This window comes from Dromiciops gliroides, chromosome 2 (genome assembly GCF_019393635.1).
Source record: "Dromiciops gliroides isolate mDroGli1 chromosome 2, mDroGli1.pri, whole genome shotgun sequence".
NCBI lineage: Eukaryota > Metazoa > Chordata > Mammalia > Microbiotheria > Microbiotheriidae > Dromiciops > Dromiciops gliroides.
This window is the reverse complement of record NC_057862.1, coordinates 516831096-516903184: the sequence shown is the minus strand read 5'-3', so window position 1 is coordinate 516903184 and position 72089 is coordinate 516831096. Positions and strand designations below refer to the sequence as shown.

Sequence of the window (72089 nt, the reverse complement as noted above, 5' to 3'; positions counted from 1 at the left end):
AAGCCCTCCCCTGTACCTCCCTAAGGTGGAGATTATTATAATGAGACTGATAATCAATTTATCTATACTATATATGCTATCTCACAATTCAAGAGATACCTTTCCACTATTCTGGTTCTCTCCCTGTGGTCACTCACAGTATTGCAATAAAACTTGGTAAACTGAGTCACTGAGTCTTGTAATTATTTTGGGATGACTCATGATCAGTTTGACCCCAAATTCCATCCTACATCAAATGGAACATTTATAGAGATAACTTTTTCACCCTACCTGCTTTGTCCCTGAAGATTTAATCAACCCAACCCCTATTACACGAATTAGCCTGGTTTTTTTGGCCTTTGGGCAACATAATGGCTCCTCAGGTCCACATGGTAAGTCCTCTGCTTGTTTAGGGATTTTATTTTGGCTGATGTCTCAAAGCCCATAGTTAGAAAAATTCCTAACATCCAGGCAGAGTCTGTTTATCTCTGTTACTAAAGAGGCACAGGGAGGGGAAGTTGAGGAAAGAGCAAACTTTTTTGTTGGAGCTCCCTTCCATCCTTGAAGAGGTGAGTACAACTAGAGCTTCAGCCTGAGTCGTCTGATGTGTTACATTTAAAAGAAGTGGTGGGGCAGCTAGGTGGCGCAGTGGATAGAGCACTGGCCCTGGAGTCAGGAGGACCTGAGTTCAAATCCGGCCTCAGACACTTAACACTTACTAGATGTGTGACCCTGGGCAAGTCACTTAACCCCAATTGCCTCACTAAAAAAAAATAAAAGAAAATAAATAAATAAATAAAAGAAATGGTGCTGAGCCTGAAGTTAGGAAGACCTCACCTCACATAATTAATAGTTGCATGATCCTGGACAAGTCATTTAATCTCTATTTACATCCATTTCTCCAATTGTAAAATAGGGATAATAACAGTAGCTACTTTGAAAGATCAAATGAGATATTTTTGTAAAAGTGCTTGTTTAACACAGTGCCTTGGTATATTATTGGTGCAGAAGTGCTCCTTCCCCTTTCACTCCTTCCTCTCAGTCTGTCTCTCAAAGTTCATGGGTCCATTTAAAAATTCTGGGGCCTGATTCAATTCTTTATTCCAGTTGAAAAACAGAGACAGTCAGAGAGGCTTGTTCTTCTGTGTCAGTCTTAAACATCTTAAATATATGCATATTTTTTTTAACAGATCTTTGATTTCATCAGTTTAGGGAGCTCTTGATGAGGAACTTCCTCTCCAGCCTTTCTCCTGCAACTTACTTCAGTCTGATCTGCTGAAAAGCAATACTAATTAACACTCTATACCTGTAGACCACTTCTCAGAATATCTTTTTTTGTGTGTGTGAGGCAATTGAGGTTAAGTGACTTGCCCAGAGTCACACAGCTAGTAATTGTTAAGTGTCTGAGGCCAGATTTGAACTCAGGTCCTCCTGACTCCAGGGCCAGTGCTCTATCCACTGCGCCACCTAGCTGCCCTTAGAATATAATTTTTAAATAGTTGTAGGAAATTCTCAATTTCAGTTAGTGAAAATAAAATTGTAAATTTTGTGTGACCATTTACCTTCATAGACTCTCTAAAATCTATCCACAGGTTCCTTGGTTAAAAACTCCTGGTGTAGAAGGGGTCAACCCTCTAGGGGTAGGTGAATTCCTACTCTAGGTATATTGGGGAAAAATGGAAAAATGAATGAAATCTAGTTGTACACTTGAAAGAAGGTTATTGATTCACTGTTTCATAAACCCATTTCTCAATATTATGTAATGCTATGCAATTGGCCTCAGAGTTAAGAAGACATGAATTCAAATTCTGCCTCTAAGAGGTTTTAGCTATTTGGCCATGGGCAAAGTTACTTAAACTTGTAGTGCCCCCAGGCAACTGTCTAATAGTATCAGTTACAAATGAGTGGCTTATCCCAAATACTGGGAAGTTCTTGCTGATGAAATCACAGTCTCAGTCCCTACTCCACCCCCAAATCCTGAAACAGCAGAGCTTCCTATGTGATAGTGAACCCTTCTTAGTAGCTTGTTCAAAGGAATAAACTTCTCTTTCTGTAGTAAGGAGCAGAAAAAAAGGCTGATTTGGCTGGACCACAGAGTGCGTAAAGGAAAGAAATATATAATAAAACTGGAAATGTAGGTTGTAGCCAGGTTATGAAGGGCCTTTAATGCCAAAGAAAAGACTTTGTACTTAATCCTAAAAGTAATGGGGAACCACTGGAGTTTATTGAATAGGAGGGTGACATGATCAGACCTACATTTTAAGAAATAACAATTTGGGGGGCAGCACCGGCCCTGGATTCAAGAGGACCTGAGTTCAAATCCGACCTCAGACACTTAACACTTCCTAGCTGTGTGACCCTGGGCAAGTCACTTAACCCCAATTGCCTCACCAAAAAATAAAAAGAAAGAAAGAAAGAACAATTTGGTAGCTATCTAAGTATGGAATGAAGAAGGGAAAGGCATGAGGTAAGTAGACTATTTAGGAGGTTGTTGAAGTAGTCTAACACAGAGGTTATGAGGGCCTGAACTACAGAAGTGATTGTGTAAATGGAGAGAAGGGGTAGGTGCAAAAGTTGCTGTAGAGGTAGAATTGACAAGATGATGTGGGAGGTGGGTTTAATTAATCAAATTGATCATGAGGCGTCCCAAAGAATTACAAGACTCAGTGACTCAGTTTCCCAAGTTTTATTGAAAGACTGATAACCACTGGGAAAGTACCAGGGAGGTGTCTCAAATTGAAAATGGTTATATTTATAGTGAGAAAAAGTATGTTATCTCCTCATTATCTTAATCTCCTCCTTAAGGAGGTTCAAGGGAGGTCTTACCCTATTTTGGACTTCCTGGGGTCCTAAGACAACCCCCATGGCAGGTAGCTTTTTCCTTGGAGGTGTGTTTTTGGAGTTTACATGTCATAAGATAAACCTAAAGACACATTTGGCCTTTTCTGCACATGTTCATAAAGACATGCTTAAACTTGTCAGACCCAGAGGATCTCTGTGTTTTTGGTATCTCTTTACTTAAGATCTGGTTTCTAGGTGTCCTGTCATCTAGGAATATTAATGGCTATTAATGGTTAATGGTCCTTAATTACAGTCTCTGTTGGTGGTGAAGGTTGATAGGGACAAACCCTCTTGGTTACTGTAAGAACACAAATCTTAGTTTCTCTGTTAACCCTTTTAGGTACTATTAATAAGTACTCAAGCCTCAGTTTATCTGTTAACCCCTTTTTGCCTCCTCCATCAAAGATATATGGAGTAAGAGTGAGGATCTGAGAATGCATTGATTGAAATCCCTGAACCTCAGTGACTAAGGATGTTGGTATCATAGATAAAAATAAGAAAATTCTGAAGAGCAGTGGCTTTGGAGGGAAAGATAATGAGTTCTGTTTTGGATACACGGAGTTTGAGAGGCCTATGTGATATCCAGTTCAAAATGTTCATTAGACAACTCAGGAGAAAGAATGAGGATGGATGTATTTAGACCTAGAAGCCAACTTCATCACTGAGAGAGTTTGTAGAAAACAAAGAAAACCTAGGACAGAATCTTGGGGTACTCTTACAGTTAGGGACCATAATGTTGATGATGATAGAGCAAAGGAGCCTGAGGAGCCATCAGATGGGTAGGAGAATGAAGACATTGCAATGCAGTCCCACAGAAGAGAATTTATCCAGGAAAAGAGGGAAATCAGCAGTGTCAGATACTTCAGAGAGGTCAAGAAACATTGAGTGGAGACTATGAGACTTACAAACCAGAGCTCATTGGAACTGGAGCAAGCAGTTTCATTTAGGTATTAAAGTTAGAATCCCATTTGCAAGGTACTGAGAAATGAGAGAAGTGTAGCAATGGGAGCAGAAAGCTGTTTCCTAGAAGTTTGGCCATAAAAGGAAAGAGTGATGTGGGCTGGAATTTGGGATCAAATTGATTGTGAGTCGTCCCAAAAGAATTACAAGACTTAGTGACTCAGTTTCCCAAGTTTTATTGCAATACTGTGGGTGACCACAGGGAGAGAACCAGAATATTGGAAAGGTATCTCTCAGATAAGGAAAGGAAGGACAGTTATATTTATAGTATGGATAAATTGATTATCAGTCTCATTATAATATTCTCCACCTAGGGGTGTTTCAGGGGAGGGCTTATCATAATTTGGAGTTCCTGGGGTCCTAAGCCAACCCCCGAGGAGGGTACCTTTTTTAGTGGAGGTGTGTTTGGGGGGTCATAAGGTGAATCTGGGGACAAATTTGGCCTTTTCTGCGCATGTCTCTTTCTGATTCCCATGGCTAGTTTCAAAATAGAATCATTTTTCATTAGAATTTCTATAGGTTGTCTTTTTCCTTTATTGTTATTTTGACCTGACCTGTTCTGGTCCGTTATGGATGTTGATCACTATGGGTATAAGAACCTAACATAAGTTATCCATTAACTGAGGTCTGACTCCCTTTTAGAGCTAATATCTGAATTAAAGCTTGGGTCTTAGGTTTTTCTATTAACCCTTTTTTGCCTCCTACATCAAGAGGGTTATAGCTTAAGGAAATGGGAGGGATTTTTAAGGCCAGGAAAGACCAGGGAGTGTTTGTAGACAACAAGAAAGAAGCTAGTAGATAAGGAGAGACTTAGAGACTAAAGAGAAGATTAGAAGAGGGGATGATTGTGGGGGCTAACTTATCATATGTGTCCTGTCTCTTTGTGCATGAAGCCTGGTTTGACTTCAGCCCATTAATTTACTCAGTCAATCAATCATTCGTTCAACAACCATAATGAGTACTGTATGCAAAGTGCTTTTCTCAGTGCTGAGGAAGATGCAAAGTTTTGATAAAACATAGTTACTCCCCAGAAGGGGATAGACACAGAGATAATGGTAAAAATAATAATACATTATAAAAATATAAAGTGCTAGATAGACAAAAAGGAAAGTTCTGACTGATTAGAGGGTTTTAGGAAATTCACCTCTGAGGGCATACAGACTAATGGCATCTATTCTAGTCCCTAAGAACTTTGGTTTAACCCCAGATCATCCTAAACCCAAAGGAATACTAGGGAAATCATCCTGTTTGTAGAGTCAAACCAGGTTTTTGGAACCGATATAAAGTAGGCCAAGATATCACATCTCAATTCAGCCCTAGAATCCAGCTGGCCCCACATGATAGCACACCTACTAAGCATATCTCAATTCAGACATCCACACTAAACCAGGTCTGTTTTTCAATACACTTAACTTCATGTCATCCCATGGATCTCTGGGAATCTATAATGAGATAAGATATGGAGTTAGGATCTACACTGTCATACTGTTGGTCATTCTCAGGGGTAGCAACTGCAATTTAATTCAACAAGTATTCGTTAAAGTATCTTTTGTGTGCCTTTTATTGGCCTGTGCTGAGAACTGAGGATCTAAAGATGAAAAAACAGTGTATTCCTTTCACTGAAAGATCTTACAACCTAGTATCTACCCTATTCCAAAGGTTCTTAATTTTTTTTATGTCATGAATACTTTTGGCAGTCTGGTGAAAACCTAAGGAACCCTTCTTAGAATAATGTTTTAAATAATTGACAAGAATGCTAAATTTCATTTTAAAATTACCAAAAATAAAAATGTTTTTTTTCCCATTCAATTTCATAAGACCCCTAAATTTATCCATATACCTCAGGTTAAGTCCATCTGCTCTATTCTGTAGGAGAGAGAAAATGTATACGGATAAGCTTACAAATCATATTATTCAATTATATTATATAATCTTATATAATTTAGGAGCATATTTAAATGTTTATTCCCTTCCTTCCTCTTCTCCTAGATGACTATCTTATGAGATATTAATTGAAGGGGAACCCACTACCTCCTGAAGCAGAGTATTATAGTTCTGGGAAGTTCTGGTTGAAAGGAAATTTGTCTTTATATTAAGCCTAAATTTGCCTCAGCAACTTCTACCTAGTTGTGTCCTCTAGGGCCAAGGACAAGCCTATTCCCTTTTCTATGTGATAGATCTTCAGATATTTAAAGACTACTCTCAATGTCCTTTCTTCCTTCTCTTCTCCAGGCTAACCTTCCTTAGCCCCTGCTCTCCCCAATTCTCCCACCATCCTAGTCACACTCCTCTTCTACATAGGAGCTCCAGCTTGTCAGTATTCTTCCTAGAATGTGATGCTTGGAGTGAAACAGTATTCCAGATGAGATCTGACTAGATATTATGTGTCTCTCAGCATATCCTCAGCATTAGCTTCTTGGATTGTCATGTCTCATTGTTGGTACATGTTAATCTTAGGATAGGCAAGCCACCCTTGGCATTTTTACTCTCTCCAGGAATGACAGCATGGTTTTGTTCTGCTTAGGCACTGGGACGCCCTATTGGGAGCCATGGCAAAGGAAGAGGAGCCTCCTGGGTTGGGAAAACTGCTGCTACAACAAGGAGATCTCTTTGTGCTTCGGCTGCTTGAAGCCCTGCTCCAAATGGGGCCCCACCTCCTGCTGCAAACATATGCTTTTGTAGCAGCTGATTTAAAAGATCCTGTCCCAGGTAAGAAGGGACTGTGAAGCATGAACTAAGCCATTTCTCCATGGGGACCCAGAACATATGCCTTTTTGCATTTTTCAGCTGTTGCCAGTGAGTTCCCTGGAATCAGTTAAACTCACTTCACTCTGCATCGGTTCATTGGAGCCTTCCCAGTTTCCTCTGAAGTAATCCATTTCTTCATTTTTTTTGTGGCACAATAATATTTGATTACATTCACAGACCACAATTTGTTTAGCCATTCCCTAATAGGACAACACCCCTTTAGTTTCCAATTCAGGTCCAACATGAAAAGAACTGCTATAAATTATTTTTTATATATAGATACTTTTTCTCTATCTCTAATTTCTTTCAAGTATAGGCCTGGTAGTGGCTTAGCTGAGTCAAAGGGTATACAAAGTTTCTGGGCATAGTTCCAGACTTCTTTTCAGAGTGACTGGACCAATTCACAGCTCTGCCAACAGTGAACCAATGTACCTGCTTTTCTACAGCTCCTCCAACATTGGTCATTTTCTTCTTTTGTCATCCCTACCAGTCTCATAAGAGGTGAGGTGGAACCTCAAGGTAGCTCTACTTTTCATCTCTCTAATTATGTCTAATTATTAGTGGCTTATAGCATTTTTGTATGATTTTTGATAGATTGAATTTATATCCTCAAAGACTTCCTGTCAACATACTTTAACATTTATCTATTGGAGAATGGCTCTTTGTTTTATAAATTTGGATCAGTTCTTTATATATCTTGGAAACAAAAATTTTATCAGAGAAACCTGTTTACTTTGTACATGTTGCAAATCAACTTTTATGTGCACAAGTTGTTTCCCTCAATAGAATATAAGTTTCATGAGAGCAAGGATTGTCTCATTTTCATCTTTGTATCCCTAGAGCTAGCATCCCTAGACTTTTTCTCAAAAACTTCATAAATGTTTGCTGTTCAATTATATAACTGAATCTCTTGTTTGCTAATCTGCAAAATAATAATAATAACACACTAAATAGCTACTTTACAAAACAGTGATGAGAAGCATTTTGTGTAATGAACCATTAATATCATTAATTAGAATATAAGATAGGAAACATTACTTATAAAGCTTTGTTCTTATAGAAAAGTTAACTCCCCCAAGAAAGAAATTAGTTTTGAAGGTTATTTTCACTTTGATTTATTTGGTGTTGGGGTTTTTTTGAAAGCACAGAGAAAGGGAGAGTTATAGGTAGCTAGAACCTAGTACAAAATAAGCAAAGGCCAGGATAGTAGTGATCATATGTTTGTGGGAAGAGAAAAAAACTAGTATCAGACTGTTTTAAGTAAAACAAGACATAGATATGTAGTGTTGGTCTTTTAAAAGAGGTAATATAAAAAGATTTGATGGAAAAGCAAATTTAATTATTATATTCTTGAATACTAATGGGTGAAACTTTGCCACAAAGTGGAAGAAATTTGCAGAATGAATTAGAACACAGTATACAAAAGAATCCTGTTTTATTTTTTTTTTCTAACATTTCCTTTATAGGTATAAGTGCAGTTCTGTCCTGGTCATCTCTGTCCTTGTCTCTGGTCTCTTATGCTCGAGTCATGTGCCTGATGAAGCCAGGACATCTGTCCATGCCATGGGCTGCCCTCCTATGCCAGCTCTTGTGGAGGTTGGCTATGCTGGGAACTAGGATCATAACACTAGTTCTGTTTTCTCAAGCCTATCACTGCTGGGTCTTAGTTGTTGGAGGTGAGCTGAGGTCTCCTTTCCACAAATGCTTTTGACACGTGTGATAGAGTTTAACTGAATTTGTATGCAAGACTTATGGAAAAGGGCCATGTTTTCCTCAATGGAGGGAATCTTTTTTCTATAGTTAGCAAATATAACTCAAACAAGGTTCTTCCTGCCCCTACCTAAACCATGCACACAGTCGTGCTTTACTCCAGGACTGGCAAAGCATGGGCAACAGGTCATCATCTAGGTTCTCCTAAGAGAAATTACAGTCATTCTTCAAGTTTTTGTAATCCTCATTTTGGTCTCATTCCCCTGTGTAAAATCAGGAATTAAAACCACAATGGGTCCCAATAGAACTCTTGCTTGGACATCAGAATTTATACCACTTTTACTGATCAACAGATGAATGTGAAGCAGTAGATGCTGCTGGCATTTTGACAAGTGCCAAAACCATTGCAAAATAAATTTTTGCTGGGTGTCACAATGGACAGAACACTGAACGTTAAATGAGGAAAGCCTGAATTCAAATCTGGTCTCAGACAATTACTGGCTGTGCACCCCTGGGCAAGTCAATCAACCTCTGCTGCCTCAGTTTTCTCATGTAAAATGGGGATAATGATATGACTTATCTCCCAGAGTTATTGTCAGGATCACATGATATAATAGTTGTAAATTATCTCGTAAACCTTAAAGCACTATATAAATGCTAGCTATTATTTTTAATATTATTATATCTGGCTCACTCTTTTTCTATGCCTTTTATCCTTTCTTTTGGGCGGGGGAGGGAGGCAGTGAGGTTAAGTGACTTGCCCAAGGTCACACAGCTAGTAAGTATCAAGTAAATGTCTGAGGCCGGATTTGAACTCAGGTTCTCCTGAATCCAGGACCGGTGCTTTATCCACTGTGCCACCTAGCTGCCCCCCTCATATCACTTCTGAGTTGCACATATCTCCTCTGACCCAATTGGTACAATACCCTTTCAAGATTTGCCAGAGTTCTGATCTCTGCTCTTTTCTTTTCCTGGTTCTTTCTCCTTTTCCCCCACTCTCTTGGTCTGAATTCTCTTTTATGGCATTTTTTACAGGTGCTCATTGGCTAGTGATGACCTTTTGGCTTGTTGCTCAACAGAGTGACATCATAGACAGTACTTCTTGTTGGAGGTTGTTCAATCTGCTTGTGGGAGCTTTGTATGTCTTCTGCTACATCAATTTCTGGGACAGCCCTTCCAGAAATAGAATGATCACATTTTATATGGTAAGTGATACTTTTTCTCCAAATGAATTTATTACAACAAACATCTATCAAGCCCCTACTATGTGACAAGCAGTGAATGTGTTAGATATTGAGGATATGAAGACAAAAATGAACAGTCCCTGACTGCAAGGAGATTACATTCTACTGAGGTGTGTTGGGGATAAATAAAACAATATGTCTAAAATAAGTCGATATAAACTATATACAAAATAAAACAGAGTGAATTATTCTTTTTTTAAAAAGGGTGAGGAAACTTAAGGCAGAAAATTTTAAAAACAAAACGTTCTGATTGATGAAAGAGAGAGATGACAGTTCCTTGGATCCATGTACCTTATTCACCTCCTCTATTTTGGTGGTACAGTGGGAGGGGCAGGTGTGGATAGGGAGATAATGGAGCAAAGTAGACATTTCACTGACACATCCTAAAGCTACCATTTGCCACAGAAGCAGGCTATGGAAAAGGAGGCCTTGTAGAAAGGAAGAACAAATTCCTAAGCTGAAATTCTAAGCTAGAGCTGAGTGCAGAGTTAGGAAGAGAGAAAGAAGTTTCTTTGACACCACAGTATATAGATGAGTTAAAGTGTGGAAGAAGAGGAAAAAGGACTAAGAATGATCATAGACCCTAATTAGAGAAGAAAGAGAGTAGTATTTATTTTAGTATTTTATTCCAACCTCTTTTAAAACTTTGACCATAGCTGTAACCTTTAAATTTGTGATTATACAGTTGTTTTAATTTTAAAATATATTTTTACATAAAAAGTTGGACATTAATAATTATGCATCTGAGGGGCTGGTGATAAGAAAGTGAGCTCAAACAGAGAACCATAATCTCTGGAAAAGTATCTGCCTTGCTGATAAGTCAGTATAACTCAGGACCTACCACCACCTGGTGGTGGCATACCTAAATCACAGGGGCATTTCCTCAGTGATCAGTGGCCTTGACAGGGAAACTGAAAAACCCGTCATGAGATGCAGTTCTATGAAACAAACCTAGATGTTGTACGTTCTTGTCACTGAGACACAGATGTTTTATTGGGCCACAAACGCTCTGTACCAATGTCTGATTTAATGGTCAGTTAATAAATATGTTAAATTCTACCTCTGTGCTAAGTGCTGGAGATACAAAGAATGGCAAAACAGTCCCTGCTCCCAAGGAGATCACAATTTAATGGGGAAGGCAACATGCAAACAACTACATATCAACAGAAGGCATGGTACCATGGAAAAGCCCTGGATTTTGCATTAGGAAACCTGGATTCAAATCACAGCTCTACCACTTACTACCCATATCATCTTGATTTTCTTTTTTTTTTACCCATATCATCTTGGAGAAGATACTTAAACAACCTAGACCTTAGTTTCCTCATTTATAAATTAGCGGGGTTGATCCATGATTCCATAGTATAGATGAGGAAACATGCTATCCATCTCCTGCCAGAGAAGTAATGGGTTCAGTATTCGAATTGAGAACACATTTTTGGACAGTCTGTTTTGCTTGACTATGCATATTTGTTACATGGATTTTTCTTTATTGGGGGTTGAGGCAGAGGGGAGAAAGAATGAAGATGAGGGAGGGGAAGAGAACTAGGGCTAGATCTAAAAAGTATGAAGAGAGCAGAAAGAAACCTAGGAGGAATTACAGAGAAGTAAAACAATTTTGAAAGTTACATGTTGATTTTATTATGTATTTAAAAAAGAAAAAACAGCCTTTACATAATAAAGACTGGCAGTTTTTCCTTCTGTTCTATAGCATTAGTGGAAATCCTCTTTCATTCTGCAGTGTGTATGGAAATGTTTGTTTTATTTGACATTTATGTTCAGAATTTAAAAAATAAAAAAGTAAAGCAAATGAGGGGGGTGGACTAGATATTCTCTAAGACTTTATCCCAGTTTATATCTATACTCCTACTCTATAATCTTGGACAAATCATTTTATCAATTTGGACCTCAATTTTTCCCCATCTCTACCATAAGCAGAGAGGGCCAGAGGAGGGAGAGGAGAATGAGTGATCACCATGGGCCTTCCATCTGTTTATATGCCACCAGCTGTGAACATCAATGTGTGTCTAAGAAGATAGACTAGGTTTGGGCTCTGAAATCCTTTATTGAGTGAGGAGGTTGCATGACTACTGGGGCATGAGCCAGAAGAAGAGTGGTGCTGACTCCCTTTGTTCTCATAGATAATGCTGATGGAGAATACAGTCCTTTTGCTGTTGGTCACAGATTTTCTGCAGGGAGCATCGTGGGGCACCATGTGGATGACAGCAGGCATTGTGTCTGGATTTATTATTGGTAAGATTCCTGACACTTCCCCAACACACTGGCTACTGATTCCTTCAAGAGGTAGGAGAATCATCACTAGGGCACTATTAAGTGTAGGATATAGGGAGTAATTTTTGTCATGTTATATCCTGAAGGAATGTGAAATGTGAGCCACTAGTTCCCATCCAAAAATAGGTGTTAGAGGGATATGCCTTTTCTTTTTTTTCCTTTCCCATACCCTGTGGCTTTTTGTTTGTTTTGCAGGGCAATGAGGGTTAAGTGACTTGCCCAGGGTCACACAGCTAGTAAGTGTCAAGTGTCTGAGGCTGGATTTGAACTCAGGTCCTCCTGAATCCAGAGCCAGTGGTTTATCCACTGCACCACCTAGCTGCCCTGACCCTATGGTTTTAAAAGGGCTCATAGGAACATATGATCTGTATGGAAACTTAGAACTGGAAGGAAACTTTAAAGCCATCATCAGATCAACCCCTTCATTGAACAGATGAAGAAATTGCAGCCCATAGAGTTTGTGACTTGCTCAAGGTCGTGCAGGTAATAAGTGATAGGACTTCAACCCAGATTCCACAGAATTTTCTAGCCCAACCCCCAGATTTTACAGTAGGGGAAACTAAGGCCTAGAAAGTGCCCAGAGTCAAATAGATAATAGCAGAGCTCAGATATAAACCCACATCTTCTTAGTCTTTTAACTCCAAGTTTAATACATGTTCTACCATTCATTCAACAGCAAGCACCTACCAAGTGTCTTCTATAGGCCAGGCACTATGCCATGTACTAGAGATACAAAGACAACAAGGAAATAGCCCCTGCCTTCAAGGAGTTAACATGCATTGGAGGAAGTCAGACCACATGAACACAGATGAGTAAATAGGAAATGGTGCAGACACCGTCGTATAATGGATATGGTTTTGGTTGCTGGGCTTGGAGTCAGGAATTATCTGAGTTAAAATCTTGCCTTCAAACATTTAGAGTTGTGTGACACTAAGGCCTAGGCAAATCATTTAATCTCTCTGGGCCTCAGTTTTCTTATCTGTGTGAGGGGGCTAGACATAATGACTTCTACAATCCCTTCCAGCTCTAAATAGACAATTTTATGATTCTGAAGTTGCAAATGACTGTATTTGGGTGGGCAGGGGAGGTCACTGTGGTATGTTTAAGTTCAGTTGTTCATGTGCAGAAGTTTCACCAATATTGTTTTCTACAGTAGGCAGGGAGGAAGTTTTGGTTGCCCAATAAAGTAACAGGGCAGGCATCCCTCCGGATTAAGGAAGTAAGCCATTTCTTTGGAAGCAAAGAGGGGAATCTGTGAGGAGGGAGAGGGATCCAGAGTTCACTAGGCCTGAAAACAAGATATGAGAAGGGCCAGTGCAAGAAGCAAGCTAAGGTCTGGCAGACATTAGCAATAGTTCAGAGATCACTGGAGACAGACATCTGCTTCACCACATGTAGCTACTGTTTGGCAGCTCAGGGTGACTCTCATGACCTGCCCTTCCTGCTCCTCTGAAGGAACTCTGCCCTGACACCTGGACTAGACTGAGATATACCAGTGAGAGAGCAAAACAGCCTTGGACTTAGGTACAAGGAATGAGTATGGTATGCTCCCTTGTTTGCTTGGTTCCATGTGGTGGAGCTATGCTGTGCTAGGATTGCCCATTTATAAAATACCTCTCAGAGTTAGAACCTCAGGGAGCAGACAGCCATTTTTCTGATCTGGAGGTCACTAGATAGTCCTAGAGGTCCTTTCCAACTCTCGAATACTGTGATTCTATAAACTTTTGCCTGAATAAGAGTCCCAACTACAATGTACCCACCAAGTAGTTATCCAGTTTTGTCCTAAAGACCTCTGATAAGGGGGAGGGAGGTGGTGCACTGTAGAAGGCCTCTTGGGGAGTGGGGAATGGGCCTCACTTTTTTTTTTAATTTTTTTTTTTTTTTTTGGTGAGGCAATTGGGATTAAGGGACTTGCCCAGGGTCACACAGCTAGTAAGTGTTAAGTGTTGAGTCCGGATTTGAACTCAGGTCCTCCTGACTCCAGGGCCAGTGCTCTATCCACTGTGCCACCTAGCTGCCTCAGGCCTCTCACTTTTAAACCTTATACCATGATTAAAAAGGAAGGGATGGGGGAGGGAGGGCTTGTTAATGGCCTGACTCCTCCTCCTTAAAGGAAAATCTGGGAGATGGTGGGGGGGGGAGAGAGAGCGCAAGACATGGCTTTCTGCCTTCACTTCTCAAGTCCACTACCCCACTACCTCTGACTTTTGCATTTGTCAGTCAGAAGGGAGCTCAGAAGTTTCTTTTCTAGTCAATACCTGAGCTATATTCCTCTTCTCCTTGTGTGTATATATGTATATGTGTATGTGTGTGTTATGTATATATGGGTAAATATGTATGCATATATATGTATGTATTTTTAGGAGCTCTAGTGAGAGGTTTTTTCCTCACATAAAGCCAAAATCTGCATCTCAGCAAATTCCTCCTATTAATCCTAGTTCAAGTTTTTGGTACCATGCAAAACAAGGCTAATCCCTCTTCTATATAGTAGCCTTTTAGATACTTGAAGACAGCTTTCCCCCAAGTCTTTTCTTCTCCAGGCTAAACATCATATTTCCTTCAACTAATTCTCACATGACATAATCTCTAGGCCTTTACATTGGTGGTGAAGTTTCTGTCTATTTTGGGCCTGAGGTGGGGCCCAGTTCTCCAATTTTCTAATATAGCATGTGTCTCGGGTAATAAAAAAATGAATTTGTACATGTAAATACACACATTTATGTGTAGATATATAGATGACCATGGGCAAACTGCTCAACCTGTAAGTAACCTTGAACTGTAAGTTGCAGACCAATTACCCATCTGGTTTCTGGATAAAATATGTAATCATAATAGCTAACATTTAAATAGAATTTTAAGATTTGCAAAGTGCTTTACATTATTTTCTCATTTGTTCCTCATACTCTGAAAGGTAGGTGCCATTATTAACCCCATTTACAAATGAGGAAACTAAAGCTGACAGAGTTAAGTGACTTGCTCAGGCTAAATAAATATCTGAAGCTGGCTATAAACTTGTCTTCCTTTCTCCAGGGCCAGCATTTTATCCATCGCACCACCATATGTCTATAGCTATATGATGTATATGTGTTACTATATATACATATACATACATACAAACACACATATTTAGATCATTAGAACTGGAAGGACCTTAGAGTTCATTTAGTTCAACTCCATTTTAAAAATAAGGAAACTTTAAGAGACCTTAAGTGAATTATCCAAGGTCATATAGGATCTCTCTGTGCTCCAAGCTATGTGACTTGGGCAAGTTCATTCATTTTCCTGGGTCTCAGCTTCTTCATTGGTAAAAGGAAAGGGCTGACCCAACTAAGCTCTAAACTCTTTCCGAGTTATCTAAACTTCAGATTCACCAGCTCTCCCATATTCTTTCCCCAAGTCTCATGTTGTTTATGATAGATTTGAAATAAGGAATTCCAACCAGTACAATAGGAAACTTAAATCAGTGTGGGAGGGTGACTGGAAAAAATTCTGTTAAAGAAATTATTGCCATAGTCAACACATCTGACAAAAATAAATTGAGCTGACAAAAAATGATTAAGATGTTTTTGTTCAACGGAAGTATTGTTTTGGTTGTGGAAATTCCATGCCCTGGAGAGCTCCTGAGGAGCTGCCTGAAACTAGCTTTAAGCTGTTATCATTTTAGGAATTCTGTTGTCCCTTAGAATACATCAACCAGTGTATTTGTCAATGGTTTCTGAGCTTCTTAACTCATCACCCTGTTTATGGAATTATGATTCTTAAAAAACTACACACACGGGGGCAGCTAGATAGCACAGTGGATAAAACACTGGCCCTGGATTCAGGGGTACCTGAGTTCAAATCTGGCCTCGGACACTTGACACTTACTAGCTGTGTGACCCTGGGCAAGTCACTTAACCCCCATTGCCCCGCAAAAAAAAAAGAAAAGAAAAGAAAAGAAACTACACACACACACACACACACACATTCTATTTCTATTGGTACAGTTATTGAACTGAAGACTCTTAAAAAAAATTCATCCGAAAATCAACAGCCCTAAGACATTTGTTTTTAAGAAGTTTGAAACTATCTAATATTAAGCCTTTCTTTAGTAGGAGATTAAAATTTGTTTAGGCAACCAGAAATCTAATTCATTGCAATTCATTTTAGTTCAACAAAATTTTATTAGAGACCTAATACATGCAAGGCAGTATGCTATCATAGTTGATAGAGTACTAGACTTGCATTCTGGAAGACATGTGTTTGAATCATACTTCCTACACTCACTAGTTACCTAACTGATCTAGGGCAGATCATTTAACCTCTCTGATTCTCAGTTCCCTCATCTGTAAAATGGAGGTAAAGAATACCTGAATTGTTATATATATAGATCAAAGGGAAATATAGGTAAAGCACTTGCCAACCTTAAGTTGATAGAAATGTTAGTTAATCCAGGCACTGGGGATACAAAAACAAAAATAAAACAGTTCCAGACTTCAAGGAATTTATATTCTACTTGAAAAATATAATATGGGAAGGCAGTGTGGTCCACAGGAAAGTATGTTAGATATGGAGTCAGATTCTCCATCTGCCTCTTGCTGCCTATGTGACCTTAGATAATTCAAAATCTAACTGGACCTCAGTTTCTTCATTGGTAAAAATGAGTGGACTTGTGCCAGAGTGTAGAATCATAGACTGAGAACTGGAAGTGAACTTGGACATTGTATAGTCTAACATCCTCATTTTTAACAAGTGAAGAAACTGAGGCCCAGAGAGATTAAATAACTTGTTAAAGGTCACACAGGTTGCAGAGCCAGTATTCAAACCCAAAGTCCTCCTGCTCCAATTCCTCTGCTTTTTCTATTGCACCATGTGGCCTCCCAAAGATGACCTTTTCCATTCTCAGTCTGTGATTCAACTAAACGAAGATGAGTCAATACAAAAATAGTTGAGGAGGGAACAAACATTAATACCTGGGAGGATCTGCCAGTTTGAGGGCTCCCATAAGACCCCTCTTTTGACAGTTATGTCAAAACTCTATAAAAAGTACCTTACCTGGGGCAGCTAGGTGGCACAGTGGATAGAGCACCGGCCCTAGAGTCAGGAGGACCTGAGTTCAAATCCAGCCTCAGACACTTGACACTTACTAGCTGTGTGACCCTAGGCAAGTCACTTAACCCCAATTGCTTCACCCCCCCCAAAAAAAAGGTACCTTACCTGTAAGATGCTACATTCCATTAGGAAGATGTAGGACTTTCAGAGAATAACCTCATGTTCTTTTGGTCTTTTTCAGGCTGTGCCTCACTTGTCATTTATTACTGCCAGCTACACCCCAAATCCACAGAAATCTGGCAGGGTTTTATAAGGAAGTCCTGTGGCATTGTAGGAAATAATAAAACAGAAAAAGAGCCTTCTTCCTTTCACTGTGCAAACTCAGTTGAGGAAAGATCAGAGAGTCTAAGTTTATACCCAGTGAGAGACTCCAAAGCACCATATCAGGGGGATTCCCTTAGCATTGACTGGGGAGCTTCTGTTGGGAGCCACGTTGTAAGGGATAAGGCCACTGCCAAATGGCACCACCATTGGCTGCTAGTGAAGCTGGCTTTAAAAACTGGAAACATGTCCAAGATCAGTGCGGCTTTTGGAAATGGTGGCCTAAGCTGTGTTTGCCCACACATCTATGTAACAACTAAATGCTTTGGCCCACAAATGCAGCTTTCATTTTCAGAGAAAGACTTCCCATTACCTCAGAAACAACATGTGACAATACTACATCAGAGTTCCTGGCAAAAAGATTCTCGGGCTGAAGATGTGCCAGAAACTAAAGAGAATTCTTTGGAAACATCAAGTTATATCACTCTCTCAAGTAGTCAGAATGACCATGTACACTCTCAAAAAACAATGCCTGTTGTTGCACCAGAAGAACCTTTTCCTTTTTTGACAGCAGAGAAGAGTGATGCAGAAAGTCCCATTGGAGAGGTAGGAGAAGCAGGGAGAGGAAAAGGGAACTCTACATTCTACTTCAGTGCTACCATGGAAGGGGCTACACCCTGTCACAAGGAGCCCAGAATATCTCCACAAGTCTCCCATAGGCAAGTGGAAATAGAAAAGGATCAGCCATCCAAGTCTGACTCTAATCATTTGGCATCAAAACCATTTCCTATCACTGTGGCAAACATCAGCCCAATATTAGGGACAAGCACAACCAACCATTTACGGTGCAGCACAGGCCTTTATAACAATAGTCAGTGTAGTTTTCCAGGGATGTCTTCTGCAAGTTCAAGTTGTGGGGGACCTCAGGAGCTCTGGAAGGCTCCAGGAAAACACTTCATATCTGTTGGGACTTTGGTGTCTATGATGAGGAACAAACTGAGGCCTTCAGAGGAGCCTTGCTTCACATCCACCCCCAAATCAGAACCCAGAAGAGATGGTGACAGTCTGAGGGAAAGGTTAAGCCAAGAAACAAGCTTTTTATCTAATTGAAGGCACGGAAACCCTTCTTTCAGGATATCTCTGGAACAGTCAGAGAAACAAGAAAAGACTGCCAGTATGTTGGATGGGTTCTCTGGAAAACTTAAAAGAGGATATGGAAATGGAGCAAGAAGGTACTGATGGGTTGTGATATATACTGGCAGAGGAGTTCTCCACATCATTTAGATTGTAGATACATCAACATATTGAAATGATGACCATAATTAAAGGTGATTATAGACTGACTATATATAAATATACAACACATGTATCAATAGCAATATTAGAAGTTACATTTTTACCTTTGCATTTTTTAATGGAAAATCAATGTACAATACCAGAATCTCTGTTCTGGCTTCTGTGTCTTTAGCAAAGTGTTTTTGTTTGTTCATCCCTTTCTTTTTTTGTTTGTTGTTTAAAATATTAGAGATTTTTCCATTAAGTACAAGCTAATTACCAGCCAATATGACGTGACCTGGTCCCTTTTTACCAACTTCTTCATACTTCCCTCCCCTTCTCATACCCTGGAAAGACCATTTCCTGAACCTGAGACACTATAACCAAACTCAATTTTTAAGTATGCTATCATAGTTGATAGAGTACTAGACTTGCATTCTGGAAGACATGTGTTTGAATCATACTTCCTACACTCACTAGTTACCTAACTGATCTAGGGCAGATCATTTAACCTCTCTGATTCTCAGTTCCCTCATCTGTAAAATGGAGGTAAAGAATACCTGAATTGTTATATATATATAGATCAAAGGGAAATATAGGTAAAGCACTTGCCAACCTTAAGTTGATAGAAAGTTAGTTAATCCAGGCACTGGGGATACAAAAACAAAAATAAAAGCATAAAGTTCTCTCAACTTTATGGTGCTTACTTCTTCTGACTAGTTCTCTTATATTTATCACCAAAGAAGGTCGTTTAACAGTACATCCAGGCAGAAAGCAAGACAGTCAGTCAGTCTGATAGGGCCACTGGTACTGCCTGCCCATGATGCTGTTATCCTCATAAGCCTTCCGGTTCTCTGCCAGTATTGGGTACTATGAAGAAAGGGCAAAGCAGCTGTAATAATAATTATAATTACAGTATTTATATAGCAATTGAAGTAGCAAAGTGATTCTCATGTTTTATTTCATTCTGTCCTCACAACAACACAATGAAGTAGGTGCTATATCTATATGGCGTAGTAGAAGAAATGCTGAACTTAGAACCAGAGGAGCCAAGTTCAAACCTGACTCTTTCACTTACTGGCTGCATGGCCTTGGTTAAATCTTTAAACCTCTCTTGGTCTCAATTTCCATATAGGGAAAATGGGAGACTAGATGACCTCTAAGGACCCTTCCAGTTCTAGATCTAGGAGCCTTAACCTACTCCAGACAACCTCAAGTATACCTCAAGTCCATATAGGCTCTTATCTCCCCACCATTAACAATTACATCTAGGCTCTTGTCTCCCCCCACACACACACCATTAACAATCATTAGAGCCAATCCAAGAGACATGAGGAGATATCTTAAGTGGTTTGGGCTGTATTGTATAACTATAACAATTTGGATTTTGGCATAGAGAATGGAAAGCCCTTTATAGCAGTACATTTTTAGCTCTTGTTGAGTAATTATTGGGACATTTAGGTTCTCCTACCTTTGGGGAGACCACATCAATCAATCAGCCAAGCATTTATTAAGCACCTACTATGTATCAGGCACTGGGCTAGGCTCAAGAGATACAAGCAAAAGTGAAACAGTCCCAGCCTTCAAGGAGCCTCAAGTGGTAAGTGTCAGTGACAAACATTAAGTACTTACTAGGTGCCAAGCTCTGTGCTAAGCACTGGAGATAAAAAGAGAATCCAGAACAAACAAACAAAAAACCCACAATCTCTGCTTCCAAGAACTGTACATTCAAGGAAGAGATAACATGGAGAAGTCGGCTCTAACTGCCTTACAGGGGGTAATTGTTAAATTATATTATAGGAAACATAATCACTACAGATCAGGGCTTGACTTATTGTTTTGTTGATTTCGAGACTTAAACCAATGCGTATTAAATTAAAAATTGCGTGTGAATATATTTTTTTCTTTCTGGGAGCTCAGTTGTTAAATGTTTGCCTACCTACCAGTACACCCCTGTATTGCTCCATAAACCTTGCTTGAGGGCAGCAGGAGTGGAGTAGAAAGTTCAGTGAATAATGTCATCAACAAACTGGAGGCCAGGTAACTGAAACATGCATTTATAAATGTGGAGAAGCAGAGCAATAATTAGCACAGGGTAAGTAAGGCTGTGTTCTACTGTGCTGACCCCACCCAACTTAATTTGCCCCAATTGCAATTTATTTAGACGAGGAATTTATCTGGAGGAAAGGGAGAAAGAATCAGGACAGATGTTCTACATGGTTGTAATTTTTGTGGAGGAAGGTGGAGACATGTAGCCTAAGAAGGTGCCTTGAGTCAGTCATCACACAGCTAATGAGTGAATAAGGCAGAATTCAAATTCTTGTCTTCCTGACTCAAATCCAGCATACTATCCCCTGGGCCAGCATAGTGCCCTTCACAAAGTATTTAATAAATATTTGTTGAACTAAAATGAATTATACTGAATAGGATTTGTTTGTTTAGCTAAACAACATCCCATTTTAAATTTCCGGATATTGGAGGTGTAATTTTCAATTGGCAGAATTTCCACACTTTTTTTTTAAGTGAGGCAATTGGGGTTAAGTGACTTGCCCAGGGTCACACAGCTAGTAAGTGTTAAGTGTCTGAGGCCGGATTTGAACTCAGGTACTCATGACTCCAGGGCCGGTGCTCTATCCACTGTGCCACCTAGCTGCCCCGTTTCCAAACTTTTTAAAAAATAATAGTATTTGTTGTTCAGTTGTGTCTCAGTCTTCTTGACCCCATGGGCTTTTTTCCTCCATGGGGTTTTCTTGGCAAAGATGCTGGAGTGGTTTACCTTTTCATTCTCTAGTGTGTCCTCATTTTATAATTGAGGTGCTGACTCAAACAGGGGTTGGACAACTTGCCTAGGATCACAGAAGTAGTAAGTGTGAACTCAGGTCTTCCTGATTCCAAGCCAATTGCTTTCTCCATTGCACAACCTGACTGCCCCACAATATTTAGGGCCTATTGATCCAGAGATAGTAGTAAGTGGGACAAGAAGGGAGCGACCGAGAGTTTATCCACTATTCATTGTGAAATGTTTCAGCTACTTGAAATGTCACTTAGGACCTAAGTTCAATTTAATTATCTTTTCTGACCTAGAGAAATTTCAGAGAAGTCCATCAAAACACCCTGCTAACTACTTTCAGTGTCATCTAGAATCCATGACAAAAAAGAAAAAATCTGCCTTGCTGTAGAAATTAAAATAGTGAGAGATCTACATATAGTTCATGCCTCAAGTAGCCTGTATATGACCAGATTAAATTTTGTGAGTTATGTTCCCTGGAGAACTTGCCCTGTAAAAATGTCACAGTCCTTGTCAAAGGAATGACCCAGGTGTTAGTTTCCTCATCTGTAAAATGAGCAGGTTAGAATAAATGACCTCTGGAAGTTCCTTCCCTCTCTCAACCTAAAATCCTTATGAAGGCCTTTCCTGTCACCTATTATTTATATGGATTGGGGAAGAGGGTTGAGAAACAGAATTAGAATGACTTCTCATTAGACTCTTAATAAGTTGCTCCACTGTCGTAATTCATCTAAACAGGGGCTACTTTGTTTTTAAAAAGCATAGTCAGTGCCTGTTTGATGCTTGCCTAATTTGACTGACCTATTCCATATCATTTGTGGAATCCATTAGAACTTTTTTCTTTATTCCCATGTGTTGTAGTTGAAACTTAGTGTTAAGAGAAGGAGGAGGAAAGAAAGGAAAGTACTTCCATAGTGTGTTTGTGCTAGAAGGTGGAATGGCACTTCAGTGAGAGAACAGGTAGGTAGGGGGAAAAGATGTCATGATAGAGCAGTTACTTTCTATATCTGGAATAGCTGTGGTATATTAGGATGTGAATTTGAGAAGAAAGGGCTCTTCAGTGCCATTGCAGAGAATCACATCCATGTTCAAGGTCAATGAGAGAAGCGCACCCAAGCAGAACCTTGAGAGTTGAATCTGCATTAAGGAGGAGTGAGTTGAGTTTTAGGCACTTGTGGAGAATGGGTTCTAGGCAAGACATAATCAGGTATTCATTGCCTATGTACCTGGGTAGAGGGTTTGTGTAACCCTGAGCTCTACCTACTAATGCTCTAAAAAGAACTGTGGGAAGAACGGTACCGAGTATGAATGGCAAAAAACTAAGAAATTAAGCAAGGGATTGTAGATACCACAGAGAGAAAGCAAAGCATAGCAAATGGCTTAAAGGACTTGGAGACAAGAAGACAGGATTCAAATTCTGTTTCAGAAGCTTGCTGTGTGATACTGGGCAAGAAATTTAACTTCTCTGTCCCTCAGTTTCTTTATCTGAAAGATAAGGAAGACAAAAATGGTTTTAAGATACTTTCCGGCTCTAAGTCTATGATCCAATAAACATAAGCACTATTCCCACCCCTGCCAAATTTTGCCCTGGACCAAAGTCCTGTTTGCCCCATGCTAGTTCTGGTTATGGGGCTGCTAGGTCGGTTAGTGGATAGAGAGCCAGGTCTGAAGTCAGGCACTCTTTCTGAGTTCAAATCTGGCCTCAAACACTTACTAGTTGTGTTATGCTAGGCAAGTCACTTAAGTTTTGCCTCAGTTTCCTCATCTGTAAAATGAGCTGGAGAAGGAAATGGCAAAGCATTCCTGTATCTTTGCCAAGAAAACCCCAAATGGGGTCACAAAGGGTCAGACAATCAAAATGAACAACAGTTCTGGTTCTATGTGAAATTTCTTTACTTCTCTGAGTCTCATTTTCTTAATGTGGCGAAGGCAGAGGGTACATAATAATACCTTCTCTACTTTTTAACAGGTTTTATTGTGAAGAGCAATAAGATAAAGTATGTTAGTGTACTATAAAGTATAAAAGTGAAGGGCCATTATCAATTATATGATAACTAGAACAAATACTCCAGAATATTACCACATGTGAGAATCAGAGCACTACTAACCTGCTGAGAAAGATATTGCAGAGAAGCTCTGCCATGAAAAGAAAGCATGTGACTTTGGAGTACAGAAGTGACCTTTCTGGGGTTTTGAAGGTCGGATTGGCATCTGGGAGTTATGTCTAATGCCTGTGGGTCTTGTCAATCAAAGTTACCAGCCAATTAACTTGGAGCTGTGTGTGTGGATGGCCCTGTTTCCTGTCTGACAGGGGGCTTCTGGGACAATCAGCGGGGAAGTGAGGCTTTTCATCTGGACTTTGGGGTGGTGGCAGGGAACTTCATGTGGGCTGTTAGGGAAAGGCAAGTTTTTCTCTCTGGCTATACTGAATAGATCCAAACTAGGGTTTTCCTCTCTCGCTCTCTTCACAAACTTCTAATACACTTTAATAAATACATAAAAGCCTAAACTCTTGCTGAATTGATCAGTAAATCTTAGCTAGTTTAACACACATACACACTGGGGTCAGATCAGGTGACCACACATTAGATTTTAAACATCACAGCTAGAATTTTAGATCTTACACACAAAACCATTTTACTTGTCCATTTACTTTACCCTTGCTTTCCCTTAAACTTTAGACTGACTCCCCAAAATTATGCAATCTCCTGATTTATCCCTACCAAGCTTTCTCATTGTCCTATTTATGTTTCGTGATTCTGCAGCTAGTTCCTAAATGGACAACAATCCCTTAGGCATTCTTCACTTGGAGTTCACATAGTCCCAAGGGCACTGTAGATAGAATGTGAACTTGGATAGGAAAAAATTTACATCTTTACTTGAATAAAATTGGTTTCCTTTGCTTTCCAATGTAATTTATTTCCTTCCCTTTACAATCCTATACATTTGATTTTACAGATTTAAAAACAAGGGGTCCAGAGACTTCACCAGGTTGCCAAAGTAGTCTATGACACAAAAGAGATGAAGAACTCCTAATGTACATATATTCCAAGTAGGTCACTGACAAAAGAAAGTTCCCATATATACCAAAATATTTATAAGAGCATTTTTTATGGTAACAAATAACTGGAAGAAAAGAAAATACCCATAAGTTGGGAAATAGTTAAACAAATTGGAGTACACAAATGCAATGGAATATTTTTGTTCTGTAAAAAATGACTGATACAATCAATACAGACTTGCAAGAAGTGCTGCAGAGTGAAGAAGTTAAGAAAACAATATATACAATGGCTACAACAATGTAAATAGACTACCACAAAACAAAAATTGGAAATAAATGTTGTGAAATTTCAAACAAGCATAGCCCTAAAGAAGAGATGTGAGCAAACATTCCTACCCCCCCCCCTTTACAGAGGTGGGAGGTCCACAGGTGTGGAATATTGCATATATTCTCAGAGTTTGTCAATGTACTGATTGATTTTGCTAGGGGAAAGTAGAAGGGGTTCTCTTCTCTTTTTCTTTTCTTTTTTTTTTTTTTTAGTGAGGCAATTGGGGTTAAGTGACTTGCCCAGGGTCACACAGCTAGTAAGTGTCAAGTGTCTGAGGCCGGATTTGACCTCAGGTACTCCTGACTTCAGGGCCGGTGTTCTATCCACTGCACCACCTAGCTGCCCCTTCTTCTCTTTTTCTTAAAAATAATTCTTTGTTATATGGGATGACTTTTTGGGAAATGGAAGGGAAAGGGATGCTGGGAGAAATGTTTGCAATATAAAAACAAAAGATGTCAATAAAAATTATTTTTAAAAATAACACTTACTCTAGAGGATTCTGTAAAGGAATCTTTTTTAATCCAAATTACTTAATGGTACTGAATTTTGTCCTGCTCCCTTTTACTCCTAATTGTGTACCATATGGTGCTTTAAAAATATCTTGTCATAAAGAGGTGTTTCTGTAATATGAGTGGCCATAAGAGCTAGATTCTCTATCCCCAACAAGAAAGTTAGCTCTTGAAGCCCTAATTCTAGTAAGTGGAGGCTGGATGACTACTTATTAGAAAATTTGTAGAATCCTTCACTTTCATTCTGTGCATGGCTTGAGATATATACTAATAGTGGTATTGCTTGGTCAAAGAATATTCATGGTTTTATAGTCCTTTGGGCTTAGTTCCAAATAGCTCTACAGAATAGTTGAATCAGTATACCACTTTACCAATAGTACATTAGTTACTTTTCCCATATCCCTTCCAACACTTGTCCTTTTCTTTTTCTGTCATATTAATCAATTTGATAGGTATGGGGTGGTAGCTCAGAGTTTTTTTTTAATTTATTTTTCTTTAATCAATAGTGAGTTAGAGTATTTTTTCATATGATTATGGATAGCTTTGATTACTTTGTCTGAAAACTGCCTATTTATATCCTATCCTTTGACCATATATCAGTTGAGAAATGGTTCTTATTTTTAATAAATTTGGCTCATTCTCTATATATTTGAGAAATGAGGTCATTATCAGAGAAACTTGTAAATTTTTTTTCAGTTATAATTACTAACTGTATTTCCTTCCATCCTATTGTCATTTTTGTCCTATTCTCTCTTTCTCTTTTCACTTTGTCCATCCTCAAATATGTTTTGCTTCTTTTATCTACCCCATGCACCCTCCCTTATATCATACTTCCCTTTCCCCTCTTACTTACCCATAAGTAGGATTTCTATACCCAAATTAGTGCATATATTATCCCCTCTTTAAACCTATTCCGATTAAGAGTAAGGTTCACTTGCTCCCACCTATCTCCTCCATCTTTCTCTCCACTGTAAAAGCTCTTTTGCACTTCTTTAAATGAGCTAGTTTTCCCCATTCTATAACTGCCTTTCCCCTTCTCCCTGTGCATTACTCTCTCACCTCTTAACTTTGTTGTTTTTTTTTTCAGATAATTATACCATCATATTCAACTCACACCCATGTTCTCTATGTATATACTCCTTCCAACTGTCCTAATAATGAAAGAGGTTTTAGGAGTTGAAATGGAAATGTTTAATCTAATTGAAACCCTTATGATTTTTCTTTCCTGTTTATCTTTTTATGCTTCTTTTGAGTTTTGTATTTGAAAGTCTAATTTTCTCTTCAGCTCTGGTCTTTGCTTGAAAATCTTCTATTTTATTGAATGCCCATTTTTCCCCTGAAGGATTATAATCAGTTTTGCTGGGTAGATGATTCTTGGTTGTAATCCGAATTCTTTTGTCCTCCAGAATATCATATTCCAGGCCCTCTTATCCTTTAATGTAGAAACTGATAAATTTTGTGTCATTCTATGGATCCACAGTATTTGAATTTTTCTTTCTCTCTGTTTCCAATATTTTCTCCTTGACCTGGGAGCTCTAGAACTTGGCTACAATATTCCAGGGAATTTTAATTCAGGGATCTCTTTCAGGGGGAGATCAGTGCATTCTTTCCATTTGTATTTTACCTTCTGCTTCTAAAATAGGGCAATTTTCCTTGATAATTTCTCGAAAGATGATGTCAAGGCTTTTTTTGATCATGTCTTTCAGGAAATCCTGAATTGTTTTGTTTTGTTTTGTTTTTTGGGGAGGCAATTGGGGTTAAGTGACTTGCCCAGGGTCACACAGCTAGTAAGTGTTAAGTGTCTGAGGCTGGATTTGAACTCAGGTCCTCCTAACTCCAGGCCGGTGCTCTATCCACTGCACCACCTAGTTGCCCCTCTGAATAGTTTTTAAATTATCTCTCTTGGATTTATTTTACAGGTCATTGTTTTTCCAGTGATATATTTCACATTCTCTTCTATTTTTCCATTCTTTTGATTTTGCTTTGTTTCTTGATGTCTCATAAAGTCATTAGTTTCCACTTGCCCAATTCTAATTTTTAAGGAATTATTCTTCATCTGTACTTTCTTTTCTATTTGGCCAATTCTGCTTTTCAAGGCATTCTTCTCTTCACTGAATTTTTGTACCTCTACCATTTGGCCTATTCTGTTTTGTAAGTTGTTAATTCCTTCAGTATTTTTTTTTTGCTTCCTTTACCAAGCTATTGACATTTTCCCACAATTTTCCACAATTTTCTTGCATCACTCTCATTTTTCTTCTACCTCTCTCACTTGATTTTTTTTCTTTTCTTTCTTTTTTTTGCAGGGCAATGGGGGTTAAGTGACTTGCCCAGGGTCACACAGCTAGTAAGTGTCAAGTGTCTGAGGCCAGATTTGAACTCAGGTCTTCCTGAATCCAGGGCTGGTGCTTTATCCACTATGCTACTTGATTTTTAAAATCCTTTTTGAGCTCTTCCATGGCCTGAGACCAATTCATATTTTTCTTTGAGGTTTTGGATGTAGGAGTTTTGACTTTGTTTTCTTCTTCTGAGTGTGTGTTATGCTTTTCCTTGTCACCATAGTAACTCTCTATGGACAGAATTTTTTCTGTTGTTTGCTCATTTTCCCCAATATATTTCTTCACTTTTTACTCTATGCTAAAGTTGAACTCTGCTTCTGTGGTAGAGAGTGCCTTTTCCCAAGCTTCAGGTGTTTTGTGCAGATATTTTCAGAGCTATTTCTGTGGATCTGTAAGCTTTCATTTCTTCCAAGGTGGCATGATCTAATGAGAAAAGTGTTTACTACTCTCCTGGCCTGTACTCTGGTCTATGAGTGACCACAAGCACTCTTTTCTGCCCTGGAATTGTGACCAGGGTCCCCACTTCCCTGTGGCTACAAACTCTATTGTCCTAGTGCTCCTTGCCTTAGGAGTGCCACCCAGGACTGCAATCTGGATCTAAGTATGGACAATACAATGGAGTCCTGCACTCACTGCCAGCAAAGTAATCTCCTTCTGTCCAGTTGTCTGATCCCCTTGCCATCTTTGGGCTGAGAGCTTTGAAAGCAGCCACTACTGTTGCATATTCAGTGGATCCCAAGACCTGCTTCTGTTTTTCTGGGACTAGATCTGAATAGTATGGCCTACACTGGGCTGCACTCCATTCTCATCCCTGTGGGATAGACCTTTCCTGCTGGCCATTTAAGTTGTCTTGGACTGGAAAATTGTTTCACTCTGTCCTTTTGTGGGTTCTGCCTCTTCAGACTTTGTTTTGAGGAATTATTTAAAGTTATTTTGAGGGGAATTTAGGAAAGCTCAGGTGAGTCCCTGCCTTTTCTCCGCCATCTTGACTCTGTTCCACATGAGAGATTTGTAAAGCACTTATTTAGCACAGTGTCTTGAACATAGTAATCACTAGATAAATACTCACTATTGTCATTACTTATTATTAGATTCCATTCCACAAATAAACCTCCAAATATATGGACTCTTGCCCTCTGGTTATTCCTCAAGCTCTGTGAGAGCACATAAGGGCATTGTTTACTGCCAAGGGGTGCTTTGAATAAACCCTATGGAATCTGAGCATTTCTCTCCTAGAGAGGCTCTAAGAGCTATCAGCCATTAAAGATCATCTGCTATAAGCCTCTCATTTATGTCAGGGGAAAGAAACAGAGATGCAGAGGGTATATGAATTTGTGAGGTCACACAAAGAATCAGTGGTGGAGCTAGGGCTCTAGTCCAGTTCTTTTGCCTCTATGGCCACTTTTCGACTACAACAATATGACTGAATGTGCTGATCTCTATAACATCCCTTTCAGCCCAAAGGGCCCTCCCAGCTCCAACCGTGAAATGGCCTTGTTCTGTTTAATGCCCCCAAATAACCAGAGAATTGGATAAAAATCCATGTAATTTTCTGGCCTGATCACTTATGTTGTGGGTTGGTGTTTGGGAAACTTTTTTTTTTGGTTTTATGGATTTTGTGAGGTTTTTTTTTTTCTACTTCTACTGCTTAACATTTTTACATTCCTTTTAAATGTTTTTGTTTTATTTTGTTCCCTGAATTTTTTCTTTAGAAAAATGTTGATCAGACAGATCAAAACTTGGCCTCACTGAAAAAAATTTTTTCTTCCAGATTGTTCTCTTTAAATATCTAAATCTGGAAGGCAACATGGAACAGGAGTGGGGTAGGGGTGGGAAATAAGCATTTATTAGGTGCCCACTATATGACAGGCACTGTGCTAAGCACTTTACAATTATTATCCCATTTGATTCTCTGAAAAACTCTGTGAAGTAAGTGCTATTATTGTCCCCATTTTACACATGAAGAAACTGAGGCAAACAGAGGTTAAGTGACTTACCTAGGTTTACAAAACTAGTAAGTGTCTGAAGCTAGATTTGAACTCAGGTCTTCTTGACTCTAGGTTCAGTGACACCTATCCATTGTGACACCTAGCTGCTCTAGGAATAATGGTTAGACATTCATTCTCAGAGGCAGGTATATCTAAATTCATGTCCTGTTGCTGACACATGCTGGCTGTGTAACCCTGGGCAAGCCTCTCAATCTTTCAGTGCTCCAGGCAAATGGAGCACCAAGATTATAACCAGCAGAGCAGTTGTCAATTTGTGCTGGTAGAAGAAGTTTCCTCACCAATTTTACCAATTGTCTGGTTAAAAATAAAGTGAAAATATCCAAAGCCCAAGTGACTATTACTCCCTAAGTATTATTTTTGTTCACTCCTTCCTTCAACCTAGTTATCTCTTTTCTGTTTAATCTATTCTGTGATGACTGAAATAATAACATCAATAACAATAATAATTGGTATTTCTATATAGTACACTTTTCATACAATATCATATTTGAGCTCACAACTACCCTCTGAGGAGGTAGTAAAGAGATGGTTATTCCCATTTTACGGATGATGAACCTGAGGCAGAAAGAGGTTAAAAGACTTTCCTATGGCCACAAAGCTAGCCACTATCAAAGGCAGGACTTCCTGACTCCAAGTTGAACACTGTATCCACAATGCTACAGTGCCTTTTAAATTATCCAGATTTATCCACTATTTTCCTCATATTGGGGTTTATACTAGCATAGCCCTATATGGATCTAGAGTTAGAAAACTGATCGATTACCAACACTTCCTGTAATCTTGATTTCCAGAGTCAATATAATATTAATCACTATCTTTGGATTATCCAAGTACCTAGTGGGATGGGAAATATCAAATAAAACCTGAATTTACAATCCAGATTGAGAGTTAAGGACACATCCCATGGAAAAATACCATGGAAAAAGCCATAATTTTGACCACACAGATACATTCATTATGGTGCGGTCATAATTACAGCATTGCCCCTCAGGGTTTCCATCATAAATGGGGATACAATTCTTTCCAGCTGGAATATACCATTGACAGGTTTTCTGCCCCATAGGGATTTTAAAGATTTGTTTTCCAAATTGAGGGTAGGGAAAGGGACAAAAGGGCTAGGAACAGAATGAAAGAAATGGAATTTTATACTTAACTAATTCTTTAAATTGGAACCACACACACAAAATAATAATCCAAACCCAGCCAAGAAAGTTGGTTAAGAACATAATGCCAACCCTAAAGTGGAGAAATTAATGTGGTGTACTGGAAAGGGCCCTAGTCTTAGAGTCAAATGTCCAGGCCTGGTTTGGCCATCAACAAGCTGTATGAACTTGGGCAAATCATGTCTTCTCTGGTTCTCCATTCCTTCATCAGCAAAAAATGAAAAATAAAACCTGCTATTCCCACCATACATGGTGGTTGTGAACAACATGCTTTGTATATTGTGAAGCTCTAGAGAAACATGAGCTGTTTAAGCAATTACTATGTGCCAGACACTGTGTTTAGTTCTGGGAATACAAAATCAAAATAAAACATAATTTTAAAAATAGTCCTTTCTCTTAAGGAGGTAAACTAATGAAGGAGACAATATGCAAATAACTATGTACACATATATACACATAGATATATATCTTTTTTGTAAATGTTGTTGAGTCATTTTCAGTTGTATCCAACTCTTTGTGACCCCAGTGAGGTTTTCTTGGCAGAGATACTAGAATGGTTTGTCATTTCCTTCTCCAGGTCATTTTACACATGAGAAAACTGAGGCAAACAGGGTTAAGTAAGTTGTCCAGGGTCATATAACTAGTGTCTGAAATGTCAAGTCTTCCTGACACCAGGCCCAGCATTCTATCCACTGTGCCACCTAGTTGCCCAACATAGTTTGTACATAGTTATTTACATATTCTATATAGCTTTATATATTGTATATCTGTATTTGCATATATGTGTGTATGTATAGGTGAGTAGCTTCAGTTCCAAGGACTACTGGTATGAAACTCTCTCATTATTGGTGGAAATGAATGCCTTGTGTCTGTATAAGAGGCAGGGTAGTATTGCAGAGAATGTGAAAGATCTTCAGTCTCTTCAGTATTCTTTGAGTTTTCTTCCAGTCTTCAAGTTTTGAGTCTTTTTAAGGCACTTCAGGTTTCCAGCTTTGAGAGAGAAAATGGAAGAAGCTAAACACTTCCAGTTGCCCAAGGAAAAAGATTCTGGGAAGATATAAGAAGATCAGGAGGTCTCCACCTTGTCCCTATCCCCAACTTGCTACACTAGAAACTTCAGGGGACTTCCCCTTGGGTGAGATCCATAACCCTCTCTCTTGGTTGAGCTGAGTTATCTCGCTCCCAATGGGAGAGCATCTTCACTCTGTGTTATCTGGTGTATGTCCTCCTATACCTCCTGTACCTTCTCTGATTTCTGTTTTGCTATGCGCATTCATTGTGGAACTGGTACTTGGTGGGAAAGGGGTGGTTAAATGATATGTAAAATGAAGCAAACTAAATGTTCTCTATAACTCCTTCCAGTTCTAGCAGCTTATAATCCTTTAATACATAGATCATAGTATAGAATGTGACCATAATGAAGAAATCAGCACCACTGATTTGTGTCACTGGAGACACATCTGAAGAATGGGAATGTTTGTTGCAAACTACTTCCCTATTGAACCATATCTTTTTCCTCCAGGTACGCAAAAGCCCCAGATCCTGGATGATACCATATGTGATTTTATCCAGGGCTCAGGTTCTCAATCAAGCTCTCACTTATCTGATGGCATGGGAACAGCCACTGTGGTTTCAGCTTCTCTCTGACACTGGAGTTGCTTCTGCAGCACTCTCTACTTCCAGCATTCTCTCCCTTCTCCATATTTTTTCTAGCTATGCTCCTTAACCCATTTTATGGAATAAGAAACCAATTTAGGCAGGCGCAACTGGATCTGTGACTTTTAATCTGATCATTTATGCCTCCCCTTACTCTTTACTTCTCTTTTCTATGCTTCTTCCAGATTCTCTTTCTTTTTCTCTCTCTCTCCCTCTCCCTCTCTCTCTCTCCCTCTCCCTCTCTCTCCCTCTCCCTCTCTCTCTCTCCCTCTCTCTCCCTCTCCCTCTCTCTCCCTCTTCCTCTCTCTCCTTCTCTCCTCCAGAGCCATATGGATCCATTCGCAAGATATACATCAGGACAACTGGAGATGACTCTGGATGCAGTGGGAGATGTTGGCCTTTTTAAGCTTTCCTAGGCTTCAGTATACCTGAAGCAAAGTGATTAAGGCTAGGTAAGAAGTGAGACAAAGGATGGCCTCTTTTACCTAGTGAAAACGAATGAATGAATGAATGAATGAATGAATGAATGAATGAACAAATGAAGTCAGAAAGACCTATGTTCAAGTACCACCTTTGATGTTTGACAAACTATGTGATCCTGGTCAAGTAACAAACTCTCACAATCACATGTCCAGCTTAAAAACAATATTGTACTCATACTTCAAGAACCATTGATTTCATCAGTATGAGTACTCCCTCAATCATGAGTCAGTATGACATATTGGAAATAGTACTTGGAGTCATCGTATCTATATTTGAATCCTGACTCTGATTCCTAGAATCCTAGTGGACTAAATCAAACTATTTAACCTCCGTGGGCCTCAATTTTCTCATCTGCAAAATGAGAAAGTTAGACTAGATAATCCTTCCTAGTTCTAAAATCTATCATCCTGCTGAGCAACTCTCATCCTCTCTACAACTCAGTAAATATTGAGAATTTCTGTGGTTGAAAAATACATTGCACTGTGGCCTCCAATAACAACAAAAGGACATGGCACAAATCTAATGTTATGGGGCGGCAGGGGGTGGGGAGGGAGGGCAGGAAATTCCTAGAGTCTATGTGGGGTTTCTCTGTATGATGTTACATTATAGACAAGAGCAAATTCAATAAAAGTTTTCAGAATAAAGATGTCATTCTTCCATTGATATTTTTCCCCTGGAAGTTGGAATGTAGGGTGATTAATTCTAGAAATGGAGTTAATGGAAAAAAATTCAAGTTGAACTTGGTAAGCCTATAAAGACTTTTCTCAAGATTTGGGTAATTGATATAATATTTAATCTGGCTAGGTTTGAGTTAGATTTGAAATAATCAATTTTCTTTTTATTTCCTTAAGGAAATATCCAAAGAGAGGGAGATGGCATAGTCCAGGATTCAGGGTGGACTGTTCAGTCAGGAAGAGCTGCGTTCAAGACCTGGCTTCAATACATACTGACTGTATCTCTGGGAAAGTCACTTAATTTCTCTGTACCCCCAGACAATTTTATAAGACTTACAGATAAGTTGTTATTTGTATAGGTGGAGAATATTCTCTATACTGCTGAATCATAGGACTGGTCCATATGTGTAGATATATTATATTATATAATAATAATTATAAATTATGAAAATAGTTATTTTTAAAGACCAATATCCTATTGACATTTTAATATCTTTAGCACATACTGATCTTGTTTCTTGCCATAATGAATAGCTAGCTGGTATCTATTTTAATAGAAATTTATGTCAAGTGGTGCTCACATTTTTTTCCTTAAATATGTTTGACATTGTCATGCTTTTTCCCCTCACATACAGTGTGACTTAGAGCAGAGATTCGTAGAAGACAAAAAGCCCTTATTATTTCATGCTGCAAATGTCTTCCCTAAAAAACACAGCAGTTTCCAAGAACTATTGTACCACTAGGTGGCATTCTTTCCCCTTAGTCAGCCTGAAGATGGAGAGGGGAGCATTTTCTCAGCGTCAGCTCATTTATTTAACCTCCAGATGCTCCCCTATTGCATTCAGCCTTGTGAGCATCAATTTGCTTTGGTTAAGTTTAGGCACATCTATCAGTTTGTATTGAGTGGCGGTTGTATTAGACCTCCTGGAGTTTGCTCTAAAGCATCAGCACCACAAGGGCTAAGATGCCCCTGGGTGGTCTATTTTTCCCAAGATTTGCTGGACTAGATAGGGCATCGAAGGAGTATTAAGAGAATTTTAGTTGCTTAGCTGCCCCCATTCATTGTTCCAACCTCACCCCCTCACCCAATTTTACCCTGCTCCCCCCCCCCCGAAAAGAAAAATAAGATCAGAGATTTGGAAAGGACCTTGGAGGTCATCCAGTTTAGCCTCCTCATTTTCTGAATAAGGAAACTGGTCCACAGAAGTTGAATGTGTTGCCTAATGTCACAAAGGCGTGACCAGGTCCTGTGATTCCAGAGTCAGTGTTCTTTCTACTATACACCAAAATATGTCTTTCTATATGGATTCAATATTTTGCTTAATGTTTTGAAATCTAAAACAAATAACTTGAAATGTAGGCTGATAATTTAAACTTCTGCAAGAATAGAGCAAGCATTTCTTTCTATCTAGTTGCTACAGAAAGACTCAAGTATGAAAATAATAATAATTGCTGACATTTTACATAGACTCCCAAGGTTTTCAAAGCACATTAGCTCAGTTGAATCTTTTTTGTTGTTGTTGTTGTTCTTTTGCAGGGCAATGAGGGTTAAGTGACTTGCCTAGGGTCACACAGCTAGGAAGTGTCAAGTGTCTGAGCCAGATTTGAACTCAGGTCCTCCTGAATCCAGGGCCAGTGCTCTATCCACTGCACCACCTAGCTGCCCCTTCAGTTGATTCTTGTTTGTTTGTTTGTTTGTTTTTTCAAGTGAGGAAGTTGGGGTTAAGTGACTTGCCTAGGGTCACACAGCTAGTAAGTGTTAAGTGTCTGAGGCCAGATTTGAACTCAGGTACTTCTGACTCCAGGGCTGGTGCTCTATCCACTGCGCCACCTAGCTGCCCCTCAGTTGATTCTTACAAGTCTATAAGGTGGGTGATAATAGACCCTCATTTTATTAATGTGAAAACCTAGGCTCAGAAAGGTTAGGAGACTTCCCTTGGATCACCCAACTAGTAAGCATAGGTCAACCTGACTCAGGTGTTCCTGACTCCCTATCCAATGTTCTATGCACTATGCCTCTTTTCTCTGAATGGATCTAAGTTTTAAAATGTACACTTTTGTGAGGATACATACACCAAACTCTCACTATTTATTTGCCCAGACCTTTAAGTTAATGACCTTTGGTCTGTTTGGAAGCTCTACAGGGAGCTTGATTATTGAGAGGTTTGCTTCATCCTCTCTAAGCTTGGTCCTATTTTATAAGCTGATTTTCACTTCTGAGTTGTAAGCTTATTTGTTCTGAAGTCACTTCTCCCAATCTTGCTGTAAATTCCAAATGTGGGAATCATGGATGGCAAAGAGGGGAAGATAGTCCATAGCTAAATCTGTGCAACATCTCCTCCCCAAGAAGCTCAGAACACCTTCCCAATGGTGGAGAAATGCTCCTAGACGGGAAAGCACAGGGCACACATTCCTTGCTCAGCCCTGGGTCTCAAGGACACCAGGACACAGACCCATTAAGTGACTAGCCCTGGATTGTCCCACGGTTTCCATAGCAAAAGCAGAACAAAAACCAACTCTCCTCTTGCCTCTCCCAGGACTGACTTCCAACTATTTTAGCCAAATAATTTATGGAGGGAAGAGAGCGTTTTACAGTTCAGAAAGAGCACATTTGAAGTTCCCATAAGGTCTTTCTTGGATAAAAAGAAAACAAAGGAACTGATCATTTCAATCTTTCTGGTGGGGAGAGGTGGGGAGAGAAGGTTACTGGTTCATAGAAGTCTTCATCCTTGGGGGCCACAGCAATGAGGAGAAGTCTCCCCACCATTCCAGGGTGCTAGCCAGTGGACCATGGTATATTTACTGAGAAAATTTTAATAAATAAACCACAGACTTGAACCCAAGAGCTTTTATAAACCAGCCAATTCCCAGGGGGAGTTCAGGAGTTTTTAATGGAGAAATACTGTGTTCTCATGAGAATTTTATTAGAAATCAGAGACTTGCAATACACCAGGGCAGGGAATTTATGAGCCTACGTGGGAACCATCACTTCTTTCGTTCCAACACTCTTGCCTGGGAAGAAGCTGTCTCTGCATTGTGTTACTGAGTGAGGCATATACTCTGTACAGTTTTAATAACAGTCTTTATCTCTGATCCCTCAGCAAATTCCAAAGAGCTCCTTAGTTTCACAAACTATTCCCTTTGCATTTTACCCTTGAAAGGAGATAAATGGTATTTGATTCCTACAAAAGAAATCATAACCTTCCCTCCTCCTAATTTTTTTTTAATTGTATGGGAAACAAATGTTGCCAGTCAAAAACATTTCATGCCAGGCCATTCCAAATGTCAAAAAATAAAGGAACAATAAGCATCATCTGTTAGAGGTGTTTGGGATTGTTGATTTCTTTTTGGACAATTGGTATTCCCTTTAATCAAAATTTTCATTTCCAACATTCCTTCTTGAGATGTTGTCTAAATGTTTTTAAAGTTATCTTGTGTGATATGTCCAGTTGAAATTTCACCCCCTGAAAAACCTGTTGTTTATCATCGTGTAAGGAGATTTGGAAGAAAGCCAAAACCCTAGAATAGATGTTTGTGCCGGTGAAGTGGAGAGGAAGCACTCTAAACAAGTTTCTCTTTTTGGGTAGAAGCCAACATTGCATTAAATTGTCTGTGCTAATGGGAGGGGAAAAAAGTGTGATCCAGGATTGGCCCAAGCTGTAATCTAATGACTCACTATTTAACCTTTTACAAACCAACTGACCCTCATCCTTGTCCCTATCCCCTTCTTGGCGTCTAAATCTTGGGCAAAATTGAAAGGCCATTAATTCCAGGAAGATGGACAAACTCAGTCCAAGGTCGTGTTTTTCCAAATAAATACTTTCATTAATGCTTCAGGTTTATTCAATTGCCAAGAGAGTGTAGTTTGCTTAGTTAATTCATTTGGGAAGGCGTGGGTTGTGGGAGTAGGTTCAGGAAATCTACCTGTTGCCAAAAAATTGTTGAGCAACCATATAACATATATGTGTGTCTCTCTCTTTAACACACACACACACACACACACACACACACACACTCAACAATCTATGATTGAGAGCTGGCCTCAAAGGCATCTTTAACACATGATGGCTTTGTGACTTTGGGTAAGTCACTTAATCTCTGTGTTTTGGGGACGTACTTCATTTATGAGTTGAAGAGAAGTACTGATCAGTATAGGTAGAGGTAGTTTCCTCATCTAGTTGTTCTATATGTCAATAAAATCATAGGTGCAGTCCCTATACCTATACACATAGGCATTCATAATGAAGCAACTAAAAGAATAAACAACACTTCACACTTGTCACTATCATTTTTACTGGGCACATTCCAATGAAACCTCACTCTCTTCTTAACTCTCTGAAGTCTAGTTTCTGACCTCATCACTCAACAGAAATTGTAGTCCTCTTCAAAGTTACTAACAATCTCTTAATTGCCAAATTCAATGGCCTTTTCTCAATCCTCATACTTCTTGACCACTCAGCAGCCTCTGACACTGTTGACATTCACATTCCACTCACAAATTATGGGTGTCCCACAGGGTTCTATCCTGGGCTATCTCTTCTCCTCTCTCCTATTTCACTTGGTAATCTCATCAGTTCTCATGGATTCAATTATCATATCTATAATGATGATTCTCAGATCTACTTATTCAGCCCATCCTCTCTGCTGACCTCCAGTTTTGCCTCTCCAACTTCCTATTGGACATCTCAAATGTAATGTCCCATAGACATCTCAAATTAACTATATCCAAAATTGAACTCATTATTTTCCCTTAAATTTACTCCTCTTCCTAATGTCCCTATTAGCATCAAAGGGGCAGGTAGATAGACAGTGGATAGAGCACTGGCCCTGAAGTTGGGAGGACCTGAATTCAAATTTCATCTCAGACACTTACTGGCTGTGTGACCCTGGGCAAGTCATTTAACCCCAATTACCTCAAACACCTGGGGCTATCTCCAGTTGTCCTGATGTATATCTTGCCACTGGACCCAGATGGCTCTGGAGGAGAGAGTGAGGTTGGTGACCTTGCACAGCCTTCCCTCACTTGAATTCAATTCACTGCAAGTCATGACATCACCCCAATATCATGGTCCTCTTTGAGAATGAAGGACAAACAATAACAACAATTAGAATCAAGGGTACTATCATCCTCTGTCACCCAGAACCACAATCGATATGTCATCCTTAACTCCTCCCCTAGCACTCTTGTGTTTAAACTGTCCCTTCTCCACCTTTCTAGTCTTCTTATACCTTATACCCCTTACACGCCCCACAATCCAGTGAAACCATCCTCCTTCCTAAACAAAACACTCCATGTCTTGACTTCATGTATTTTCACTGACTCTCCCTTCACAACTTGAATGCTTTCCCTCATCTCTGCCTCCTGACATTCTGGCTTCCTTCAAGTACCACCTAAAGTCTCACCTTCTACAGGAGGCCTTTCCTGATCTCTCTTAATTCTAATGTCTTCCTTCTGTTGATTGTCTCCAAGTTATCCTGAATATAACTTGTTTATATGTAGAAATAACTACATGTTTTCTCTCCTATTAAACTGTAAACTCCATGAAAGCAGGAACTATCTTTTGCTTTTCTTTGTACTCCCATTACTTAGCACAGTTCCTGGTATATAGTAAGGTTTTTTGTTTGTTTGTTTGTTTTTTGTTTTTTTTAGTGAGGCAATTGGGGTTAAATGACTTGCCCAGGGTCACACAGCTAGTAAGTGTTAAGTGTCTGACGCCGGATTTGAACTCAGCTACTCCTGACTCTAGGGCTGGTGCTCTATCCACTGCACCATCTAGCTGCCCCATATAGTAAGTTTTTAATAAATGCTTTTTGGCTTACTGACTGACTGACTGATAGAACTTGCTGACTAATAGAACCCTCTGCTTCCAGTGCTCTTTGGGATTCAAAGACCACATTGGTTAGTCAACAAGCATGAACTAAGAGCATTAAACTAAGCCTAATGAGTAAAGAGAAGATGTCATCTTTGCTCTCAAGTTTATAAGCTAACTGGAGTTAGAAAAAATCCACATGCATAAAAATAAATTGAATTCAAAAATCATTTTTAAAATAGTGTTATCTACTTATCTGCATATACAGTTTGGTCCTCCAGTAGAATATAAATTCCTTGAGGACAGGAACTCTTTAGGTTCTAACTCTGTATCCCCAACACCAAGTATAGTGGATCATCATACTAAGAGTAAACCTTTAATAATTGCTCATTGAAAGTCTCATATAAGAAAAGCATGGTCAAGAGGACTAGAATAGTGAACCCTATGATGGAGCCACACTCACTGGGGTGGCCTTCATTTAATAGTGTGACAGAAACATGTTATATGTCATTCTCAGTTTCTTAATGTATCACATAAGGGAGAGGGGATAGACTAGATGATATTTAAGGTCACAGGATTCACCCAATCTCAGAGTTGGAAGGACCTTTAAATATCACTTGGTCCAATCTCTATCTGAGCAAGAATTCCCACAATTTACCAAAGGGATTATCCAACTTTTGCTTGATCCTCATAGGAATTAAAATTACAGGTAACCAAAAGTGAAACAGAATGACAAATTGAAGGTTTAGGTAGGCTGGCACATGTATGTCAATTGTGACTTACATTCAAGACATGGTATAAAAGGCATCAGCATTCATTCAATCAATCAACAAGTATTTATTAAGTACCCACTATGTATCTGACAATGAGTGAGGCATTGAGGATACAAATATGAAAATTAGACAATGCCTTCCCTCAAGGAATTTATGGGAGCAGGGAAGGGGAAGAAATCTCAGAGATTGCATTTTGGAATACTTTGGCATGAAGTGACTTTTGAATACCTGTTGAATATAAGAGAGTTATTATAACAAAGACATATATTACTTAAAAAAGGAGATAGACTGATCCTATAGCAACAGCACATGCTACATTTGGAAAAGTCTTCCTAACAATTAGAAATCTCTATATAGGGGCTGTCTCTCTAGAGTCAATATGATCCCTGACACTGAAGGTCTCAATGGAAAGGCTAGAAAACTACTTATAAGGGTGTTGGAGAAGGGGTTCCTGCCTTATGAATGCACCAGATCAATAAACAATGTAAAGTGATGGATGACAGAGAGAGAGAGAAAGAGAGAGAGAGAGAGAGAGAGAGAGAGAGAGAGAGAGAGAGAGAGAGAGTCAGTGATGATGATAGATGCATATGTGATCACCTCTTCCTTCCAACTCTGAGATTTTCTACTTATACAGTTTTATTTCTAAACCCAGCCTCTAGATAGAGGCAGAATCAGGACTAGAAGATCTGTTGATCCAGTCCAGTGCTTATTCCATTATACCTTGCTATTAGCAAATAATAATAATAATAATAGCCATAATAGTTGGGATTTATATAGCATGTATCTCATTTGATTTAAAGCTGCTACAGCTTTCTTACCCTGTTGAAAAAAGAGTTTGAAGAGTCAAAAGTGAATCTCAGAGAGGTGTGGGAAGGTGGACATGCTTGTATATATTTTGGATCAAATCCAAAGGATTAATGGGCTGCAGGGAATAATTTGTGAAGAAAGACTGAAAAACAAAATCTAAGGAACTTGACTCCATGACCATTAAGGGGAGGAGACTATGATGAATCTACAAACAACTGAAAAGAAACAACAGAGAAAGGTGTTATTGGGCCTGGCACTCAGGCATTATAGAGGAGCACTTCACTGAATGTGTGATATTGTTGGTTCAAATCACAACCAAGTTATACCTTGGAGAAGGGATCCCCAGTCCTAATGCTGGGGTGTTGCTAGTTTTTTTTGGTGGTAGTATCATATAGATGGTGTCAGTGAGGACAGTTCTCCCAAGAAGCACAATGATTCTGGTTATGGTTTAAGTTTGTATATATTTGGGACTCAAGCAGACCAAGAAAAGAAGGATTATCATCAAATAAAAGAAATCTGTCATCTCTTACTAGAGCTGTGAGCACTACATGAATGATCAGTTACCTTGGGACAGAAAAGGAAAAGAAGCTTTTCTTGTGGTTCCCATGGAAAGTAGTAGATTCCCTGGAGGATTGAAAGAGGGTTAAAAGCTAAAAGAAGAAGCCATCAGCTAAGCAACCTGGCCAAGCAACTATATTGGCCATGTGCTTTCTAAAAAATTACTGTAAGCTATCATTATCCTGAAAATATGTCTAATGAGAATCTGTGGGTTCTCAGACCTGGGAGTCGGGGGAAAAGTCATGGCTTCTATTAGGGAAAAAACATTTAGACTTTTCCCATATCCCTAGTTTGGCTAACAAAAGGCTACAAGACAATTTAAGGCCATCCTGAAAAGAAAGACAAAAACCCTTCCTATCCAGATGGCCACCTATGTCCCCCATGCCTATGCTGGCAAAACCTTTAAGTTTGCACCAGACCTAATAATTATCAAGTATTTTAAAGAGAAACTAAAAGTAATTGATTGCTTATACCAAAGAACTGCACAAAAAGCCAGCCAGAAGACCATGGGCAATACGAAAATGATTGCCTCAAGCAAAGTAGGCAATAGAGCAACCAGAGACTAGATACATAAAGCCTTCAAGGTTGTGATTATGGAGGCAGCAAGCACAGAGGACTCCTGAGAAAACCCAAAAGTGGTCAGAAAACCCAAGAGTGTTGAGCTTGGAAGCCAAAAGAACAACAGTGAGTGGCAACCAACTGGCTGGCAACTAACACTCAGACTGACACAGCCTGAGGCATTCTAAGTTCCCTTTGTACTCTGTGCTGAAGCATCATAGAGGGCCCTAAAGATTCAGTACTCTGAATGTAAAAGGTCCAGCGCGTCCAAACACCAAGAGGTAGAGATTCAGGAACCCAGGAGACCTTGGATAAGACCAAACAAGGCCAACATCCTTCACAAAAAAGTAAGGATAGGCTAGGGAAGGGAATTGGCATTTATATAGTCTTTTGTGTGCCAGGCACTATTCTAAGAACTTTTTACAAATATTATCTGCTTTGATCAGAAGATGGATCCTGGCCTTGGCAGAAAGCCCCAATTCATGATTCAAAGCTAGAGAGATGAGTAAGTCAAAGAAAACATCAACAGTATCAAAAAATTTTGCAAATCTAATTCTATATCAACTGCAAGCAAAGACTTAAAGAAAAAATTATTTTCAAACAGAACTACATACATGCATGAAAGAAATTAAATCAGAATTTTTATGAAATAAAAGCTCTGGAGGAAAGAATGGAAAGAAGAATAAGTAGCTTCCAAGAGAAAGCAGCGGTCATTACCAAAGAAATGTAATTAATTCCTGAAAACTGGAAAAGATGAAATAAATGACTTCAAAAGATAATAAAAAATACTAGAACAATCCTAAGACTGAAGCTCTAAAAGAAAATTCTATATATGGGATATCAAAACAACTAACTTAGAAAAATAGATGTTGGAGAGAAAATTAAAGATTCATTAGATGACTTGAAAACCATGATAAAACAATTTTTCAAGAAATTTTAAGAAACCATAACTTAAAACTGACCAGAGAGCAAGTAAAGATAAAAAGAATCCACCAATCACTCTATGAAAAGAATTTCAAAAAGAAAAGTCCCAGAAGTGCCATAGCCAAAATCCAAAGCTCCACCATCAAAGAAAGAATAAGCATCCAGAAAAAGAAGCAGTTCAAGTACCAAGGAATAATAATCACCATCATGCAAGACCTAGTGGCTTCTACCATAAATTAGATGGGATCTTGGAATACAGTATTCCAAAAGGCAAAAGAGGTAGACTTACAATTAAGAATAATTTATCCTGCAAAACTGAATATAAGTCTACTGAGGGTGGGGGAAGGAATAGACCTTTAATGGAAGAGAAGACATTCAAGAATTTCTGATGAAAAGACCACAGCTGAACAGCAAACTTTGAAATATAAATACAAGAGTCCAGAGAAACCTAAAAAGGTAAATTTATTTGAACAATTGGAGGTAGTTGTAGGATGATATAATGTTTACTTTCTAATAGGAGGAGAAGAAATGTGTTCCTTCAAAACTTTAATGTCTTCAAAAGAAGGAAGGAAGGGAAAAAATTAAGTACCTACTATGTGCTAGGTATCAATAAGCACTTTATGAACATTACCTCATTTGATCCTCACAACAGTCTCATGAGGTACATGCTATTATCAACTTCATTCTACAGATGAGAAAAGGGACATAGTGGATAAATTACTTACCTAGGGTCACATAGCTAGTATCAGAAGTCAGATTTTAACTCAGGTCTTCTGAGTCCAGGCCCAGTGATCTATCAACCTTGCTACCTAGCTGAATTTGGACAGAGAATGAAATTAGGGAGTTAAATAAGATTAATGGGGGGGGTGCGATATTGACTCTCTTCTGAGGGTTTTAAAAGGGGAAATTAATAGGGGTGATAGAAAGAAAAATACACTAGCAATAAAATAGAAAAGAACAGAAGGGGGTATAACTTGCCATTTCTCATAATTGGAGAGTGAATATGAAGAACAGATAGAAGAATGGAGGATAATGGAGGAAGGGACAGGGAGAGTGGACATCAGATGAATTTCATTTTTATTTGAATGGATAATAAGTGGTTGAACACAAATACACACACAGTTTGATGTAGAAATATATCAAAATCAATGGGGAAAGAAGCGGGTATAAGGAAGTCCAGATTAAGGAGGGTAACACCAGGGAGAAGTAGATATAAACAAATAACACAAACATACACACACAGTTTGATGTAGAAATATATCACAATCAATGGGGAAAGAAGTGGGTATAGGGAAGTCCAGATTAAGGAGGGTAACACCAGGGAGAAGTAGACATAAACAAATATAATTCCTGACCAAGAGGTGATGGTCATAAAGTACAGAAAGAGACACAGATTTTTGGACATGGTTTTGTTTTACTTGATTATGTTTACTTATTACACAGGTTGGTGTTGGTATTGTTTTTTGATTTCTCATAGTAAATGGAGGGAAGATTTAGCAATAGTAATGCCCAAAGGGAGGAGAATAGGGTTGTAACACTTTTTTTTAAAGGCACAGAAGGATTATAAACTCCCTGAAAGGCAAGTACTGTCTTTTGCCTCTTTTTGTATCCCTAACACTTAGCCCAGGACCTGGCACACTGTCAGTGCTTAATAAATGTAATTTTTGACTGGTTGATGTTCAGAAAGAAGCCCAGACAAGCAGGACAGTTTTGAAAGGAATATGTAAAAAAATGTAAAAAAAGAGAAAAGAATATGTAGGATTTATTATATACTTTAAAAAACAAACAGCATCAAGTGGAGTTTCACAGTTTCATAGAGAATCCTCTTTTTCTGTTCTGCTGTGTATATGAAAATGTTCTCTCAGTTTGGGGTGTTCACAAGTTTTAGAAAACATAATTTTAAAAGAAAGGCTAAGGTATGGCTTTTTGCCTTTATTGAAAGCACTAAGTAAAATTAAGCAAAATAGGTCAGTTCATGGATTAGGGTGGACTGTCAGAGCTGGAAAAGAACCTAAGATAATCAAATCCAACCCCTTCATGTTATGGAAGTGAAAAATGAAGCTTTCTTCCAAGAGATTTGGCAAAAGTCAAAAGTATTCCATGGCCCAGACAAGAGACTAAGTGTTGCAATTTTTAGTCCCAGCCTCTTTCCATGAGACTACTCTGTTTCCCTGGGTTAATCAATCAGGATAATTAACTTTGTGGTCATAAAGGTATAATTGGGTGAGTGTCAGCTCCAGTGAATTAGAGAGCAAGTGGCAGAGGACAAGCAAGGAAGGAGAAATTTGTTACTCTTAAATATGCTATTAAAGACAGGAGACAGTTATAGCTACCAGATTACTCTGTATAGGATCATTTAACTCTGAAACTATTATGACATTTACAATAATTTTACATATTTTTTATTCCTAAGTAAAATGTTAAGTTTATTCAAAATACTGGTCAGAGAACCTGAGGGAGAAATAATAGGCAGCTGTTCATTTAACAATCACATATTAAACACCTACTGTGTACTTGACTCTGAGGGAGATAGGATCATAGACTTAGCACTGGATAGGACCATTGAGATCATGTAGTCTAAGCCCCTTTATTCTACATAGGAGGCAATTGACATCTAGAGAAGTTAAGTGACTTGAGCAGTCACACACAAAGTAATTAGAAGACCCAAGATTTAAAACTAGTCCCTAGTCTCTATTTTTTCCTTTTTTCTTCCCTTCCCCCAACTTGGAAATGGATATTATTAGACATAAGTGTTTTTATGTATGTATGTATGTATGTATGTATGTATCTATAGCTGTATATGTATCTATATGTATATATGTGTATGTATATATACATATGCATGTAAAATCATTCTATACATACTTCCATACATATTTCTATTTACCAGATTTTCCTCTGTATGCACATAGAATCTTCCTTCATGGGTTCTTTTTACTTAATTTGGGCATTTATAATCATAAAAATGACTTATTTACTCAAAGTTGTTCTTAAAACAATAGTGCTGTTACTGTATACAATGTTCTCTTGGTTCTCCTCATTTTGTTCTTCATTATTTTATGCAAGTCTATGGATGTTTTTCTAAGATCATTGAGCTCATCATTTCTTAAAGTACTGTAGTATTCCATCACAATTATATACTACAACTTGTTCAGCCATTTCCCAACTGATAGGCATCCCCACAATTTCAAATTCTTGACCACCATAAAAAGAGCTGCTATAAATATTTTAGAACATATAGGTTCTTTTCCTTTTCTCTAATCATCTTTGGAAACACACCTAGTAGTTGGTATTGCTGAGTCAAAGAGTATAGGCAGTTGAATGACTCATTGGGCATAACTGAAGATTGCTCTCCAAAATGGTTGGATCAGTTCACAGTTCTACCAAGAGTGAATTAGTATCCCAATTTTTCCACATCCCCTCAAACATTTGTTGCTTTCCCCTTCAATCAATCATTTTAGCCAATATGATAGGTGTAAAATATCTCAAAGTCTCTAATTTCATTGTCCTTAATAAAACATAGTACCTGATCTCAGTGATTATATTCTAGTGGGGGTGGGGAGTTAATGACACATACACAAATAGCTGTAATGCAAAATAGAGCACAATGGTAGCATAAGTTAAATACAAAGTGCTAGACTATCCTTGGGAGGGGGGGGGGAGGTTCCTAATAGTGACTTTATGGCAGAAGTGGTATTTGAGCTAGGCCTTAAGAGATGACTGAAATTTCCAAATGGGGAGAGGAAATAACAAGTATATATGGAAGAACTTGAATCAAAGGCTCTGGGCAGTATGACACATATGGAGTAGACTAATTTTAGCTAAGGCTGCAAAGGTAGGGGGCATGGCTAATTAAGAAAGATCTTCAATTTTAGACAAAAGACTTTAAAATTCATTTGATAGGCAAATGAAGGTTTTTGAATAGGGAAATGACATAGTCATGAGTTATACCCATGTGTTTGGGGAAGATTATTTTGGCAGTTCTATGGAGAACAGCCTAGAGAAGAGAGACAATGGAGTCAAGGAGACCACTTGGGCTGTGACCATAATCCAGGTCTGGTGATAAGAATCTAAATCTGGGTGATCCCTGGCTCCCTTCAATGTGGAACTGAAGAAGGTTCAAATGGGAGAGGCCCTAGAGGGGTGGTGTTAGATCAGTTTCTTTCTATTAAGGATTCAGAGGTTGGTCCCTTATCTGACCTTTACTAATTTCAACTTTCCTCTAAGGTCCATGCCTGGAACATAGTAGGCATTTAATAAATATTGATTGATTGGCATCTACCCTTATTGAAAGCCTATCATTTTCCATTTGTGAGCTCAGTATAATATTGCACAAGGTTCAGCATATTAATTATTAGCCACCAACATGGCAACTTGGAAGTGTTCAAGCTGAACCTGAATAATCACTTGTTTGGGTATATTGTAAAGGGGATTCATTCACTGGGAAAGGGTTGGATGAGAATTCATTAAGATCACTTCAATTATGATATCCTATGATTCCATGATTTATCTCATGGGTTATTTTCCAAATGGAAAGTCATAATAAGCATTATTTGTCTTAGCTGATAGTCAGGAAGAAATAATCCTCATGGCATCACAGAAATTACAGATGGAAAATACCTTCTAGGTCAATCTGTCCAATCCCTGACAGAACAAGGCTTTTCCCCAATGACTTCACTCACTAGAGTAGTGGGGCTTCCTTCCATCCAGTCTCTGGAGAGATTGGGTACAATGTAATGAACTTTCACAGCTGGACATTTCCTTCCTACCATTTACTAGGTCACAGTGAAGTGGTGTCATTTAAGAAAGTTGATTCTATCTATTTTTCTAAAGAGTAGCAACATAGTATAGTGAGGAAAGCACTGCATTTAGAGTCAAGAGAAGTAAGTCCTAAATTTTGACTCTGTAAATTACTAATTTATATGACCATGAGCAAGTCATTTAAGGTCTGTGAGGTTCAGTTTCCTCATCTATAAAACAGATACAATAATACATGTAGTATCTACATCACAGAGTTATTGTGAAAACACTGGGAGGTTTTTAAAAAATGTTTTCACAAGAGATAAGTATTTATCTTTTCCCCTCTGCCTCCCTAACCCTATTTTTATTTTAATTTAATTTTTTTAAAAATTCCAGCCAATAAGCATTTATCTTCTTCCTTCTGCCTCCCTAACCAACCCCCAGTTGAAAAAAGAAAACTAAAACTCTTGTTATAAATATGCATAGTCAAGCAAAACAAATTCTCACAATACAACAAACATTAGGCTCCTACTGTGTGCTAAGCATTGTACTAAGTACTAAATTATATAATAAGGAAAAAAAAAAGACAGTCTCTGCCCTAGAGGAGCTTATAATCTGATGTAAGAAGACAATACGCAAAAGGAACCTGAAAGGAGGGAAAGGTGGCAGCAGAGGGTACCCCACAGTGTAATAATGATATTGGAATCAAAACCATGCAGGGAAACTGGTGGCAAATGAAGAAATGGCTGGGATTTTGAGCATTCTATAAAGGGAGGCTATGAGAGTAGTTTTTCCTCTGCCTTCTAGTGCTGTAATCACAGGGGTAGAGGCAACTGAGGGTACTTATGAAGTGTGAGTACCAAAGCTGAAGCAATGTCCATGAGGATGTTTCCTGGTGATGAGCGGATCTAAGGGGAAGGAGAGAGAGAGGCACAATAATGATATAGGAATCAAAACCAAGCAGAGCAGCTGGACATGAGGACAATGTTTTGTAAACCTTAAAGTGGAATAGAAAAGTGAGGCACTTATTTATTTAAGCCTTATGATGGCAGGTTCTCTTTGAGAAAGGGAAAAAAGCATCTGTTTTAATATGTACCTGTTTTCCTTTGAGTTTCAAAGTGGCTTGGATGAATCTGGCAATGAAATCAACTTTGGCCAGATTTCTTTGGATATGAACTATGTTCAGTAGGCAAAGGAATTAAATATATTTCTTTTTCAACACTCTGGGACCTGATCCTCAGCTTTAAGTGTCAGTCTTTTTCTCTGTCCTTTCACTAGAAGCAAAGAGGAATGATTAGAAGAGGAACTGACACCACTTTTTTTAGGCATTGTGGCCAGTGCCTTCTGAAAGTCCCCTTTTCCCATTAGTACACAAAAAAGCACATTTTTGTGTTCTGTTCTTCCCCTTCTCAGAGGCATGCGGAAATGGGCCTGTTATTCTCTATTTATTTTGGGTCACACAGTGAATTTCTCTCCTTTTACCTCCTAAAAGGAAAACAGAGATTGCTACCTTCATACGCTTTGTCCAGAGTGGAAATATCCCTCATGTCATGAAAGTCAACTTCAGCAGGGAGAGGTTTTTTGGGGTTTTTTGTTGTTGTTTTTTTGGTGAGGCAATTGGGGTTAAGTGACTTGCCCAGTCACACAGCTAGTAAGTGTTAAGTATCTGAGGCCAAATTTGAACTCAAGTCCTCCTGACTCCAGAGCCGGTGCTCTATCCACTGTGCCACCTAGCTGCCCCTAGGGAGAGTTTTCATTAAAAGTGCTCAAAAGACTTGGGAAGACCTAGGCATCCAAGAAGGTGGAGTTGCATTTTTTATTAAATTTTTTTTCAATAAACAAAAATCCAACTTCTCTCCAATTCCTAACCCACTGCAAAAGAGAAAAATAGCACCACCATCCCCTTTACAAACATGGATAATCAAGCAAAACAAATCCCCACATTGGCCACACACACTCTGAGTCCATCACCTATCAGGAGGTGGTATCTCTGGACTCATGGTTGGTTGTTGTGTTTATCAGTGTTCATAAGCCTTCCAAAGTTATCTTTACAATATTTTTGTTATTATATAAATAATTTTACCTGGTTCTACACACTTTACTCTGTATCAATACATAAAAGTCTTCCAAGGTTTCTCTGAAACTGTCGTCTGTATCATTTCCTATTGTGCATTGTCTTTTCTTTGTGTATAGTGGTATTCCATCATATTCATATACCAAAGCTTGTTTAGCCATTCCTCTATTTAGGGCCAACCCCTCAATTTTCTATAAATATTTTCATACATAAGGATCCTTTTCCTCTTTCTTTGATCTCTTAGATTTAGTAGTGGTATCACTGGATCAAAGAATATGTATGTGCTCTTCCTCCTCCTCCTCTTCCTCTCCATCACCACCACCATCATCTTTCCCCTCCTCCTCTTCCTTCTGCTGCTCCTGCTGCTGCTGTTTCCCGCCCCCCCCCCCACGCCTTGGAGTGGACCATCCTGGTGCCTCTTTTGTGAAGCAGTGATTGAGGAGACCCCTGGATTCTCCATGGCTGACGAAAAGTCGAAGGAGGGAGTCAAAACTGAAAACAACGACCACATTAATTTGAAGGCGGCAGGACAAGATGGTTCGGCGGTGCAATTTAAGATTAAGAGGCACACACCACTTAGTAAACTAATGAAAGCCTATTGTGAACGAGAGGGTTTGTCAATGAGGCAGATCAAATTCCGATTTGATGGGCAACCAATCAATGAAACAGACACACCTGCACAGTTGGAAATGGAGGATGAAGATACAGTTGAGGTATTCCAGTAGCAGACAGGTGGTGGTTACTAAAAAGAGGACCTGCAACTCTACTCCAGAACTGTGCTCCCAAGGAAAATAATACATTCACAATTAGAAAACCAAAATTTGGTTCATCCACATCCTGACTACTGCAATATAGTTTTTTCTCTTCTTTGATTCCCTTCCCCCATTCCTTTATTGTGCATAAAGTAATTGGTGTATGTGCACAGGCATAATGCGTATTTTTTAACTAAATGTTCGATGGTATGTTTTAATCAACAGCAAATGGAGATGGGGAGGGGAAAAACAAACTGGTTCTGTGAAAATATCCCTTTTCTCCATTAGTGGCATGCTCATCCAACTTTTATCTTTATATTCCAGTAAGTTATTTTGCTCTCACTGTTCAACAACAACAAAAACACAAAAAAAAATCCTTGCATACTTTGTTTGATTTGATAATTTCAATGTTTTTCTTTTTATCATTGTAAAACCAAGGACTATTTTATAACTTTTTGTACGTAGCTGTTAAATGTTGGACAATCTCTGTCTCTCAGTAGGGATAAATTACTATAAAGAAATTGATCATAGATAGTTTCCCCTTCAAGTCAAACATCTTGTTGTTTAAATACACTTCTTGTTTTAAATAAATTTTTAAAAAAAGAATATGCACATTTACAGCTTTTGGGGCACAGTTCCAAATTGCTTTCCAGAATTATTAGACCAGTTCACAGACCCATCAGTAGTACATTAATGTATCTGTTTTCCCACAGCATCACTAACAATGTCATTTTTCTTATTCATCAACATTGCCAATCTGATGAGTGTGAGGTAGAACAAAAGTTATTTTTATTTTCATTTTTCTAATTGTTAGTGATTTAAAGCATCTTAGGGGGTAAAGTTTATTGATCACTTACATTCTTCCTCTGAAAACTGCATATTCATATCCTTTGATCATTTATCATATCATATATCATAGAGAGATGTGGGGAATGGTAGAGTTGCATCTTCATTGGAAATAGTTAGGAAAAAGTTTCCAGTCATGAACCCCATGCTGTTTGTGTGGCTCCTGATTTTATCCAGTCTCAAGATCCTCAGCCATCCTTCTAAAAGTTCAGTGAGTGGTATGGCCCAGTCCTGACCAAAATAGTGAACTTTCCTTCAGTGGCCCCAGTCTTCTCATTCAATATTCTTCCCAACTGAGCCACTGACATCCTCTCCCCACCTCATTCAGTTCACTCACTTAGTGCCCTCATCTTTCCTCCCACCCTCCAACCTTCTTTGAAACAGAATTATAGGGGCAGCTAGGTGGTGCAGTAGATAAAGCACTGGCCCTGGATTCAGGAGTACCTGAGTTCAAACCCAGCCTCAGACACTTGACACTTACTAGTTGTGTGACCCTGGGCAAGTCACTTAACCCCCATTGCCTCACCCCCCCCCAAAAAAAGAAACAGAATTATAACAGTTCCTTATCTTCTCTCAGATTTGAATGTAATTGCATCCAAATTTTGAAGCTTAAAAAAAGGAATTCTAATAGTGGTGAGCTGGTAAAGGAGATATTTTAGCCACAGGAGGATTTTCCCTCAAATTATTCATTGAAGATGGCTGTTGATTCCTTCCATGCACAAGGCTATTCCTAACACATGATATAGAGCACTATATAAACAGTACATACTATAGTACTGTATATATCTCTCCTGGAGAGAAGATGAGTAAGTCAATAAGTTTGCAAGCATTTATTATATTCTAGACTACTGTGCTAAGTGCTGGGTATACAAGAAATTGGAAAACAAATAGTCCCTCGAGGAGCACATGTTATAAGGTAGCATGCACAAGCTACATACAAACAAGACATATACAATATACAAGATAAATTGGAAATAATACCAGAAAAGGCTTGTTTCAGAAGATCAAATTTTATCTGAGATAGGAAGTCAGGAAGTGAGAGGAGGGAGAGAGTTCCAGGTATGAGAGACAGCAAAAATGCAGGCAGGAGTTGTAGTGTTTTATGCAAGGTATAGCAAGAAGGCCAGTGTCACTGCATTGTAAGAATATAAGAACAAGCCAGGTATGAAGGGAATGGAAACGTAGGGGTAATTATAACTGGTTTTTACATAGCTCTTAAAGGTTAGCAAAGAACTTCGTATTTGTCATCTCATTTTATTCTCATAAAAACCCTATAAAGTGTTTATGACAGTTATTATTACTAAAAAAAAAAAATGAAGCTCAGAGATGTAAAACTAATTTGTCCAAGATCCTATATTTAGAGAGTGTCGCTGGAGGGACTTGAACCCATGTCTCTCCTAACTGCAAGTCAGTAGTCTCCTGATCTTGGCCTTATATTGCCATGCTTCTCATGAACTGCCTAGAGCAGATTCTAGCTAGGATGACCTCATATTGCTTATGTGGCTGATATTGTCCAGCCCCTAGGCCTGTCTACCACTCCTACTCCCCTGTCATCTATACAGACATTTCCCAGAGAGAGACCCCTTGCACAAAAGCCAGAAGTTGTGTGTTGTATGTGTGTGTTTTTCTATCAGTTAGGACTTTCAGATAGCCTCTTCCCAGGCAGGAAACCCATCACTGTTTATTGCTGCTTTGATAACACAGACATGAGGCTCTTCCCAACCGGGAGCACTGCTGGTGAACCCTCAGCAGGGGGCTCATTGGCAGTGGGCCTCTAAGCTGGAGCATCTGGGCTTCCGGATCATCATGTTTACAAGGCAGGGCATAAATCTTTTAGTACCCACAGGCCAATTCAGTGGGTAAAACAGTTGCCATCACATATGTCTGCTGGAAAGTCTCTTTTTGCTTGTGTTCCCTGTGACTTTTGAGTAGGAATGTACCAGAATGGGACAGCATAAAATGTGATTACACAGCTCTGGCCCAAAGTGAACTTGTGACTTCTAACATCCTCTACCGTCACTGTCTACAGAATACCAGATCATCCCAAGACAAACAGGAAAGGATGGCAGTCTCAATGGGCAACAACATTCCAAGCTTTACTGTAGTTCATTCTCATTAAATTTGTGAAAGGAAAGTGTTTTGCAGATAATTGAGGCGAAGTTCCTTTTTGCTCCTGAAGTGGGCAGGAAGAGATCACCAGATTCAGAATCGGGAGGAACTTGAAATATCAACCAGTTCCAACTCCCATTTAACTAAGACTTAGAGTGACTATTCCAATACACACAAATTAAAAGTAAAAGAGCCAGGATTCAAATACTTAGCCTCTAAATCTAGTACTTTTTCTTCTACATCTTAGTCTATCCTAATCTATCCATTGCCTTTTGTCCTCTTTTTCCATTTAGTTTAAAAGACAAACTGAAATAATAATGCCCCGTGTTTGTATAGCATCATTCTCTAAGATGCTTATGGTATTCAGCAGACATATTCTAATTCAGCCTTACTAAAAGAAAAAGGGAAGCCTTTTCCTTATCTGCCCAAAAAAGCAGAAATTGGGTATTATTTGCTTCCTTCGTGTCCATCATGTTTTTAGACATGGGCCCAGAAATTTAGATTTATTTCTGGGTCTCACAACAAATCAGATCAATTCCAACAGTAGATCATCTATTTGGCAGCCATAAGTGGTAAGTGCAGGGAGATTGGGGGGTGGGTAGGCCTTGTCTTTAGGGTAGCTCTCCCTCCCAACACAGTCAAGGATAATTGATTTAGAGCTGGAGAGGACCTTAGCAATTATCTAATCCCATCATCTCATTCCATAGAAGAAACTGAGATCCAGAGTAAGGAAGTGACTTGTTCAAAATAACATAAGGACTAAGTAGCAGAGCTAAGATTTGAAACAAGATCCTATGACTCCAATATGGAATATGGTTTTCAGTTCAGTCATGTCCAACTCTTCATGACCCCATTTGAGGTTTTCTTGGCAAACTTACTGGAATGGTTTGCTGTTTCCTTCTCCAGCTCATTTTTCAGATGAAGAAATAAGAAAAATAGGGTTGAATAATTTACCTGTGGTCACACAAATAGTAAGTATCTGAGGGTGTTTTTGAACTCAGGAAGATGAGCCTTCCTGACTCCAGGCCCAGCATTGCATCCACTGTACCTCATAGCTGCCCCTATGAAACCCATTGCTATTTCTCTGGTCTAAACCATGCTAGCAAATATTTTGAGGCCCTCTCATCATCAGTGGATGAGTTCTATCCTCTGCATTTCTGGCCATCAAATTTTACCTGTTTCCTAATGTGGTAGCATACAGTTCAATGACAACACAAGAAATCTTCATTAGCTTGGTTTTGTTTTATTTTTCAGTTTCAGGCTTTGAGCCCTGACAAAATCTTTATCTCCTGGAAAGAATTTAAGCTACTATCAACCATTTTTGCCTTATGATACCAGATTAATAACTGAAAACAAGTTTTGAAAAGGAAAGAAGGAAACATGAAAAATTGAAAATCTGAGGGAGATGGGGAGGTGGATACAATGAGTGGGAAAGGACATAGAATGGGAAGGCTGAAGAGTGAAGGCAAACTTTGCTAACTTCACAATTTTAACCAAGGTAGAGAGCCCTGATATTCCACAAAGAATTTTGTCGTAGAAGCAGCATGGTCCTCCTATGTAGCTGATGCTACTTTTGTAGCAGTGGGTGATACAGATCATATTCTATGTTTCTGTGATCATTGTGTGCCATGCCCTAGACCACAGGTTTAGGACTGAACCATCTTGTATATGTTTCTAAGTAAATATTGGAGTCTCATAGACCTTGCTGTGTATTCCACAGCGCTATGTTTTTCAGAGGGGTGACCTTAGGTAACAACACAGAGATGGCACTTTACAATAAAAAGAGCACAGGTCTTGACTTTAAATAGAGGAAATATTACAACAAAGACATTTCTACAATCCCCCACAACACCCATTCTGTGCAATTAACAAAGGATTCTTTCTTAAAGAAGAAGACGGCCTAAAGTTTGACGAAATCAGAGAATCTCAAAGGCCTCAAGGTCAAGCATTGCTCAAACTAATCCTCATATAGCATGAACTTAAAGACCTTATTGCCCTCTTCTGAATGCTCTCGAGAAAATCAATATCATTATTAATATATGGTATCTAGAACTGACTATTCTAGATGTAATTGGCCAGGACAGAATTCAATGGGACTATAACTTCCTTCATACTAGAAACTATATCTCTCAGAAGAGATCATATTTGCAAGGTACCTAACACAGTGCACATAGGAGGCTCTTAATAAATGCATATTCCCTACCACCCCCACACCTTATATATGTAACAATTGGAATGACACCACCTGCTGGAGACTTACTGTAGGAAAGCTCTGCCATGAGGAGAAGGCGCCTGAGGGCAAGACATGTGCCTTTTCTTTGGCGTCAGGAAGTGATGTTTGCTTGTGGGCAGAAGAGGGGGCAAGGCTTGTGCTCTGGCTCTCATTTGTGAGGGCTCTGGTGGAGAGCAGAGCTAAAGAAGTGCTCTCCCTTTAATAGATAGATGAATCTAGGCCTTTCTCTCTCTTCACCAAAGTCTTATTCTCCTTAATAAATGCTTAAAAGTCTAACTCTTGCTAAAGCTTATAATTTATTAGCGACCACTCATTAGATATTCTAGACAGACTAGCTAGAATTTTAGCCCCTTACATATGGACCCCAAGATCAAATTAGTCTTCTAGGCTTCCCAAAACACTTTTGGGTTTGCAGTTCACTTTTTTTTTTTTTTTGGCAGTTCACTTTTAAAGAATCATTTTCAGATGGACTAGTATCTATCCATAGTTCCTCTAACTTGTATCTCTATCTCATATCTATGAAACTGATTTTTGAACCCAAATGTAAGCCCTTTCATTTATTTCTTTTAAATATCTTGTTGATTTGGCTCAATATTCTAGATTGTTAAGGCTTTTCTGCATCTTATCTCTGTCATGTAGTGCATTAGCTAACGCATTTAATTCTGTGTCATCTGAAAATTTGATAGGCATGTCATCTTTACCTTTATCCAAGCTACTGAAAACAATGCTAAATATATCAAGTCCAAAGTGAGATCTTTGGGGAGTTTAACTGAATAACTCCAAATTCACAAAGGGTCCAGTCATTCAACCAGTTCCAAATATAACTAATAATACTCTCTTTTAGCTCACATTCCTCCATCAATGTTACCATGATAGATTTTGTCAAATGTTTTGCTAAAATAAAAGTAAATTATGTCACATTTTCTTTTGGCAGTAACTTTGTTTTTAAAAAAGACATGAAAATTCTAGCAAGGAGATGACAGCAATAAGTCACAAGGATCATACATTATGACCAGGTAGGATTTATACCAGGAATACAAGGCTGGTTCAATATTAGGAAAACTATCAGTATAATTTATCATATCACTAACAAAACCAAAAGAAATCATATGATTATCTCTATATGTGCAGGAAAAAAGCCTTCAACAAAATACAACACCCATTCCTATTTTTAAAAAAACACACTAGAAAGCATAAGAATAGATGGAGCTTTCTATAAAATGAAAAGTAATCTACCTAAAACCATTAGCAAACATTACCTGTAATGGGGAAGAACTAGAAGCCTTCTCAATAAGATATGGGCTAAAGGATGGATGCCCATTATCACCACTATTGTTGTTATTCTTGTTATTATTTTTCTTTCATTCTCAAAGAGGACCATGACATTGGGGTGATGTCATGATTTGTAGTGAATTGAATTTAAGTGAGGGAGGACTGTGCAAGGTCACCAATCTCTCATCCAGAGCCATCTAGATCCAGTGGCATGATATATATCGAGATGACTGGGGATTGCCCCAGATGTTTAAGGCAATTAAGGTTAAATGACTTGCCCAGGGTCACATAGTCAGTAAGTTTCTGAGGTGAGATTTGAACTCAGGTTCTCCCAACTATAGGGCCAGTGTACTATCCACTGTGCCACCTAGCTGCCCACCACCACTATTATTCAATATTGTACTAAAAATGTTAGCTATAGCAATAAGACAAGAAATGAAATGAAAAGAATTAGAACAGGCAATCAGGAAACAAAACTATCATTCTTTACAGAAAATACAGTTGCATACTTAGAGAATCCTAAAGAATCAAGTAAAAAACTAGCTGAAATAATTAACAACTTCAGCAAAGATGTAGGCTATTAAATAAACTCACATAAGTCAACAGCATTTTTATATGCTACCAACAAAGTCCAGCAGAAAGAGATGGAAAGAGAAATTCCATTTAAAATAATGGTAGACAATATACTTGAGAGTCTACCTGCTACACAAATACAGTAACAAAATACTTCACACAAAGTCAAAACTAAACAATTGGAAAATATGAATTGCTTATATGTAGGTTAAGCCAATGTAATAAAATTACAATTCTACCTAAATTAATTTACTTATTCAGTATAATACCAATTAAACTACCAAAAATTATTTTATAAAGCTAGAAAAAAATAAGAAGAAAATTCATTTGGAAGAACAAAAGGTCAAGAATATCAAGGGAACTAATGAGAAAAATGTGAAGGAAGGTGGCCTAGCAGTACCATAACTTAAACTGTATTACAAAGTGATAATCCATAAAAACAATCTGATATTAGTTAAGAAATAGAGTGAGAGATAACTAGAATAGATTAAGTACACATTACATAACAGTAAATAACCATAATAATCCAGTGTTTGATAAACTCAAGTTTTGGGGACAAGAATTCACTATTTGACCAAAACTGCTGGGAAAACTGAAAAACAGTTTGGCAGAAACTAAAGACCAACATCTTTTACCATATACCAAGTTAAAGTCAAAATGTATACATGATTTAAACATAAAAGATTGATATTGTGGGCAAATTAGGGGAGCATGAAATAGTTTACCTGTTAGATCTATGGAGAGAACATTCTATAAAGTAACTGCAATATTGTATAATAATCAGCTATGAATAACAGCTATTCTCAGCAACACAATGATCCAAGACAATTCCAAAGAACTCAAGATGAAAAATGTTATCTACCTCCAGAGAAAGTACTGATGGAGTCTGAATGCAAATCAAAGCATACTATTTTTTGCTTTATTTTTTTAGTGGTTTTTTCTTTTGGTCTGTTTTCTTTCACAACATGACTAATATGGAAATATGTTTTACATGACTGCACATGTATAACCCATATCAAATTGCTTATCTCAGGGAGGGAGGGGAGAGAATTTGGAACTAAAATTGTTTTAAATGAATGTTAAAATTGTTTCTACATGCAATTGGGTAAAAATAGAACATTATTCAAAACAAACAAAAAAATTTAAAGGAAATGAGGCTACTTTAGCAAGACATTCTTGATGAAACCATGCTGGGTCTTTGCAATTGCTTCGTTTTCTAGCTATTCACCAACTTTCCATTTATGTTCCAAAATTTTGCTAGGAATTGAAGACCAGTTCACAATGCTATTTTTTTTCTCAATTCCATTCTCTTCCCTAACTTCCCAATTACTATTGAGGGTACTACCATCTTCCCAGTCACCTATTAACATTATAGGTGGGTTTGAAGGAAGGAAAATGAAAAATCACCTGAATTAATATATTACACAGAACTACAAACCTCCAGTGAGGCCTCTTAGTACTTCTGGCTGGTAGTTCTTTTCATGAGTGTAGGCTGATTCCTTTTTGTAATTCCACAGGTTATTATTTCCTCAGGCAACTGCCACTTGACCCAGAATGACCTCTTCATCATGCTGCAATCTAAACCATAGATCACAAAGGATAGAATGTCATTGGAATATATTTTCTAACCAAGCCTCATCTTCATTTGCCTTTGCATTAAACAAAAAAGAAATCTTCTTCAAGCACCCAGACCCTAAGTGCTAATGTAATGCAGAAAGCTGGCAAAGGCCCTCTATGCATGACTCTGACTGACTGTGTAGTTTCTTGCTATGTGATTCTAAGAGCAGAAAAAAAATACTCTTTGAGAAAATCACAGTTAAGGAAGTGAGGCAATCTGAGATAATTTTACATAATGCACCTCTAAATTGCAAAGAAAGGGGGAGTGAGAAAATTTCCTGTTATGTCTTTCAAGCCAGATGCCCCAGAGAATAGCTACAGAACACTAGAGATACCTAGAAATTAATTGAAGACAAAACCCAAGAAAGAAGCCAACAATATAATCCATGTTCTCTGATGTCAATACACATGTTGTACTACCCATCTTCCCACCTTAAGCTTGGGTCCCCAGGAAATTATCCTAGATTCTTGGTACTTTGTGGATGAAAATATTCATAGGCCTCAACTCATATATTCTCTTTTACTAGTCAGCCAGAGGGGACAAAGTTCAAAGAAAAGTATTTAATTAAATACTAAAATAAGAAAAGTAGTAACAAAACACCATACCCACCCACTATAAACCTAGAGTTAACTCTCTAACAAACATCCTTAGTGTAGAAGAAAACTAGAAGAAGATCACAAGTAGAAGATCACAATTAAATACTAAAATAAGAAAAGTAGTAACAAAACACCATACCCACTATAAACCTAGAGTTAACTCTCTAACAAACATCCTTAGTGTAGAAGAAAACTAGAAGATCACAAGTAGGGTATACCACAAGAGGAGCACATGTAAGCAAGGTATCTGCATAAAATGGTGTGCATATACTGGGGCAGTTCACCCATCTAATATTATAGAGCTGTTTGCCTTACCATTGCCACCATACTCCTTTGCTTCCTACATCAGTTGGCCTTCAACAATCCAGCTATCTTCAGATCTATCTAATATTCTATTCAATAAGGTTCCCGTAGTTGTTTTCCCCAGCAATGGAAGGTTTCAGCTGTGAGTCATTTCTCCTTTAGCAGGAAAGTAGCAGATATGAAGGCTAAGATCACATTTTGAGTCCTCTATCCTTTGACATTATCAGTTCAACTTTTAATTATAGTCAGAAACCTATTTCAGTTTCCAGTTCTTTTAAGCCTTTGACAGAAGCAAATATTTTTAGGGTTCTACTTTCTCAACTATAAACTGAAATTGGTGAGAAAACAGCTTTACCTTCAGCATGAACTGAGGCTAGTTAGTAAAATTAAGGGTATCATAAAGATATTTTTATTTGTTTTTTAAGATGTATTGGGGGAAAGTGTTAAAGAAGAAATAAGATTGCTACTGGGGGCAAATAGGATGCTGATAACAGATACTGGAGGAGAAAGTTGCTTACTTCTGATTTCCTTAAGATTTTTTGCCAAAGAAAACAGTGTTTGGACTTAAAAGCACTAAACAAAAAGGGAAATTAGGGAATTGGTATGTAAGATTAGGCGGAAGATAGCAAGAGAACACCTACCTGTTCTTCTTGAATTCAATCAGGTGCAGATGAACCATGTTGTTGTTCGGCTGTTTTTCTTTTTCTTTTTTTTAATAATTGCAATCAATTTATTAAAAGAGATGATTGATTAGGCATCTGCAATGGTGACTTCAACTTCTACACCTGGTTCAATGCTGATAGAAGTGAAATGCTTCACAATGTCAGAAGGACTATGTAAATCAATGAGACATTTGTGGATTCTCAGCTGGAATCGATCCCAAGTCTTAGAACCTTCACCACAAGGAGTTTTTCTAGCTGTGATTCGAAGTGTCTTGGTGGGCATTCAAACAGATCCCTTCACTTTCAAGCTCTTTGGCTCCTCTAATCAGGTCAGCATACACCTTCTCGAGTGACTTCACATTGCGGCTGGTGAGGGTGATCTGGATCCCGTGAATGGCCACTTCGGGCTCCACAAGCGTCTTGCCGGTGTCCTTGAATGCCATGGCAGTGGAGCGACTTCCTGACCGACATATTCCTCAGTGAGAGCGAACAGCGGTGAGTCAGGAGGAGGAGAGACACGAAATGCTGACTCCAAGCAGCTGCAGCGATGGTACCTTCACCAAGGAGCTGTTCAGGTGTTTTTCAGTCATGGCTGACCATTTGGGTTTTGGGGGCTTTTTTGGAAAAGTTACTGGAGTGGTTTGCCATTTCCTTCTCTAGATCATTTTATAAATGAGGAAACTGCGGTAAAGAGAGTTAAATGATTTGCCCAGGGTCACACAACTAGTGTTGAAGGCCAGATTTGGACTCTTCCTGACTCGAGGCCTGGTAGTATAAAAGAACTGGCAGTTGTCATCTTCGAAAGATTTTCAGACACCTACTCTATTCCAGACACCCTGAAAAGCACAAACCCTCCCCCGCAATAAAACAGTCCTTCATCTCAAGGACATCCCCCCACAGTTGGGGAAGACAACACAAAAATAACTATGTTTTAAAAGATATATACAGGATGAAAGAGAGGATACTAGCTTTAAAGGGAATTAAGAAAGGCTTCCCACAGAATGTGAGATACTAGTTAAGGCTTGAAGTAAGCCAGGAGAGAGAGAAAAAGATGGAGAGTATTCAAGGCATAGTGGACAGCAAGGAAAAATGCCAAGATTTGGGAGATGGAATATCCTATGTAAAGAACAGCGAGAAGGCCAGTGTTAACTCATCAAAGAGTACATGGAAGTGAATGAAATACAAGAAGACTGGAAATGTAGGAAAGAAGAATTCTATAAAGAGTTTTAAAAGCCAAACAGAGAATTTTATATTTGGTCCTGGAGGAAATCTGGAGCGACCAGAAGTTTATTGAGTAGGGAGAGGATATGGTCAAGCCTGTGCTTAAGGAAGATCACTTTGACAACTGAGTGGAGTGTGGAGTAGAGTGAAGAGGGACTTGAGGCTTGGAGATCAACCAACAGGCTATTGTAATAGTCCAGAAGTGAAGTCATGAGGTTTTATATCAAGGTCATGAGAAAAGGGTATATAGGATAGAAGTCACAAAGTCTTGGCAACAGATTGAGTATGTGGGGTGAAAGTGATGAGTTGCAGATGGAATCTAGGTTGTGAGCTTAGATGACTAGGAAGATGGTGATACCTTTGACAGTAATAGGAAAGTTGGGAAGAGGGAAGAGTTCTAGGGAAATGATAATGAGCTTAGTTTTGGACAAGTTGAGTTTAAGATGTCTAAGGGATATCCAGTTTGAAATGTTCAATAGGACATTAGAGATGTGGGACTGGAGGTCAGCAGAGAGGTTAGGGATGGGCGAATATATAAAAATCATCAGCAGATAATTAAATTCATGAGAGCTGAGCCATCAGTTAAGAAGGATGAGAAACAAGAATAGCAATGTCATGAAAGCTTAGAGAAAAGAGAGTATCAAGGAGAAAAGAATGATCAGCAGTGTCAAAAGCTGAAAAAAAGTCAAGAAGGATGTAGCCTGAGGATGGGCCATTAAATTTGGCAATTAAGAGATTATTGGTAGGAGCGGCTAGGTGGCACAGTGGATAAAGCACCAGCCCTGGATTCAGGAGTACCTGAGTTCAAATCCGGCCTCAGACACTTGACACTTACTAGCTGTGTGACCCTGGGCAAGTCACTTAACCCCCATTGCCCCACCAAAAAAAAAAAGAGAGAGAGAGAGAGAGAGATTATTGGTAGCTTCATACAAATCAGTTTCAGTTGAATGAGGTCAGAGGTTATATTGAATAGAGTTTAGAAGAGTGAGAGAAAAGGAAGTGGGGCATTTATTGTAGACATCATTCTCAAGGAGTTCATGAAAATGAGGAAAGATATAAAATTATAGTTTTGGAGAACAGACAGATCAAGCGAGGGGTGTTTTGTTGATGTTGATAGAGGAGACATCATTTGTGTAGGCAATGGAGAAGTGGCAGTAAACAGTAAGAGCCTGAAGATGTAACCAGTGTCCCAAAGCCCAGTGATATGAGACCCTCTCTTTATTGGTGGTGATGAGTGCCCTGCCCTGTGTGAAAGGCAGGGAAGAACTGACAAGAGGTAAGAACTGCAGTCTTGACCGACAGTCCCCTTTTGGGTACTCTTCAAGTGCAAATACCCCTTTAGGACTTTCCAAACAAGAATTTTCTTTCTGCATGGCTTCAGGAGAGAAGATGAAAGAGGCCAAGCCCACTTCAAGTTGCTGAAGGAAAAAATACTCTGGGAAGATATGAGAAAAGTGGGTAGGTAGTCTCCAGCATATCCTTATTCCTAGCTTGCTACTCTAGAGATTTCAGGGAATTTTCCTCTGGATGAGATCCAAGACCCTCTCTCTTGCTTGAGCTGAGTTATACTCCCAGTGAAAATAGCTCCTTCATTCTTTATTGTCTGGTATATATTTTCTTATAGATACCTTTTATGATTTCTGTTTTTCTGCAATTTGGATAAATGGGTTTCTTTGCTATTTGCTATGTATGTTTATAGTGGAACTGGTATTAGGTGGGAAAGGAGTCATGGCTTGATTATAGAATTTAGGGGTCTCCTCCCCCTCAAAAATGACAAAGCTATCAAAAGTTAGATGGAACCCGATATCCCTTAGACTAACAATGTTTAAAGGAGCAGATATACTTTGAATCCAATATCCCACTCTGTCTGGGGAGAGCAGAGTGGCCTCCAGCCCCAACTTCCTACTTCCCCTCCTGGCAGGAATGAAACCCTTGGAGAAAGGGGGTGGCAGGGAGAGAAGAGGCTACTGATGTCTATTCTGCCTTCCCTTCAAGATACACAAGGACAGCCCTAGCCACACATGGTTCCCCTTTTGCTACATGTGTGGGGCCCACACTTTCTCTGCTTGCTACAAAGATAATTGAGAAAGGGGGAGATAACAAAGGGGACAATCTGCTGGAGAAGACAGGATGTAATGGGATGAAGGATTCATAAAGAAAGATTTGCCTTCACAAAAAGGGCCAGCTCTTCATGTGAGACAGAGGTCAGGGATGAGATTAGGGTGGGAGGTATCTGAGTGCTGGGAGATAGGGAGGAGGGGAAAAAAGGGAGCTTTCAGTGACCAGGCTCAATTTTTTTCAGTGAAATATGAGTCAAAGTTCTCAGCTGAAAAGGGGGAAGGAGAGTTATAGATAGTTTGAGGAGGGATGAAAGGGTTGAAAAGCCACTGTAGTGAGTGTGAGAGTGAATGTTGTTGTTTGTCTTTCATTCTTTTTTTTTTTTTTTTTTTGCGGGGCAATGACGGTTGTGACTTGCCCAGAGTCACATAGCTGGTAAGTGTCAAGTGTCTGAGGCTGGACCTGAACTCAGGTCCTCCTGAATCCAGGGCCAGTGCTTTATCCACTGTACCACCTGGCTGCCCCCTGTCTTTCATTCTTGAAGAGGAATATGACATCAGGGAGGTGATGTCATGACTGGCACTGAATTGGATTTAAGTGAGGGAGGGCTGTACAAAGTCACCAGCCTCACTCTCTCCTTCAGAGCCATCAGGGTCCAGTGGCAAGATATACATCAGGATTACTGGAGACAGTCCTGGATGATTAAGGCAAGTGGGGTTAAGTGACTTGCCTAGGATCACACAGTTATTAAGTGTTTGAGGTCAGATTTGAACTTGGGTCCTCTTGACTCCAGGGTCACTGCTCTATCCACTGTACCACCTAGCTGCCCCAGCAAGAGTGAATAGATTAAGGAGGTATAAATGTTTTGCAAGTCAGTAAACATTTATTAATGCTTTCTACATGTCAGGCACTGTGCTAAGCCCTGGGAAACAGGGTAAAAAGCATAGTCCCTACCCTCAAAGAACTTACATTCGAATGGGAGAGAAATGAATAGGTTGATACAAGATATATACAGAGCAGAAAAAAGGTATTCTAAGAGGGGAAGGCATTAGCAATTGGGAAATTGGGGGGGGAGCAGAGAACCAGGAAAGGGTGTTTGCAGAAGATGGGATTTGAGCTGTCTTGAAAGAAGTCTAGAAAACTAACATGAAAATGAGGGAATGGTATATTCTAAGTATGGAAGATGGCTAGTAAAAAAGCCAGAGATAGGGGTAGCTAGGTGGTGCAGTGGATAGAACACTGGGCCTGGATTCAGGAGGACCTGAGTTCAGGTCCAGCCTCAGACATTTGACACTTACCAGCTGTGTGACCCTCGGTAAGTCACTTAACCCTCATTGCCCTGCAAAAAAAAAAAAAAGCCAGAGATGAGAGATGTAGTATCATATCTGAGAAAATTCAAGTAGCTCAGTACTTCTAGAACATAAAGTATGTGGAAGAGAGTAAGGTATAAGAAGGCTGACATGGTCAGACTGGGAAAATCATGTTCGCAGCTGAGTAGAAGGTGGAATAGAGTGGTAAGAGACTTGAGGCAAGAAGAACAATGATAAGACAAGTTCAATAGTCCAGGTATGGGGTGATGAGAGCATGAACCAGGATGGTGGTAATACCTGCTCAAAGGAGAGGATGTGTGTGAAAGATGTTAGAAAGGTAGAAACTACAGGACTGGGCAAGTGATTGCATATGTGGATGAAGGGAGAGAGAAAGTGAGGAATCAAGGAAGACACCGGGGTTAAAAGCCTGGGTGACTGGGAAAATTACCTTCCACAATAATAGGAAAAATAGAAGAGAGGAGGGCTTTGGAAGAAAGATAATGAGTTCAGAAAGGAACACATAAGTAGGTTAAATGTTTGGAACTATCACATTAAATATATATTTAAGTATAAAACTCAAACTCAGTTCAGAAAATCACTGTTTCATATTATATATATATGTGTGTGTGTGTGTGTGTGTGTGTGTGTATGTATATAGGTGAGGCAAGTGGGATTAAGTGACTTGCCCAGGGTCACACAGCTAGTAAGTGTCAAATGTCTGAGGCTGGATTTAAACTCAGGTCCTGAATCCAGGACCGATGCTTTATCCACTGCGCCAGCTAGCTGACCCTTTATACTATATTTTAAAAGTTTACATTTTACTTTTCTAGATTTTGAGTTGAAAAGAACATTTGAAGCAAGTGAGTGAGAACCTCTTAATGAAATAGAATTAAGTGGTGTGGTATGGTATACTAATTTATATAGTATGATTTAAAAGGAGTTTTAAAAGATCACATGGAACATTTAAAAAATGTGGTAATATGCATCTCCTTATCTCCCAAAGATGGTTTAAAACAAATCTACACATGAGATGATGAATGTGAAGTGCTTTGAAAGATGCTATATACCAGATCTCCAAATCATCCAAGCACAAATGCACATTGCTAATTTTCTGCTGGCCCCAGTAGCTACCTCCTACCATACAACTAACTTCCTGCTGCCACTTTTGTTGAGTGGACAATTTGCCAAGGGGAACTGGGACTTAGGCCCAAACCCAGATTCTGAGAAGCTCAGCTACAAAAACACCTCTCCCAATGAACCTTTGCCTGATTCCTCTAAACCAGGGATTCTTAAGCTTATTTATGTCATGGATTTCTCTGAAAATCTGGTGAAGCCTGTGGACCCCTTCTCAGGAAAAAAAATGTTTTAAAATGTAGAAATTAAATGTAGGATTAAAAAGAAAACCAATTATATTGAAATATAAAAATAAAATATAAAAAACAAATGTGACACAGTAATGTCTGTTTATTATACACTAAGTAAGATGGTATATTTAAATACAGACAAATTAAGGTTAAATTTTGTATTTTAAAGACATGTCTGTATGAAAGTTGCTATTGCTTAGTTTGAATAGAACATTAAACTATTGGGTGATCTTTGACAAAGGCAGCTAAGTGATGCAGAGAATAGAGCACTGTACCTGCAATCAAGAAGACCTAAGTTCATACTTGACCTCAGACACTAGCTGTGTGATCCTAGGCCAGTCTCTTAACCGGGTTTGCCTCAGTTTCCTCATCTATAAAGTGATCAGGAGAAGGAAATGGGGTCTCCATTACATGACACTCCAGTGTCTTTGCCAAGAAAACCTCAAATGGGGTCATAAAGAATCAGACATGATTGAAACAACTCAACAACAACAATCTTTGACAATGAAAAGCAAGACCACTTTACCAAAGCTCACAGGTGCTCAATCTGTGAAAAGAGTTGTATTTGACCAAAAAACAAAAAACCTTTTGCATTTCCAAAATGCATATGGCCGTTGAAATTTCCTAAAGAGACTCACAAAATAAGAATTAATTTTCGATGACACCAGTTTGCATGTGCTAAACAAAAACAAGGAGGTGACTACGTTTAGAGATGTCTGTAGTTTCAGCCAGCTACAAATTGAAAGGAAATAGTGAAGCACCGGCCCTGGATTCAGGAGTACCTGAGTTCAAATCCAGCCTCAGACACTTGACACTTACTAGCTGTGTGACCCTGGGCAAGTCACTTAACCCCCATTGCACTGCAAAAAAAAAAAAAAAAAGAAAGGAAATAGTGAGGTTGCCAACCCCCTGAAGAGCTGCTTTACAATGTTAAAAGAAATATTAACTATTCTAGAGCATCTCACATCATTTGCAATAGAACTAAGAGCAATTTGTTTCGCTGGTCCAGTCCACAAACCACCTTCAACATTTTCAATGCACGTGGCTTTACTCAAAGTCTCTCCAATGATGCGAAGCTTTTTTGATTTAGAATCCCATAGGGAACTTCATAGGATTATTCCAAAAAAGGCTTGTGCAAATTGTCAGATACAAGTTTTAAAAGAATCCTGACTTTCTAATTGAAAAAGAAATTGCATCTTTAGATGCATTTTCAGGATGACAAATGTGATGTGTTCTTTCAAATTTTCTGGATTCTTACTTCACAAAAATTTTAAGGCACAAAAACGCTTTTTGTTTCTTGTGTCCCATCTTGTTTGTTAATGTAAGTTAACTGCTTCATTCATATCTTCATTATATTTTTTCTTCAACATTTCAACTTAAATTGGGTCTGTCTGTAAAAATACAAAATAAATCTAAAACAAAATACTTGATTCAATTAATATTTTTGGGAAAAAATGTTTTGTATGTTTTTAAAAAGTAATTAAGCAGTTAGATAGGGCAATGGATAGAGTACTAGATCTGGAGTCAGGAAAACTTGAGTTCAAATCCTGCTTTATACACTTACTATGTGACCTAGGTCAAGTCACTTAACCTCTGTTTCAGTTTCCTCAATAGTAAAATGGAGATAATACTAGCACCTACCTCTCAGGGTTGTTGTGAGGATGAAATGAGGTAATATATGTAAAGTACTCAGCACTGTGCCTGGTACATAATGATTGGTTGTTGTTCTTCTTTCTGGAAGAGGACTCAAATGGCATCACTATGTTAGAGTCAAGTTACACTGTGTCCAACTGTGGCTGATCAGACCAATATGAGCTCAGAAGGCTCTAGCACAGGTCGGGCACAAATAATCTATGTGAACATTTGGGTTGGAAAATTCTCTGGATTTGCACATCTCATGTCTCTTTTGAGCTACTTTAATTCTACTTTGATCATAGAGCCAAGACCTTCTCTGATGACGGTATGCCATGCTGGGGGGGTCTTCTGCCATTGTCTTCCATGTCATGTAATCAATTCCATAGTTCTTAAGAGAGACCTTGAGAGTGTCCTTATGTTGCTTTTTCTGACCACCATGTGAGTGCTTGACTTCTGTGAGTTCTCCATAAAAATAGTCTTTTAGGCAAGCATACATTTGGCATTTGAACAACATGGCCAACCCATCAGAATTGTGCTGTCTGCAGTGGAATTTGAATGTTTGGCAGTTTAGTTCAGGTGTCTGGTATCTTATACTGCCAGGTGATCATCAGAATCTTCCTAAGATAACAAGAGGCAGCTTGGTAATGAAATGGATAGATCACAGACCCTGGTGTCAGGAGTACCTGAGTTCAAATCTGGCCTCAGACACTTGACACTTACTAGCTGTGTGACCCTGGGCGAGTTACTTAACCCCAATTGCCTCACAAAAAAAAAAAATATCAGAATCTTCCTAAGACAATTCAAATGGAAGCAATTCAGTTTCCTGGCATGGCACTGGTATACTGTCCAGGTTTCATTAGTATACAACAATGAGGTCAGCACAATGGTTTTATAGACCTTCAGTTTGGTAGTCAGTCTAATAGCTCTTCTTTCCCACACTTTCCTTTGTAGCCTGAGCTAGCTCTGGCAGTTTGTGCATCAACCTCATTATAAGTGTGTACATCCCTGGGAGGTATACCGCCAAGGCAAATGGATTTATCCACAGTATTCAAACTTCTGCATTTGCTGTAACTGATAGTTGCACATATGGATGCTGTGGTGCTGGCTGATGGAGCACCTGTGTTTTCTTGGTATTGTTAGGCCAAAATTATCACAAGCAGCAGAGAATTGGTTCATACTTTGTTGCATCTCGGCTTCAGAGGCTACACTGAGTACACAATCATCTGCAAACAAAAAATCATGCACAAACACTCTTTCCATTTTAGTCTTGGCTTGTAGCCTTTTCAAGTTGAAGAATTTACCATCAGTGTGGTAGCTGACCTTGATGCCAGGTTTGTCCTCACTGAGAGTCTTTGACAACATGGCTAAAAATATCAGGCTAAAAACATGGGAACAAGCACACAGTCTTGTTTCACTCCACTGGTGACCAGGAAAGCGTAAGAGCATTGTCTATCAACCAGAACCCTGGCAAGCATGCCTTCATAAAATTGATATAAAATAATAATGAACTTCTTTGGGCAACCAAATTTTGACATACTTTTCCATAAGCCCTTACAAATGACAGTATCAAAGGCCTTGGTCAGGTCTACAAATGTTGTGTACAGAGCTCTGTTCTGCTCTTGGCATTTCTCCTGGAGTTGTTGGGCAGCAAACACCATATCAACCATTCCTCAACCCTTTTAGATGCCACACTGGCTCTCAGGTAGATGACCATCTTCTAGGTGAAGGATCAACCTGGTAAGGAGGACTGTCACAGGACAATATATTTCCTTTACCTTTATAGAGATGGACAATGGAGGTATCCAACTCCTGAGGAATAACCCTTTCTTGACATATAAGCTAAAAAATTTGTCAACTTTTGTATGAAAAATGGACCCCCAACCTTTCAAATCTCAGCTTGAATAGAATCAGCACCAGGTGCTTTGCCACAAGAGACGAGTCTAATGGCATTCAAAACTTCTTCAGTTGGAAATTTGTCTAGAGAGGGTTTGACTTCAACCTGTGGTAAATGATCAATGGCTTCAGCATTGATTGATGATGTTTTTTTGGGAACACTATGGAAGTGTTCAGCCCATCTCTCTAGGATCATGTCCTTGTCACTAATCAATGTGGCTCCATCAGCACTGAGTAGTTGAGATGCACAATATTTGGCCCATAAATAGCCTTCAGGGCATCATAAAAGCACTTTGGATTGTTACTATCAGCATAAAACTGAATTTTATCTGTCTATTTACTGAGCCAAGAATACTGTATCTCTCTAAGCTTTTCTTGTACTTTATTTTTGATGGAGTTAAATATTGCCTTCTTAGATAAAGATGAAATATCCTGCTGGTTTTTTTCATTTAGCAGCTTCTGAATTTCCCCATCATTTTCATTGTGAGAAATGGGTAGTTGTCTCCTCTCAATGTGGATATAACAGTCAGTCATACTCCCCCTGACCTGTTTGTAGGACAAAGGTCTCAGATCCCCTCCTCCCCCTCAGGTTAGCAAGGTCACATGGTTCAAGGAGCACTGGTCTCAATAAGGTCCTCTCCAGAGTTGTGTCCATATAAGGAAGTATAAGGTCCACTCCTGAGTTATGCCCATACAAGGAAGAGGGGTGGGAATACTGCGTTCCGATTAGCTAGTTTTTGCACGTAGATTGTAACCCCACCAGTGATGAAAAAGGGGAAGGTCCATTCAAGTTAGAGACTAGGGTATAAAACAGGGCCTGTGAGCCCCCTTTCTGGGCATCCACTAGCTGCACACTAGGGTGCCTCCTTCTCATGAGAAGAAAATAAAGCCTTTGTTACCTCGCTGCTGAGTTCCTGAGAATTATTGAGAAGAGGATGGATTTTTCCCTCACATTTATCAAACCAGATTCAAATCTGGTTTGTGAGTATTCTGACAAAGAGGAGCAAGCGCAGTGCTGTACACTAAATCTCTGAAAGCTGCCCACTCCTCTTCTGCTCCACTGTTGCAAACCATGTGTTGCCACAACTTTTCCTCCAAGTTTGCAAGAAACTGTTCCCTCACAGGGTAGCATGGAGGGTGTGTTCAGGGAAGACTAGTACCTCTGGTGTGAGGGCTGCCAAGCCCTTTTATGGGCTGTTTTTCACCTTTGGTAACTACCTGATCTACCTAACTCTCACCTGTGGCTCCAAAAAGCTGTGGCATGTGCAGCAGCCATCCCATTGTTTCAGCGAGGCTGAGGGTAACCGAGGGGTCTCACACCTATCAGTGAGTTAGTGGGGTGTCTACCCCAAGCATGTGAGGACTTTCTGTGGTAGAATGGGTGGAAGAGAACAATTTGTTTCAACAGCTATGAAGGCAGCTGAAGCAGGTACTGTGGAGCACTTAGAGCTTGGTTAGACACTGAAGATGCCAAGGTCATCCCCTACATCTGGAGCTATCACCAGCCATCTTGACTCTGTCCTGCTACTGGACTGTGATGACTCTGGAAGAGAGAGTAAGGCTGATGACTTCACGCAACTCTGTTTCACTTAAATCCAATTTATACATGAGTCCAAAGACATTACCCATTCCATTTTACCATGTTTACCTATCTCAAAGTCCTATGGTGACAGGCAAGTGATGAAGCAGCAGGTATAGATACACTGGGAGCTGTAGTCACAGCCCTGCATACAGGCAGCCTAGGCTGCAGGGTCGAATTCCTACTGGAAGCAGCAGTGGAATTTAGCAGCCCTCTGGGTGTCTGAGCAGCCTTTTGAGAACTGCCCGGCTCATCTCCTGGTGCAGGGAAGATCCTAGAGAAGGTGCCCCAAATTGTCTGTTTACCCAACCCTAGCCTGATTACTGCTACATTTGGGGACCCCACCATGTGGTTGAAACAAACCCAAAAAAGTACAAAAACTTCTACAAAGATGATTCATTTCGCTCATCATCGGTACATGGAATGTGCACATACTTAATGACAACACAAAATCCAGTAGATCTGAAAGACAG

The 72089-nt window shown here is 39.0% G+C and overlaps 3 protein-coding genes across 3 annotated transcripts in view; 2 read left to right on the top strand and 1 right to left on the bottom strand.

Annotated features, from left to right (window-relative positions):
- The window catches only part of XKR5 (XK related 5), a 24419-nt gene extending 4137 nt beyond the window's left edge, over nt 1-20282 (top strand). The window contains exons 3-7 of the mRNA XM_043986467.1: nt 6305-6489; nt 7995-8204; nt 9274-9443; nt 11624-11735; nt 17047-20282. Of these exons, the coding sequence (XP_043842402.1) occupies nt 6305-6489; nt 7995-8204; nt 9274-9443; nt 11624-11735; nt 17047-18236 (1867 nt within the window). The 3' untranslated portion in view covers nt 18237-20282. The remainder of the gene's footprint in view (nt 1-6304; nt 6490-7994; nt 8205-9273; nt 9444-11623; nt 11736-17046) is intronic.
- A 29768-nt stretch (nt 20283-50050) lies between these two features.
- On the top strand, nt 50051-50317 carry LOC122742892 (small ubiquitin-related modifier 2-like). The gene is made up of 2 exons (XM_043987466.1): nt 50051-50204; nt 50262-50317. The coding sequence occupies exons 1-2, from the start codon at nt 50051-50053 to the stop codon at nt 50315-50317; spliced, it is 210 nt and encodes a 69-aa protein (XP_043843401.1).
- Nucleotides 50318-60644: 10327 nt separating this feature from the next.
- LOC122743304 (40S ribosomal protein S20-like) lies at nt 60645-61003 on the bottom strand. Its single transcript, XM_043988157.1, is given in 2 exon segments — nt 60645-60864; nt 60866-61003. Coding segments are annotated over 2 exon segments (354 nt in total). The 5' UTR covers nt 61000-61003.
- Nucleotides 61004-72089: the final 11086 nt, after the last annotated feature.

Excerpts from the sequence above, each read along its gene's own strand:
- LOC122742892 (XM_043987466.1), top strand. The coding sequence starts at position 50,051 with ATGGCTGACGAAAAGTCGAAGGAGGGAGTCAAAACTGAAAACAACGAC. Across the intron at positions 50,205-50,261 it reads AGCCTATTGTGAACGAGAGG|ACACACCTGCACAGTTGGAA; the intron begins GTTTGTCAATGA and ends TCAATGAAACAG.